Genomic DNA, 72,089 nt, shown 5'->3' with positions numbered 1-72,089 from the left:
TTTAATGTAAATATGATTTTTAGCTTTAAAACGACTTGAGTTGATCACGGTCAACGTTTTTGGTAAATGACTCCAGATCGGTATTTTGACAATTTCGGTAGGTTTGTATTTTTGGACTTGCACGCATGTTTGGTTAGGGTCCCGGGTTACCCGAGGGCATTTTAGCACAAATTTGGAAATTTAAGTTTCAAAGTTGGCAATCTTGAGTTTTGATGATCAATTCTTGATATTTTATGTTATTTTGATGATTTGATACAGTGAGTGAGTTTTTATGATGTTGTTACACTTGTGAGAATGTTCAAATTGGAGACCGAGGGGCTCGGCTGAGTTTCAGATGCATTTTAGGATGTTTTGGATTGCTGATGCAGCATCTGGTGTGTTGAGGTTGCAGGTCTCGCATTTGCGAAGACCTAATCGCAATTGCAGATCTTGCATTTGCGATGTTAGGCTCGCAAATGCGAAGATGGACTGGGAAGGCAAGCTTCACAATTGCGAAGTAGTGCTCGCATCTACGAGCAAGTGGGTTTCGCTTTAGCGATCAAATTGTCGCTTTTGCAACAAAGAGGTTGGGAAAGAGGGCTTTGCAAATGCGAATCCAGGGCCGCTTTTGCAATAGGTAGGACTTCACAAATGCAAAGTCTTGGGTCGCAAATGCAACATCAGGGGGCACGGAGGTTGTTCTCTTTTGCGAACATGCAGCTAGGTAAAAGTTGAGAAAATCGGGACTTAGCTCATTTAACACCATTTTTCAACCCTAAACTCCCTAGAGACGATTTTTGAAGAGTAATTTCTTCCCAAATTTATTGGTAAGCAACTTTAACTTTGTTTCAATCAATCTCAATTACCTTTCATGAATTTTATCATCAAATCCATGAATTTCAAGGTAGAAATTAGGAATTTTATAAAATTGAGATTAGACCTCGAATTGAGGTCGGATTTCGAAACAAATCACATATTCTGGCTTGGGGTGAATGTGTAATTGGGACTTGGTACTAATATCATATTTCGACCACATGGGCCCGGGTTGACCTTTTGTTGAATTTTTTAATTTAGTTAAAGATTGAACCTTTTTCATTCGTGCATAGTTTCTAAAGCTTTTTTTGAATTGTTTGAACAATATTTGACTAGATTCGGTAGGTTTGGAGGCTTTTTCTAAAGGAAAAGCCATAGTTGATTGTTGAATTATTCCGTAAAGAGGTATGTATCTTAGTTAACCTTGATTTGAGGGAAATAAGGTAGAATCGAGTCTATTTGCTATGTGAATTATGTGTTGGGGCGGTGTATATGTAAGGTAACGAGTGTATATGCATGGGTTATGGGACAAGCATGCGGGTTGAATTTGCCTTACTTGTACCATGTCCTTTTGTGTAGTATATTTTCCATGCCTTTGATAGATCGCTAATTCTTTGATTACTCGCTTTCAAGTTACTCCTTATGTTGAGATTATTGCGGTATTGGTTGTTGAGAATGTGGAAATTATTGATTGGTTGTTGGTACTAATTGTCGAAAGATTCTCATATGATGAGTTATGTTCAAATACTATTATCGAAGTTGATTTGCTTCCCACCTTGGTCGGTATTGTATTGTCTTGATTGCTTGGTGAGGAAGAGTGAAAAACACGAAGGGTGTTGTCGTCCTTTATTTACATATTGATATCATTGCTTGAGTGAACATGAGAATAAAGCACGAAGGGTGATGCCTACACATGCTTTATTATTATTATTATCATGTGAGGATGAGAGTAACATCACAAAAGGTGTTGTCGTGCAATTCGTTGATTTCAGTGCTTCTACTTGATATTTGAAATGTGAACTTGACTTGGTGGTTTCGTTGCTTACTTTGAAAAGATATTTATTTGGTGATACTTTACATCATGTTTATTATTGTTGTCCCTTTGATATGTCCCTATCCCGTTGTTACTTTTGATTCCTTACTTGTTATTCCATTACCTTTGATATATAATTGCATATGTTTATAGTAGGTGTCTTGTTTTAGCCTCGTCACTACCTCATTGGGGTTAGGCTCAACACTTACGGAGTACATTGGATCGGTTGTACTCATACTATATTTTTGCACTTCTTGTGCAGATACAGATAATGGTACCGGGAGAGTCCTGAGAGATACTTAGTGATTCAAGGTAGAGCTGCATTTCATTCGCAAACTCTAGAGGCACTATCCTATTTTCATTGTATTGTTTTCATCTTGTTTTGGATAGTGTTGTATGTCTTTTAGAACATTGTATTTTGTTTGATATAGAAACTTATGTAATTGTGACTGCACATCTTGGGTTATTTGCATAGATTTTTGGTTTTAGACTTATTGTATTTATATCAGAGATTGTCTTTTCGCATTGTTATTATTCTATTGTCAGCCTTTTATAGTATTTCTTCTTATTTATTCGTTATGTGTTGACTTGCTAGCAAGCATTGTTAGGCGCCATCATGACCTTGATTGGTTGGAATTTCGGATTGTGACGAGTGGGTTTTGAGTTTTATTGGCTGACGGAACCATTTGCAATGGTTTGTAACAGGGGCATTTTTGTGTCACATGGGAGTGCAAAAAAGAACATGAATACATAACCAAATGGATATTGGGGATACCATATACGCGCGTAAATGTGGTCTATATTCCCAAACAGGACACGAACATCGTAAATGTCCTATAGTCGGTTTGGGATGCGGTGGCAATTCAACTCGTGGTGGTAGTTCACCCAACATTAGCAGTTATGAGGCATATTATTAGTGTTTCTAGCAGTATATTTAGTAGGAACAAGTGTCTGTAATGATATATTTTAATATCAATAAAATTATATTGTATTTTCAATAGTGTTAACTCTAATTGACACATTAGCTATAAGAATTCAATAGACTACATAACGTATAGAATTAAAACAATCGAGATATTTTCATTCGCCATTATCATCACTGTCGGGCACTAATTCACCGTTATTGTCGTCGGGGTCTTCATTTTCATTTTCATTTTCTTCATCAACATCTTTTTATCATCCGTCTGGACTCAAGGCATCATAATCTAGCCCTCAATTATCATACATTTCAGGTATTTCATCACTGTCATCAATAAGACCACTTGCTTGGTTTCTACAATAATATGGTAATCTAATATCCAACATCTGCGGTAGATATTTTGATAGGCCCTCCCACCCCACAACTGTTGGAAAAACATGATAATCAAGATCTCTATGCAATTTTTTATTCTCTAGTAAAACCCAATGCTAATCCTTAGTCCCTTAGAGGTAGTTAAGATTATCCAGTATATGATGAACGGCTAGTGCATTTTCCATCTTTAAGAATCCATTGATCAAATGCCGAATAAATTCTGATTCATCCATGTGTGTGGAATTTTTGAACATTGCCGACAATGTTTGTGGTATAGCTATCCCATGCCAACGACATAAGACGTTATAATCGCACCTTTTTTAGTATAGGGGAACCCACGGTAGGTGTTCACACCAAATTCACACACCTTCAGGCTTTGCAGAGTATGCCTTCTCTTCAATAATGTATTCTGCAATATGTTGATCTATATGTATATTAATGGATTTATTTTATAAGGGACATAAAATACCATACCACTTATCATTTACCAAATTATTATAGCAACCTAGTATGTCTTTTTCAAGAAAGGGATCGATTGTGTTCACTTTTTGACCCCTGCCATTAGATCATTTGAGCTAACTTCACCCTTCTTAAACCATTTACTAAAGGTTAGTGGCATTTTGGTTAAATGAATAACATCAAACAAAATTTGGTTCTGCTTATCAAGTACAAAAATGGAGGTAGTTCGACATGACGCATGTACAAGATGCGCTATTCAAATGCACGCCTTCTCTTGTCCAACTGAAAATGCATGTCCACACTTGTACCATAATGATTCATTTACTAGTTCAATGTGGTGCATGTACAATATCCGTTATGCAATAGTTCAGAAAAATAGTACAAATTAAATGCACGCCTTGTCTTGTTCAACTGAAAAGGCTTGCACGTACTTGTACCATAATAATTCGTTTACTAGTTCAACATGGCGCATGTACAATATGTGTTATGCAATAGTTCAGAAAAATAGTACAAATGAAATGTACGCCTTGTCTTGTCTTGTCCAATTGAAAAGGCATGTACGCACTTGTACTGTAATGATTCATTTACTAGTTCAATGTGGTGCATGTACAGTATGCATTATGCAACAATTCAAAAAAAAAATAGTGCAAATTAAATGTATGCCTTGTCTTGTCCAACTGAAAAGGCTTGTACGCGCTTGTACCACAATGATTTCTTTACTAGTTCAATATGGCGCATGTACAATATGTGTTATGCAACCTAAAATCTTCAATTCTTACATTTAAATACCCCACACATGTTACTTCATTATTTGCAAATTCTCACAGCTTAAACAACTAATTAATCTTCATTTTCATAAAATTTCAAGTTCCAGTAATACGATATATCTTGTCGCGATAAGGTTCCTAAGTGTTACTATAGGAAACGTGCAATTTTGAAGTCATGTTGGGCCACTTGCAATCTAGAGCGCAAACGTTGGATGTGTAAATACATTGTAAGTTATTAATATGCAAATTTATGTTGGTTATTTGGATAATTATTTTATAAACTGATACTGATAGTCGTTTGTTATTATGACCATTCATAGGAGGAAAATCATTGTAGTTTTGAAGAATGATTTGATAAACCCATTAACCATAAATACTACAAATTATATTTACTAAAACTTTGGAAAGGTACCTGGGAGTAGGAAATGAAGATCTGAAAACTCGAAGAAAAATATTACAACGCTGAAAAAGAAGTAGAGGCATGGAAGGAGAAATTGAAGGAAGTCGAATAAGAAAATAATTGGTTGCAAAAGAAATTTCAATGGTTGAAGCAAAGAATAATAGGCGATAGTGACTAAATGAACATGTATCTACTTTAATCGTATTGTTTATTTTCTGTTTTAGATTTCATGTACTGTGTGGTTCTTTTTACATATTTTAATGTATGTTAATATGTGTTTTTATTTGTGATCTAATATCTAATTAATTAATAATACTAAACTTAAAGCATTAAGGTAATAATATTAAACATAAAATAATATTTACACAAAACTATTATTTAATGTATTAAAGCTAGCTGACTATCAATGTGTCCCACAACTTATATGCTTTAATGCATTGGCTGGCCTGATGAGCATACCCTTCTGACCGGCCACGCTATTAGGATCATTCACATCTCTTCGCCTCTTTATCAGAGGATGCACTATAGAGTGATCGTTTGGAAGGCTAGCTGGATCAGTAGAGGAGTCCGCTAGGCCAGCAGGAAGCTAGAAAATATAAAGTAGTTTTTAGTGTGTATATATATATATATATATATATATATATATATATATATATAGAGAGAGAGAGAGAGAGCAATAATATAATAAATTAATTATTTTTTGTAACGACCCGACCGGTTGCTTTGAGCATTTGCACATCGCTCAGTGGTTTGAGGGCATGAGTAGCTCCATACGATGTAGTATGACTTGTGTGTATCATCGGTTTTGGTTTTCGGATGATTCAGAATTAGTTTGGAAGAATGATTCTCAAGTATGAATCTTTAAGTTGGAAGAGTTGACAAAGTTTGACTTTTGAGTATTTGACCTTGGATCGGAGTTTTGATGGTTCCGTTAGGTCCTGATTGTGATTTTAGACTCGGGTGTATGCCCGGATTAGCATTTTGATGTCTTTAGAAGGTTTCAACACAAATCGGCGAAAGTTGGAAATTTAAAGGTTTGAAAAGTTCATAAGTTTGACCGGGGTGGACTTTGAGGATATCAGATTCGGATTGTGGTTCTGAGAATTGGAATAGCTTCGTTATGTTATTTGGGACTTGTGTGTAAAATTTGGATTTATTCCGGGATGATTTGATATGTTTCGGCACGAGTTTTAGAAGTCGAAAGTTCAAAGTTCATTCAAGTTCGAATTGAGGTACGATTCGTGATTTTGATGTTGTTATGCGTGATTTGAGGCCTCGAGTAGGTCCGTGTTATGTTATGAGACTTGTTGGTACTTTCGGACGGAGTTCCGAGGGGCTCGAGTGAGTTTCGGGATAGTTTCAGACCATTTCTAAGCTATTTTTAGTTGCTGGTTTTTGGCTACAGGGGTGTACATTGCGATAACATGGATTTGGTCGCGATAGTGAAGAGAAAAATAGGAAAAATGGAGCTGTAAATCGCGATTGCGGAAGCCTTCACTCGATCTCATAGAAGAAAATCTCTGCTGTACTGACCCGACTTTGGAAGCTTATAAATTACAATCTATAAGGAATTTGGGGATGAGTCAAAAATGAAAATTATAGACGATTGTATCTAGTTTTCAGAAAATCAAACCGTTTGTCATTTGGAGTGTTGTACATCAAGTTATGGCCATTAAACTACAGGCTATCTGAGAAGAGTTGGGAAGGGTTAAATGGAAGTTTGTTCATCGCGATCGTTGGGAAATGACCGCGATCGCATAGGGTAAAAATCGTCCTGCAAAATTTTGTAATCGCGATCGCGAGGTTTGTGACCGTGATCGCGAAGGGAACCCCTGGAACATTGTATAAAGTACTCTATTTCGAAGGTTTCAAACATTTTTGCATATTTGGAGCTATGGAGCTCTGATTGAGATGATGTTTGAAGCATTTTTCACCATATGGATTGGGGTAAGTGTTCTCCACTCAGTTTTATTATATTTCATGAATCTATCTTTGTTTTTGACATTTGATTGAGGATTTCAAGAGAGAAATTGGGGGGTTTTGCCTAAAGTTTCATAGAGTGAGTTTTTGAGTTTCGTCAGATTTGGGTGAAACTAGTATGGTTGGGCTCGTAATTGAATGGCTCGTCGGATTTTATAAGTGTCGTCGAGTTTTGAGGTGTAGGCCCGGGTTAGATTTTTGGGTTGATTTTTGGCTTTTGATTAAATATTCGACCTTTATCGATTGGGTTTGTTTCCTTTGGCATTATTTGATGTATTTGAGTTGTTTTGGCTAGTTTCGAGCCGTTTGGAGGTTGGTACGCACGTGATGGCATTTTGGAACATTATCTGACTTGCTCGGTATTGGATTTGGCTTGTTCGAGGTAAGTAACACTTCTAAACATGATGCTGAGGGTATGAAACCCCGAATTACGTGTTATGTGATTTGTTTGAAGGTGACGCACATGATATGTGACGGGCGTGTGTGCGTACACCGTTGAAATTGAGACTCGGTCGATTCTATAGAGTTGTGTAGTCAATTAACTTGTATTTTCCATGTATTTTCCAAGTGTTAGAGAAACTGAATTGTGACTCATGTTAGAAATCATGCTTAGGCAAATACTTGTATTATTAGGACCCACTGAGGTAATTTCTGCGTCGAATTATATGTTTAAATTGTAATTTCATACTCAGTCATGTTCATTCATTGCATATCATATCTTAGTCTCTGTTGCTATTTATTAATGCATTATATCATTATTTTGGGCTAATTTCATGACATTGTGAGCCCGAGAGACTGGAAAGATTGATGACTGAGTGATGTCGAGGGACTGATTGTGAGTGATATTTATGGGATTGGGCTACATGTCGTAGTATATTTTATTGATTTATGCCTGGATTTGGCTCATTATAGAGCTTAGGCTGAAGGAGCCCCTCTGGAGTTTGCACACCCATAGTGAGCGCAATTGATATTATATTGAGGGATGGATCTTCCCTAGGCATGAATCTTGCCTAATTATTTATATTTAGGGGTGGAGCTTCCCTGGGCTGGATTGGCCCTATACAGTATTGAGTGACTGGATGTCAGTTATCATATATATATATATATATATATATATTTGGGATGGATCTTCCCTGGGCTGGATTGGCCATATACTGAGTGACTGTGCGCGAGTTGTCATTTATAATTTGACTGGATCTTCCCTGTACATTGCTGAGTGACTGAGTGTGCTGAATATTAAGCATGATGAGTGAAAATGCGAGATGGTGAGATTGAGTACTCTGAGAGTGTGAGTACATGAGTTCATCATTGCGTTGCATTACATTAGATATGCATACTTGATATGTAGGCATAAAGAAGTATTTTTCCTCATGCCATCTGATAATGGAATTTCTTATCTATCGTTAAAGGTTTTGAGAAAAATCACAGATTTCAGACTTACTCATATTTTCGGTGATTTCGGCAAAAGATTTGAGTTTTACTGTTATACTTGAAAAGAAAATATTTATTTTCTGGAATTGTGTACGAGCTAAGCATTTTATTATCAAGTTATTACTTGTGCTGCTTTAAATTGTGTTGTTGTGAGAAGTTATTGGTTATTGGAGTTGGACTTTGATCCTTGTCCCAAATCGTCACTACTTTTAACCTAAGGTTGGGTTTGTTACTAATTGAGTACATGATATAGGTTGTACTCATACTACACTTTTGCACCTTGCGTGCAAATGTTGGATGTTGATGTTGTTGCGCACGACGGGAGCTGGATCGGAAGATGTACCTGCGCTCCAGTTATGGCTATTACTTGTCCTTGGTAGAATTAGATTCGAATTATATTCATTTACATTTCGAACACATATTATAATTATTTTATTTCAGTCTTGTAAAAATCTAAATCATAGATGCTCATGATTTGTACTACCAGTCTTTGGAAAATATTTGTATAAAAGCAGTTGTATTATCTTTTCTCTTCTTAATATAATCTCATTTGAATTGGTTTTATGTTAACTAGCTTACTTAGCGGGTTGGGTTAGGTTCCATCACGGCTAGTTAGATTTTTGGGTCGTGATATTTTTATAGTCAAACCTTCATATCAGGTGGCTCCTCAATAGGGTCCTGTATCTCTGGCAGATGGGTATCACAGTCTACCGTCTCCGTGATAGGTGATGGTGAAATCTAAAAAAATATAAAAATAAATAAGTTATTGCTGACTAATATTTAAAGTAAAATAAATTAGTAATAATAGTAATACACCCAAACCTACATCTTAGTGGATAGCCGCACTAGCTCATCGACGGAATGCTCGAGGGAAATTCTAAGATGGACTGGACTAGATAAAGGTTGTGCAGTCTCCACCGGAGGTGATGTCTCCTTCATTACATAATGAAAAAAATATTATCTTTCTACTAAACAATAATACTATAATAGAGATATTTTAAAGGTCGATAGGAAAAGGTACTAACATGATAAGAACCATAGCTCAAACATTTATCGCTGTGCACATCTCGCACCGAACGATCCTTCACATCCCTCGACGTGCCTGGAACACCAGGAAAGTATGCATCCCAGTCATACAACATAATGTAGGCGCCCGCGATCGATAAAGTTGCTGGCTGACTAAACTGTGAAGTCCCCGATGACAACAGTCTGAAGGTAGACATATTATCACCAACATTGTTGCTTCACCCTGGTCACCCGATATACCCTTTGCAATATCCTCCATGGGTGCCTTAACACCCCCTTGTTGACCACCACATCCGCACTGACCACCCTAATCATGTGGGCCACTTGTCCTCTCTGTCTATGCCTAGCATGTCTACCACGTGTTGGGGGAACGTCTGGGCCATGATGGTAATCCTATGGTAGAACATACGTTTGATCAAAAACTAACCCTGCATCCGTTCGTGCAGCTACCAATGTCGCAGTAGCAAGCGAAAAAACCTGACAACCCCAATGGTGTAGTAGCGGCGCTCCATCGCCAAACTTCTGTTGCATCTCCAGACCCATCTAGTGAATACAATGTAAGCCAATAGCCTGCATAGGATATAACATATTAATTAAAAAAATAAGTAAATCGAATATTATACATAAGTATATAAATATATAAGATAATGTACTAGTACCTCGTGCCTCCCGGCATATGGAACATACCAACAACTCTCCCGATGATCGGGATTACTTATTAGAGTGCGAGTAACACGACGATACCAAGCCATGTAATCATGCTCAACGTCAACACCGTCATGTGGAGGGTCTGGAAAAAACGTGAAAAGTCTCTGATCCCAGTCCTCTATTCGGGCCTCGAGCTAGGCCAAGTACGCCTGGTCAACTCTACTGCAATTATCCTGCTCGTAATGCATGACATGCCAAATGGGATGAGCAAGTATATGTTGTGGCCGGCCAAACTATCGCAGGACTCTCCCCATCAGATGATACTCAACTATATAGAGACATATCAGTGGGACCTCAGAAAGCCACACGGATCGACCTCGTGAGCAATATTCTGGCAAACTAGCGATGAGCTCGTCGCTATATTGCATCCATATGAACTATTTATTAAACACACGAACAGCAAGTAAACACAAGACAATTCATGTATTAACAAACATACTAAGTCAAATATTTACCTTATCACCATCTTGTAGATCCAACATATCCCTGTCGAGAAAGAGATGATGTTGAGCCTCGATGTCGTCGGCGCGACCTCTCCTATCTACCCACCTCCTAGAATCGGGTAGTAGTAGCCATGATGGTGCATCTAGAGTTAGTGGTCCTGGAGGGGGCTGCATCTGTAAGAATCTCTCCCAAGCCCAAAGCTAATATTGATTGTGGACGTAAAATTGAGTATTTTTAATACATATATGATATTCATGAAAAGAATTGATAATGTTATCACCTGAAGAAGCGGAATAAATCCAGCGACGTCCCTCACGCTACCCATCAACGCCCTACAGAGCCGCCTATATAGGGACGCTAGAATGGCACAACCCTAACAGTACATGGGTAAATTATCTAACCGCTCTAGATGAGCTAAGAAACATAGCCTTACAAGGTTCCCCGAGGTATTCTAGAAAAGAATGCTGCCAAATATCATCAACAACAATAGCCTATACTGCCGCTCACTACCCTCCACCGGTGTCTGATCCGTGATCTGCTCATGTAGCACCTCCAGGTGCTGCCTAACAGGCAATAACTATAATTGGCTAACTCCACTAATCGTAGACTACTCAACCGGATGAAATCCAGTGAGCCTCTCTAACATCTGTAGGTAGTCAAGACTCTTATACTCCCAAATCAACAACGGGTAGTGGACATCAAGACCATCAACGTGTAGTCCAAATAAAACCTCTACGTCCTGTAACGTGATAGTCGCCTCGCCAGTAGGCAAATGGAATGTATGTGTCTCTAGCCTCCAGTGCTCGATCAAATCTATGATCAATGGTCTGTCGAACTATAATCGACCGACCTCGATGACTCAATAAAAACATGTCCGAGTGAGGCACGCGACAATACGCTGATGTTGTGGATGATCCTCGATAAACTCCAGAAATCATCAATGCGTCTCGGGTGGAAGTTCTGGCTAAGCAACTCTTCATCCCATATACATGATGACCTATGGCATGCCTAGAGCGTAAGGAGCTCATGTGACACGGATTTAGGATGAACAATCGGGTGGTCCATAATAATGTTTATACATTGAATAATGTTAATTAAACATATGTTATCTTACTTTTTCAAAATGAAAGATTTATTTATTACCGTTGTTTGACATTATAAGGAGTATTATCTAAGTATATGAAGTATATTTTATTTATCATTTAATTATTTCATATCATTTTATACATTAATGTTTTAAATTAAACAGTAAAAAATTTCTGATTCTTCTTTGTACTGACAACTATTAAAATTTTTATTAGTCAGTTAGAAATACCTACAAATCTTTTCTAGCTTTAATTCTCGGAATATATTAAATATCTTATTAATTAATTTGACACAAATTATTAATTAGTATTTATTTAATGCATAACGGTTTATACATTATTTTTTAGAATTAACATTAAAATTCGGCAGAGTATCTTTTGTATTGACAACTATTCAAATTTTAAAATTTCAGTTATAGAACTCTACATACTGTTGAACTTATCGGAATTTCTTAAAATAGTTAATTAATTAATTAGATACGAAGTATTATTTATCATTTAATTAATTCATAAATTTTTATACATTTTTTTTAGATTTCACGACAAACAACCGATAGAGTATCCTCTATATTGCCAACTATTCAATTTTTATTCAACAATCAAAGAATCCTAAAGTATGTTATTGATTTACTTATATGGGGGGCAAAGTAGGAATTTAACAACCAAATTAGAAATCAAAATACTACTTTTATGGCGGGAAAATAAATAAAGTAGTCAACATTAAACAAACAATTAATATCTACATACTATTACACAAATACATTCAATACTATTAATAAACAACAAAATCTCCAATTAAACGATATTCAACAAAATAAATAAATAACAAAAAAAAACTAGCTAAATTTTAAATAATCGGTAAAATTGACAAACACCAACAAATATCGCAAATTCCATACAAAATTATAACTATTCCTAATTTGTTTTATGGAATTTTAAAAAAATGAAATCTAGTTTACAATTACTACAACTTACAACCAAAAAAAAAAAAGTTGCACAAAATATCCAAAATAAAGTGCGTAATAGTTAACACACATGTAATATAAATAATGTAAATAATTAATACGGAGAAAATTGTTAAGAAATACCTAAATTTTGAAGATTTTTGAAAAGTTTAAATATAAATTTGGATCACCATTTCTCAATATTGAATCTTTGAAAAAATATAACATTTTTGTTTTTTGTGGGACCTATGTAGGCTCCAATGAGGGGGATTTTAAAAATGGAGGGAGGGGACTGATCTGCCTGGGGAAGAAGGCGGCTGTTCTTTTATCAAGGTATAACTTATGTAATACATTCACTATACATGATCAATTTTGAATTAAGTTATAGCACATGTAATATATACATAACTGGCCGCTATATATGTAAAATATATGCTATATATAAAATGATTCTCAGTCTTTTAGGTACCTATATTGATTTCTTGAGTCCAAATATTAATTCCATAATAAGTATTTTTTTGCCTTTTTATTTAGATCCAATTTTATTAAGTGGTGTATGAAACCAAAAAGTTAGGACGGTATTGAGTAATACTTAGGTTCCGGACTCTTAGAATTTCACCCAAAAACAATGCGCAGTCAAAAATGAATGATCTTATGAACGTATTTTTTTCCCATTTAGTCCCTCCTCCCGGATTTTATTCCCTCAAGCTTGGTGAAAAGTAGAACTGCTGTCTCATTACAGACCATCTCTTTCTTCTTCCCCACCCTATTCCCTCTCTCTTTTATTTCTCGTTGCCTCGTTCTTTACTCTTTCTAGGAACACTTGGTTGGACTCCTATTAATTTAAAATGGGCTCAGAAGGATCATCTAGGGTTGTGAGTAAGCTTCAAAATTCCTCTAAATTTCCTGCACATTTTATGCTTTTGTTACATTTTAAGCTTGATATTAGTTTAGTTGTAAGTCTTTATTTATAGAACTCTCTTCCCCTTGTTAGTTTTAAAGTCTGTTTTTTGTTTGGATTCTGCATTTCCCTTGCTATTTATACCTTTATGATGTATGGGACTAGGGTTTCTTTCTTTGGTTTGTCACGAATTGGATTTACTGATGGGGGCGGACATATCCTGTTTCAATATAAGAAATCAATTAAGCCCTCAAAGAAAGAGTGCTCCATTTAAGGCACTGATAAAAAATCTGTTTTTCAAGGCAAATTAGTGGAGTGGAAGTTTAGAATTTTAGCTCTACAGGAAGAATTTGGTGCAAAATATTGTCTTATTGATGCCCAGGTCAAAGGTTCGTTGATTAAAATTCTAAATAATATGTTATTCCTGCGTCTGCTGAATGCTGTAATGTTGTAATTAGTTGCCTGAATGTTCAGGTTTTATTCTGTGGGAGCTTTACCATCTATATTGCTTCCACCTGTCTCCCCCCCCCCCCCCCAAAAAAAAAAACCCCCTAGGGGATGCGTTCTTGGTCTCCAGTTCTGTAACTAGAGTTCTCGCTTCATTTCAGTGAAATCAAAATCTAACCAGAGAAAGAGTTGTGTATGTGAGATATGTATGGTGAAAACTGAGGGAGAGGAGAAGGTAATATGACACTGAGATATTACATTAGAAGGTAGTTCGAAGTGTTTGTACATGTTAATATATTTTGTCTTTAGATAGGTTTGTTGGGACTTAGGTGAGCGCAACTGGAGAGAGAGAGAGCGAGGTAAAGGAAGGAATGCAAAGCTTCATGTGACTCATTGAAAATACCAACTGTTCTTCATCCGTAGGAGCAGTAAAAATAATATGAATTGATCACAGCTCCTATACTTATTGACTCAAGATAAGGTTCACAGACAATTGCCTTGAGAAATAGTAACGGTACATTTCCAAATAAGATGAATCTAAAATTAAGGACTTCATATTTATGGAGAGCTGCAACATTTTTAGCATCTTATGTAGGTCTCAGTTTTTAGCTTTTGTTAAGTATGCTAAATACTTGACCCATTTATCTTTAGACTTGTCAAAAACAACCAAACTTTCATGTGCATTAATATTAATTGAAGGCTGATTTAATCTGATTTTTCCTCTTTTGCTAAGTTCTAAGAGAATTATAAAAATAGTCAAATCTCTCTGGAAACCTTTGATATTTCTTCAAACATTGAGATTAAATTTCTTTTCATGTTAAATACTACGTACATGCAGTTGAATGACAATATGTCCTTGAATGGAATCTAACACATTTTGATCCGCTATATAACTTATATGCTTCCTCTCATACATTTGAGGATGTAATGATTTAAGTTAATCTCCAGTTGGTGGGAGTTCTGAAGCCTGCATTAATATGAGGAACAAGCCACTCACTAACATAGAATTTTTACTTAATATTGACACTTCATAATCCTGGGTGCACTTGTGTCAAGGCATGCTTGTGGTACTTATGAATTTTAAGTAATACAAAGGAAACATACTGGCACTGAACATGAAGTATATGATTCATACATCTTTCAGATACTTGTACCTGAGCTCATATAATTTGGCTTTGAGTCAACTAATTGATCCTTGAATGATTTTTTCAAAATGATAAAAGAATGATCTTTTCTAGGTGAAAGTGCTTGTCCAAGAGTAATAATGCAAATAGCCAATATGATTCCCTGGTTTGGTGGACTTTGGGCAGTGGCTTATTCTAACTTAATTAAAAGAGGCGGAAACAATATTAACAAAGCCAATGTTACTAAGAGATACGGATAGCACAGTCTACTACTGGCATCTCTTATTTCACTCGATATTCTTCAATGATTTAGAAACCTGACCTTGTGGCCCAGCTTAGATTGTTCAGCCTTGACAGTCTACTAAAATATCATTAAACTACTCTAATAAACGGTTATCTTTGCTCCACGGCTATGGGTGTTTGCAAAGAAGTGGACGAAACCTAGACTGAATTCTAGCCCCTTTTTTACATAGCTTATAACAACCTTCTGTCCTATGAAAATGCTACAGTAGTTAGGCAGTAACAGGATTTGATCCCCTAATCTGCGGGATTGATGATTTACCGCTTTGTTTTTGCTGTGTGGTGGATGTGTATTTGAGGCACACAAGGATTTCAAGTCTGGCTAGAACCATTTAAATAAGTCTCCTTTCTCTATATAACATTTCCAACATGTATTAAAGTGTTTGCATAGGTATGTTAAGTGGTCTATGAGAACCAGGTAGTAGAATTAGAAATGTAACTTATTTATTGTACTGTTTAATGGACATGGGTGCGAGTATCTGATACGGGTGTGATCTAGAAGTTGGATTCCTCAAAACCTAAATCTTAGAGTGCAAGGATACAGATGGAAGTACAAATATGGATTTCGGATACATCTAATAAATGTATACTTATAAAAAAACCGTCAATCCCAAGCTAGTTGGTGCGGTTATATGAATCCTCACTGACCATTTTGCTCCAGTGGAGTGGAGCATGTTCCGTTTCAATATTCGATAATCTAGGTTCTATAGTCCCTAAGGTTTTTCCAATGATAAGGACACAATGTAGGATGTGCCGATAGGGCGCACATTACAAGTTCAAAATTTTGCCACCGGCAAAAACCTATTATTTAAGTGAGAGGTGGGTAGAGGAGTCGGTCTATACTCTCCCGAATATTGAACCGTTGACCAACCAGCCAGTTGGGTTGGGCCAGCTAACCCACATGGTTTGCTCAGTTACAAAAAATAGTTTTCTGTATTTTCTACTGACGAATAAATCTCTAACAAGATCAAAAGACTCCTAACAATCATTGGATCTAATACGAGCTAACCAATAGAGCTAAGCCTTAATCCTAGCTCGTTTATATCTCCGATAGTGATCTTTTTCTTTCATTGTGTTCTATTTTTTCACTAAGTCTACGTGGATTTTAATTATCTATGTATATATGAATTATTAAATTAAGTCATTGAAAATATTTTAAATATCTAATGTTTTGTCCCATAAGTAGCACCCAAGGGTTTGACCTAGCAATCAATGTAGTAGGTGAAAAATCATGGAAGACCGGAGCTCAAATCACAAGAGAGACAAAAATGCTAGGTGATTTTTTTCCATCTGTCTAATGGGTAATGCTACCCTTTACCTATGCTAGTGATAGCAGGTACTCTGTGGAATAATAGAGGTGTGGGCAAACTGAGCCGGACACCACTATTATCAAAAAGAAAAAATATTTTATTAATTATGTCTCGTACAATAGGAAAATTTTCTAATACTTTATGTATACGTACAAACTAATAAATCGAAAATGAAAACCCAGTTGATCTAAACTTGTCGGTCATATTTGTAGTCAATGCACCAGGGACTCAGGAGAATTTGACCAAATCCTCGCACCCAAATTATGTTGAATGGCAGGTGGAACAGAGCTTTATGCTACTCTTAGCTACAAGCTGTTCAATATTCTTCACTATAAGATATAACATGTTTTTTTATCTATTTAGCTTTGTGTTTTTCAGTCTTTTCCAAGAAAACCGTTTTTAATGCACTACAATTTGCATACCATATAGGCATATTATTTAATCTTTATGATGATATTTGCTTTTATCTCCAGTCCCTAGGAGTTTCAGATTATTGGAAGAGCTTGAAAGAGGAGAAAAGGGAATTGGGGATGGAACTGTCAGTTATGGGATGGATGACGCAGATGATTTATACATGCAATCATGGACAGGAACTATAATTGGTCCTCCTAATGTAAGATTTTTCTTTCAGCTTTTGCAAAGATGTGCTTGTAGCTTCATATTTCTGTATTCTTGAATAAACAATGTATTTCCTTTTGGTAGTCAAGCTGCGTTTGATTGTAATTCCCTCTTGGTGCTCTGTGCTGTTAATGCAGGAATTTTGTCCATTAATTTGGTTCTTGGGCTAATCTTCAAATATCCTTGTTGACGATTGTATCACTTTTTCAACTTGTGGCAGGCTTGATGTTTAGTCACAGTTGAAACACCTTTAGCTGGCTAATGTAGAAATTATACTAAGATATGCTGAGGAAAGAGTAAATTAGTAGTTAATTGCAGACTTAGAATCACTTTTCTACCAAGTGCCTTGGAGGCTAAGTTCAAAAGTAGGTTTGCCTCTAAAAACATGATTTTTTCCGAGGCACATTTCTGCCACAAAACATTGAAAATGACTCATTTAAATTTAGTGCAACTACCAAAATCACCAAATCGTCCTTAGACCTGACAAAACTTACTAGCTGCTTCCAAGCTTAGTACACAATATAATCGAAGGAGCTACCCAAGTACAGCTTTTGTAGGGCCAAAGCATTTGAACATTTGCTTCAAGAGATTTTTTACTCATTTTTAGGTCTCGTAACATTCGCCTTTTAGGCTTTTAAAGGTAGTTACATCTCTTCGTAAACATGCATAAGCTGCTGCATTGTTAACTTTGTGGGCGACAAAATTCTGAATTTCCCCAACGTTTTATTGATGAAACAAAATCAACATCAAAAGTGTTGATGTGGTTGAAGTGCAAAGGGAAATACTCTGGTTTTTTAGTGTGGCTAGCTAGAAACTGACATGTTGGGTTAAATGAGCGATATAAGAAATCAAAGCTAGTTTTTGTTTCTGAAAATTATATCACAAAAATAGCATATCGGGTTTGACACAGTTGAGATCATGAGATTTGCAACAATTCCTATCTACTTTATTAAATGGTAGATGCAATGGTACTTGAGCTTCTAGGAAAAAATATTAGTCAACACGCCTAATTCCCGGGATTTTCGAAAACATTACACAGCTAATTGATAAGGATATGACATGCTATTTCTTCCCCCCTTACTCATCTACCTTAATTTTCTGTAAATAATGTCGTTGCTTGATTTCTTCTCAAACATTGAGGATGAACAATTTTGGACTGGATTTCAAGAGGTAGGTTGGTGAAGCAATAGAAACTCAAACTCTTTGGTGAAGAAGAAGATGGTAGGATAGAAAGATGTGGATGTAAACATGGTATTTTAGATAATAAGTAGACCCAAAAGGACTAAAATTGTTGAGTATATAAGTTTACCTGCAGCTACTCAGTACACTTCTATGTGAGGATAAGAAGGAATGAGGGAGAAGAAGTTGAGACATAGGAGAAAGAAAAAAGGAGGAAACAGAGATGTAGTCTAAACCTTAGAAGAAGATGAGCTAACTGCTTATTTCTACGTCTTTTTTTTTATACGGTAAATATTTTTATTAACAATTGGGGACTAACCCCGTATACAAGCCGTATACCAAAAAAGAGAACCTACACCAAAATATAGTTCTCAAGAAAAGAGATCCAATCCTCTATTATACAAATAGGGACCTCATGAGTACACCAAAAAGAAACTAGGAACGAAAAACTACTTTGCAATTTCAGAAAATCTTGTTCCACCCCTTCAAAAGCTCTCCTATTTCTCTCTTTCCATATCACCCACATGATTGCTAAGGGAGCGACACTCCATGCCCTTGGACTTCTCTTTCCACTCATGTGAATCCAACTATGCAACACCTCCTTCACTGTACCCGGCATCGCCCATTGCACCCCAAACAAATTAAGGATCACTCTCCACAAGGTCTGCATACACTCTACCCTCCCAAACTCCATTAGTGGGATTCTACTGGGTTGTTGTTGTTGTTGTTGTTTCCACAAGGATCACTCTCCACAACCGATTAGCCACTTTACAATGCAGTAGGAGATGATCTACATCTTCGCCCGAGCTTTTGTACATGAAGCACCAACTAACATAGGTGATCCTTTCTCTTTCTTAGATTTTCGATTGTCAAAATCGCTCCCCTCGCCGCCAATCACACAATGAAACACACCTTTCTTGGTGCTCTGGGAATCCAAATAGTAATGAGGGAAAACTTGGTCCTCTCTCACTAATAACCTCTTATAATAAGATATAACCGTGAATAATCCATTTTTACTCTCCCGCCATCTCCATGCATCCGATACATTATTCGGTGTATCCAACCCATAGAATAACTCAACTAGATTGTGAAATTCTTCCATCTCCCAATCCTGTTGATTCCTCCTAAATCTCATATCCCAATGAAGTACCCCTCCGTGGGACCTACAAATTTGTTGGACCGTCATCTCTCTCTGGCAAGATACTCTATATAAGTTAGGGAAAGCCTCCCTCAACTCGTTCTCCCCGCACCACTTATGCACCCAAAAATTAATCCGGCTTCCATCCCCAACCCTAAAGGAAATATGGCCACTAAAATCTTCCCACCCCTTCATAATACTCCTCCATAAGCCACACCCAAACGGTACTCTAATGTTTCTAGTCCTCCACCTCCCTTCCATAATACCATATTTTTCTGCTACTACCCCCTCCAAAATGCACTCTCCTCCACCCCAAATCTCCATATCCACTTCTCTGGCAAAACTTTGTTGAAAACTTTGAGATCTTTCACCCCGAGACCTCCCCATTCCTTTGGAGATGTGACAACTCTCCAATTCACTAAATGATACTTTAGGAACTCCTTACGTTGTGTCCCATAAAAAGTTTCGTTGAAGTCTTTCCAACCTCTCAGTCACTTTACCCGGAGCCTGCAAAAGTGACATATAATATGTATGTATGCTAGATAGAGTGCTTTTTATCAAAACTTCTTTCCCTCCTTTCGACAAGTACTTTTTTTGCTATCCCGCTAGCTATTTCTCTACTCTCTCAGTCACTGGATTCCACATTGCAAGATCTTTGCTCGATGCACCCAACGGTAGCCCCAAATAAGTAGTAGGTAAAGTATCCACCTTACAATTCAACGCATGTTCAATCTCTTCAATATTATCCACTTCTCCCACCGGTGTGATCTCACATTTTCTGAGGTTGATCTTAAGGCCTGACACAATTTGGAACCATATGAGAATCTGTCTCAAATAAGCTAGCTGAGACACCTCTGCATCACAAAAGACCAACGTATATGCAAATAACAAATGTGTAACTATAACATTGCTATGCCCACTAAGCGAAGCATCAAAGCCCTCAATTCGACCTTAACCCCAAGGTATTTCTTCACGTAGGGTTGCAGTGGTGCAGGTATCTAATCTGAGTTTTCAATGTGTAGATTTCTTCATGATTTATTTTATTTCAGTGTACTTCTTGTTTTTGATGAATTTTGAAGTCAAAAGAAGAAAACCTACCTTAACCATTGTGTATGTGTACAACGGTTTTATGCAGCCCCAAAGGGGGTGATCTAGTGGTCGAAGAACTGGAGTAGCAGTGTTGGGAACTAAAAGATTCGAGTCTCAGAAGAGGCGACACTAGGTTATTTCTTCCAATTTGCCTAAGCTTTGGAAAGGAGAGAGAGTTACTTGTTGCCGTCCTATTCGAGTCTTGTAATTACTTTGGTAATAATGAAAGCGAAGGTTTTATGCTTGTTATGACATTTACTGCTTGTCAGACTGTACATGAAGGGCGCATCTACCAGTTAAAACTTTTCTGCGGAAAGGAGTATCCAGATCACCCACCTAGTGTAAGGTTCCAAACAAGGATAAACATGAGTTGTGTAAACCAAGAAACTGGTGTGGTATGTACTACTTCCTAATTAACTTTTGTAAACTTGACAGTTAACAAAATAATCTTATATGTGAGAGACATTATCAGGTTGAGCCAAGTTTCTTCCCCATGCTAGCAGATTGGAAGCGCGAATACACAATGGAAGATATATTAATGCAGTTGAAAAAGGAAATGATGTCTCCCCAAAATCGAAAACTAGTTCAGCCTGCTGAAGGTGAGCTGTCAATGATTTGATTTTTAACTTCAGTTTTAACTGTTTTTACTCTTAATCAAAAATATTCTTTGGCACTGATGCTGCAGCAAAATAAGTTTTGAAGTACTTTTGCCATTTCTGCACTCCTCATCTCCCCTTCTAACATTCATGATCGAAGGGCTTGTAGCATTTCGAAAAGAGGATACATTCCCAAGATGAGCATAGCCCATAGCCCTATGTACAAACACATGTACAGCTGCACTCACCCATGAAGACATTCACACACACACACACACATTTTTTTATTTTTTTTATTCATTTATCTTCTCCTTGGATCATTTGCGAACTTAAATGTTGATGTTGATTTTCTCAGCATGAGCAACTTGGTTATGAATTTTGTGAACAAAATAGCTTTTTGAAAACTGTTAGAGATCTCCGTCCGATTGAACAATGCATTTATTTTGGCAGGCAATGAAGAGAATCGGGTGGATCAAAAAGGCTTGATTCTGAAATGTTGTATTTTGTAACTGGAGAAGAACATTGTTTATGAAAATGTATATAACCTTATTGCTCAGATAGTAGCAACTGTTGTCTTAATATCTGTATATGTAAATGTGTACGATTTTATTTGAGAAAGATGCCTGCTTATTCCTTCCTCAACTATGGGTATGGGAGGGATAGCTTGTTAATTTTCAAACTCTACTGGATAATGCAAACTTGTTTTATGTCTTGTGATATTCTGAATGATGCTCAAACTTTCTCGACTATACCAGCCATAGAATCCAGGAGTGAGTGCAGAGAGGACAGCAGCTGAGGGCAGATTTTCCTCAAATATCAAGTGAAATATATATATATATATATATATATATATATGTTATAAAATAAAGACCGTAAAGTAAAGACAAATATAGAGAGAAACTGATATATTATTCAACTTCAAATTCATGTATATAATGAACTGAAAACTCCTCTATTTATAGAAGAAAGGAAGCAGCTGCGAGGTTTTTCAGGAAGCAGCTGCAAGACTTTTCTTTAGCTGCTTGTAAGTTGTCTGCATGAGCTGCTTGTAACCTGCCTGTCTAATAAGAAGCTGCTGCAAATCATTTTATTGAGCTGCTTGCAACCTGCCTGCATCAGTTGCTTGTAGATAAACTTCAACAGAGTACTAAATGGATAATCTTCTTCAGGAAGATTATCTATAGCGGAGTAATAAATGAATATTCAAAATATTATTATTTTCATAACACTCCCCCTTGGATGTTCATTAAAAGGTATTGTGTCTCGTTAAAATCTTATTAGGAAAAACACAGTGGAAAAAATTCCAGTGAAGGAAAAAGAGTACACATATTTAGTAATACGCATTTCTAGATGCCTCATTAAAAACCTTATAAGGAAAACCCTGTGGGAAAAAATCTTAGTAAGGAAAAAGAGTACATCGCGTATTTTACTCCCCCTGATGAAAACCTTGTTTCAAATATTTGAGTCTCCGCATTCCAATCTTGTATACCATCTTCTCAAAAGTTGAAGTTGGCAAAGATTTAGTGAATAAATCTGCCGGATTGTCACTTGAACGGATTTGCTGCACATCAATGTCACCATTTTTCTGAAGATCGTGTGTGTAGAATAATTTTGGTGAAATGTGCTTCGTTCTATCTCCTTTTATAAATCCTCCCTTCAATTGGGCTATGCATGCAGCATTGTCTTCGTATAAAATTGTGGATCTTTTATCACACTCCAAACCACATTTTTCTTGAATAAAATGAATCATTGATCTCAACCATACGCATTCCCTACTTGCTTCATGAATAACTATTATCTCAGCATGATTTGAAGAAGTAGCAACAATTGACTGCTTTGTGGAGCGCCATGATATGACAGTACCTCCACATGTAAACACGCACCCGGTTTGAGATCGAGCTTTATGGGGATCAGATAAATAACCTGCATCTGCATAACCAACAAGATCTGTACTATCTTTGTTAGCATAAAACAAACCCATATCAAGAGTTCCCTTTAAATATCGCAATATATGCTTAATCCCGTTCCAATGTCTCCGTGTAGGAGAAGAGCTATATCTTGCTAGTAAATTAACAGAAAATGCTATGTCAGGCCTTATAGCATTAGTAAGATACATAAGTGCACCAATTGCACTAAGATATGGTGTTTCAGGACCCAGGAGTTCCTCATCCTCTTCTGGAGGTCGGAACGGGTCCTTATTCACTTCAAGTGATCGAACAACCATTGGTGTACTCAATGGGTGAGCTTTGTCCATGTAAAAGCGTTTTAAGACCCTTTCTGTATAGGCAGATTGATGCATAAAGATCCCATTTGCTAAATATTCAATTTGCAGTCCAAGACAAAGTTTTGTCTTTCCAAGATCTTTCATCTCAAATTCTTTCTTAAGATATTCAATTGTCTTTTGGAGCTCTTCTGGAGTTCCAACAAGATTTATGTCATCAACATAAACAGCAAGTATAACAAATTCTAATGCCATTTTTTTAATAAAAAATACATGGACAAATAACATCATTTATATAACCCTCTTTCAACAAATATTCACTGAAGCGATTATACCACATGTGCCCAGATTGTTTTAAACCGTACAAAGATCTTTGTAATCTGATTGAGTACATTTCCCGAGATTTTGAATATGCTTCAGGCATTTTAAATCCTTCAGGGATTTTCATGTAAATCTCATTATCAAGTGACCCGTACAGATAAGCTGTAACCACATCCATCATATGTATTTCAAGCCTTTCACGTAAGGCTAAACTGATGAGATATCGAAATGTTATGGCATCCATAACGGGTGAATATGTTTCTTCATAATCGACTCCAGGTCGTTGTGAGAATCCTTGTGCGACAAGGCGAGCCTTGTATCTTTCAACTTCATTTTGCTCATTCCTTTTTCGCACAAAAACCCATTTATGACCAACTGGTTTTATACTAGCAGGTGTTTGGACTACTGGTCCAAAGACCTCTCTTTTAGCAAGTGCGTTCAATTCTGATTGAATTACCCCTTGCCATTTTGGCCAATCAGATCTTTGTTGACATTCTTCGATAGATCGGGGTTCAAAATCCTCACTATCTTGCACAATGTTAAGTGCAACATTATATGTAAAAATATTATCCACCACTATTTCAGATCGATTTAAATTAATCACATCACCAATAGAACTTATTAAAAGTTCCTCGCTCACTTGAGCCTCAGGTTTATTGATTTCTTCAGGAATCTCATAACTAATCAGATCTTGGGTCTCTTCAGGAGATCCCTTCATAATATCATTTTCATCATTTGTCGATTTTCTTTTTCTAGGATTTCGATCCTTAGAACCCATAGGCCTACCATGCTTCAGGCGTGCTTTAGGTTCACTAGCTCTCATGCTAATAGATGGTCCTGCTGGGACATCAATTCGGATAGGCACATTCTCTGCAGGGATATGTGACTTAGTTATCCTTTTCAAATCAGTAAATGCGTCTGGCATTTGATTTGCTATATTCTGTAAATGGATGATCTTCTGGACCTCCTGATTACATATAGGGGTACGTGGATCAAAGTGAGATAATGATGAAACTTTCCACACAATTTCTCTTTTGATTTCCTTTTTCTCTCCCCCTAATTGTGGGAAATTTGTTTCATCAAATCGACAATCTGAAAATCGAGCAGTAAATAAATCTCCCGTCAATGGTTCAAGATAGAGAATAATAGAGGGTGATTCAAACCCAATATATATTCCTAACCTTCTTTGGGGGCCCATCTTACTGCGCTGTGGTGGTGCCACTGGCACATATACAACACATCCAAAAATTCATAGATGGGCAATGTTTGGTTCATGACCAAAAACTAATTGTGACGGATAATATTTATTATAATGTGTTGGTCTGAGATGGATAAGTGATGCTGCGTGCAAGATAGCATGGCCCCAAACAGTAGTGGACAATTTTATTTTCATAAGTAGTGGTCTTGCTATCAATTGCAGTCGTTTAATAAATGACTCTGCAAGGCCATTTTGAGTATGAACATAAGCTACCGGATGTTCAACTTTTATCCCAACTGATAGACAGCAATCATCAAAAGCTTGAGATGAGAATTCTCCAGCATTATCAAGGCGAATAGCCTTTATAGGATAATCTGGAAATTGTGCCCTTAATCGAATTATTTGGGCTAATAACTTTGCAAACGCCAGGTTGTGAGATGATAATAGGCACACATGAGACCATCTTGAAGATGCATCTATTAGGACCATAAAATATCTAAACAACCCACTTGGTGGGTGAATAGGTCCACATATATCCCCATGTATACGTTCTAAGAAGGTAGGAGACTCAATGCCAACCTTCATTGGTGATGGTCTAGTGATCATTTTGCCTTGATAACAAGCATCACAAGAAAATTCATTATTTGTAAGAATCTTCAGGTTCTTTAATGGATGCCCACTCAATTTTTTAGTAATTCGTCTCATCATTATTGATCCAGGATGGCCCAAACGGCCATGCCAAAGCACAAAAGTATTTGAATCAGTAAACTTCTGATTTACGATAGAGTGTGATTCAACTGTACTAATCTTTGAATAATATAAGCCAGAAGATAAAGTTGGTAACTTTTCTACAATGCATTTCTGGCCAGAAATACTCTTTGTAATACAAAGATATTCCACATTCATTTCATCTATTGTCTCAACATGATACCCATTTCGGCGGATATCTATAAAACTCAACAAGTTTCTTCGGGACTTGGAGGAGTACAATGCATTGTCGATAATAAGTTTTGTTCCCTTAGACAGAAATACAATAGCTCTTCCGGAGCCTTCAATCAAACTTATATTACCAGAAATTGTAGAAACATTTGTTTTTTCCTTATGCAAATAAGAAAAGTATTTCTGATCTTTGAATATGGCATGAGTTGTTCCACTATCAACTATACAAATATCTTCATGATTGGTCTTTGATCCAAACATAATTTGAGGATTATCCATATTCTTCAAAATGACATAAACAAAATAAATATGATAGTAAACATTATAACTTTTATTTATGTACAATAATTACATAACTATACTATCTACTACAAATAACAGAAATTAAAATATTTACATCTCTACAGATTCACTACCGATCACATGACTTGTTTCTTCTTCTGGGAGTGCAAAGTAATCAGCTACATCCAAATGCATGAAGTCTAAATTATCTTCAGAAATAAAATTTGCTTTAGCATTTTCTCTGTCTTCTTCAGGGAAGCTTGATATAGCTCAACCAGGTGCTTTGGCATACGGCATGTACGTGACCAGTGCCCTTTTCCTCCACATCTATAGCATGCATTTTCTGGCTTTGCTACTTGCACCGCTTCATGCTTTTGTTCCTTCCTTTTCCACTGCTGGTGGTGAGGAGGGTTCTTTGGTGCATTATTATTACCACGATTAGAGTTTTCTCCCCGACCAAGGCCATGACTACGACTGGGGCCACGTCCTCTTCCAAGTTTAGCTTAGTGGAAGTTCGTCTCATTCACTTCTGGGAATGAACAAGAACCAGTAGGTCGGCTTTCATGGTTTTTCATTAATAGCCCATTATGTTGCTCGGCTACAAGAAGATGTGAGATAAGTTCAGAATACTTTTTGAATCCCATCTCTCGATATTGCTGCTGCAGGAGCATATTCGAGGCATGAAAAGTGGTGAAAGTTTTCTCCAACATATCATGATCAGTAATATTATCACCACATAGTTCCAGTTGGGAAATAATTCTGAACATAGCAGAATTATACTCACTGATAGATTTAAAATCTTGTAGCCTTAGATGAGTCCAATCATAACGTGCCTGTGGAAGAATGACCATCTTCAGGTGGTCATATCTATCTTTCAAATTACTCCACAGTATGACTGGATCTTTAACAGTAAGATATTCCATTTTCAGGCCCTCATCAAGGTGATGGCGTAGGAATATCATTTCTTTGGTACGGTCTTGGTTTGATGCCTGATTTTTATCTTTGATGGTGTCTGCCAGACCCATCACATCAAGATGAATTTTGGCATCAAGCACCCAAGACATGTAGCTTTTGCCCGATATATCCAGGGCTACAAACTCAAGTTTAGAAAGATTTGACATTATTTAGAAAAAGAAAGTTCGTACCTCTGATACTTTTAAAGTATTTTCTCGAGATGGCAGAGTCTCGTGCTGATAACGTGTTATAAAATAAAGACTGTAAAGTAAAGACAAGTATAGAGAGAAACTGATATATTATTCAACTTCAAATTCATGTACATAATAAACTGAAAACTCCTCTATTTATAGAAGAAAGGAAGCAGCTGTGAGGCTTTTCAGGAAGCAGCTGCAAGGCTTTTCTTTAGCTGCTTGTAAGCTGTCTGCATGAGCTGCTTGCAACCTGCCTGTTTAATAAGAAGCTGCTGCAAATCATTTCATTGAGCTGCTTGCAACCTGCCTGCATCAGCTGCTTGTAGATAAACTTCAACAGAGTACTAAATGGATAATCTTCTTCAGGAAGATTATCTATAGCGGAGTAATAAATGAACATCCACAATATAATTATTTTCATAACAATTGTCACTATTTTTGTTATATACATCTCAATTTATATATATGTGTGTGTGTGTGTGTGTTGTATATGTATATATGTTAAAGGTGTTGAAATCACATCTTTTTTAGATTATGAGCAATATCATATTAATTTTCTAGTTACTGGAGAAGTATTTTTGTCACCTGAATAGCATGTTTGGTCCTCCTGTATTTTTACTTAAGTCTGGTGGTTAAAAAGAATTCCAAGTAAACACATACAAAAATTTCACCATTCTGCAAGCCAACGAAATGCACCAATTACTTTACCTTTGTTTTCAAGTGATTGATAAAATGATTAATTTTGTTAATATAGGAGCTTTGCTTTTCTAAAAGTTCAATGTCTACCCATATTTTGGGTAGAAAACAAAATAAACACCTCTAGTCGTTGATTTGCGACACTGAAATGGTTGATGAAGCTGTGTATTTGGTGAAATTACCTGGCTGATAGTAAAGCCCATTTCTTTTTATCGTTATTTAGTTGAAATCGTTCAGTGGAAAGCCCTACTTCTTGTTCGTAGTTGCCTATGACAATTGTTTTTCTTTTTTTAGAGTAGGATCTGAGTTTAGCATTCTATTGAAATCTAGAGTCTATCATGAACTGTCTCTTCTTCTACGGGATCATTTGATTCAAGGGATTAGGTGGGTTATTCCGATTATGAATTTTTGTATTAAATTTATTCCGTATTGATTAGAGGTATTATTAGCTAAAAACGTTATTATTTCTACACCAAAATCTTAATCTAATTTATCCTATATAAAAAGTGGAATAAATTATCTAGATCGTAATCTTTGGTTATAATCCCCAAAATTATAAGTTTGAAATATTTCGATTTTAACCAAACGATCCCTAATAATATAAATGTGGTATTATGATCTATTATGACATAAACTGAGGTTGTATCCCAAACTTTATGCTTCATCAATGGTTAGTTGTTATTTTATACTTGATGTTGAGATAGATATATTTTTTAAATATATTAATCATTTGATGTATGCTGTTGTTAGTAATTTGCTGAGACAAGGAAATTACATATATGGATAGGTCTAGAGATAGGGGAAAATCTGTCCTATTTCCTGTGAATATGGTCAAAACTCTGATTTTCTCAAGTCCAAAACGACATTAAACGAATATTAACCTCTTTTTGTCATGATTAGTATTACTTCCTTCTGTCTATTTTATCTTTGGTACACCTATTAAGAAAATAAAAATTCATAGAGGAAAAAAAATGTATTCACTAAATTAACTTTAATTAATTGTTACATTGACACATTGGAATATATAAATAAGGGCAAATTTTGGAAAAATAAAATTAATTCTTTCTTGTTTATGTAAATTGACACTTATTTTAGACCAAAATAAAAAGGTAAAATGATCACTTATTGTGGACCGGAGAAAGTAATATTTAATTTTTGTACAAGCTCGCTTTTTATTGTGTTTCATGAGAAAAACTTACAATGTGACTTGATGAACCAGACGTTAATTAACAACTTCTTTTTGTCACGATTTGTATTAACATTTTACTTTTGTTTAAACTCGCTTTTTGTTGTGTTTCATGAGAAAAACAACAATGTGACTTGGTGAACCATACGTTAGCTAACAACTTCTATTTTTCATGATATGAGACACTAAACGTAACGTAAAAAATCATTTTATTATCAATATATAAGTATATAATATTTAAATTCTACAAGGAACATATTAATTAGGTCATTAGTTAAGTCTTGGTGAATAGAGTTATCCGTGCTAGCATATAGTAGGTATTGTGTGAAATTAATCGAGTGTGCAATTTGATCTCAACACTACGATTATAAAAAAATAACAGATCACTAATGACGTTATATTTTACTGATAATTTTAAAGTCCTTTCCTCATGTTTCACTCTTAACATAGTGACCTTCGTCGTAGTTTTTGGATATTACACTTACTTTCCTTTTTTTTTTGTAAAAATTCTTTTTTACCTAATTTTTTTACTGTAAATAAAATACATTATGACATATCTGCCTTTTTTAGGACACTATTCTATTTAATTAATATTGTGATCATTCTCTAAGTTCCTTTACAACTTGTTTGGATGGTTGTTACCTATTGTATTGTATCGTATTGTTACTTTAAATACGATGTTTGTTTTGATTGTTACTTAAATTTTATTGTATCGTATCGTTAAATTCGTCGTTACATAACGACGAAATGTGCCACTTTATGTAAAGACCGATTTGGTGTGGTCGCGTCGTTACCTTGTCTTTTTATCTCAATCTCACCCTTCATTATTATTAAATAATTTTATTTTACCATTTACCCTACTTTTTTATATAGTAATTTTACCCAGTGCCATAATTTTTCTTAATAATATTCCAAGTTTATTCTTCATATTGGTGGTGTGTGATATCATGAAACGATGACAAACGACATAATCTATCCAAACATTGTATTTATCAAACGATACAGTACAATACAATACAGTACGATACAATACATTATGAAACGATACGTAACAACCATCCAAACATGCTGTTAGGAAAATTAATTCCCGAGCAAAGCCAATTGATTCTTCATGCACAAAGTATAGTATTTCATTCTTTTGAAAGAGTTCTCTTTTTTCTTTTTTCTTCTTCTTTTGCTACTCTTTCGAAAGTTCCAAACCCTAAACTTAACTAGCCCTAATACTCCATTTCATTTAAATTGTAGAAGAAAAGATATGATATCATTGAATATCAGATGAGGAATTCAAAACTATTTTAATGGAAACAAGATTTGTTAAAAGAAAAAGACTTCTGAATGAAATCTATGCAAGCTCCTTATCTGGAAGTATCTCCATATACAATTCTTCATCATATTCTTTTCTTTCTTCCCATTAAACCCATTGCCAAAATGTTATATACTATCTGAGCAAAGGAAACAACGATGGCTCCCAGATCTTGATTTCATCGATGATCAATTCATCCACAAATAAAAAAATAGCCAAAATGGTAGAAGGTATTTACAAAAAGGAGTTGAATTCATCAATAAGATATTGTCATTTTGCGGGAAATATTCTAGGATTAGGTCCTTGGTTTTCTGCAAAATTTTATGTGTTGAGGTTGCAAGTAACATTAGGAAAACCCAAAGATGGTTATATAATTAATTAATAATAAGTTAAAAAGGAAAAATTAGTCCGATCATAGATTTTCATTAATGAAAAATAGACTAAAACAATTAGGGATTTTTTCGTTCATATACAATATTTGAAACTTATTTACCAAAATTGTCCTAGTTTTGTTTATTACCTGCCCTAAACAAGTTTTTCTTACAATTTATATACAACCTATTATTAGTGCTTTAATTTGAGAGATTCAGTTACACATTTTTTCCTTTTTTCTCTCCTCTCCTCTTTCCCTATCCTATTTCCACATTACACGTAGCTGGGGATATGCAAATTACTAACGTTCCGAAATTCATAGAATTTCAGAAAATTAAAGCGTAACAAAAATAAAAAATGAGCAAACATATTTAAGGCTCCATTACGTCAGTTTAACCGTTTTTGAATTCTTACACAGGCTGCCCCAACTTCAATATAAGAGGTTCTAGATAAGTTGCATTATCATACGTTTTATGAAAATTGAAACCTTTTGCACTGTGTCATAGTGGGACAACAAGGACTGGTATAAATGTCGACTCAATAAATTTTGAAGGTGTTTGACTCTCCACCATTGACAGCCATTAAAAAGTTTTGAAGCTTTGAATTCGAATTTAGGTTTTCAAAAACTATTATTTGTTTGGATTGGGTGTTGTTGCAAATAATTTGGAATATTGTTTGGTGTTTATATCTCAATTTTGAGGGTGTTCGGTGAAGATTAGACTTGATTTTGGCTGAATTTAAGATTAAAACTCGAAGAAGAAGAAGAAGAAGAAGAAGAAGAAGAAGAAGAAGAAGAAGAAGAAGAAGAAGAACACTTGACATATAATATACTTATCAAGTTGTAGTATAATTGTATGTAAATTGTATTTTGTTGTAGTTATATTTTTTTTATTTGAATGTTGTATGAAAGTTGAAAAATAGTTATATAATATATGAATTGTTGTATAAAATTTATATTTAAGTTATCAATACTATCTTTTTACATAAAGTTGTTGATATGCATCAAAATTGACTAAGTTGATATGTATCAAAAGATTTTTAAAAAATCTGATCTTTACGGTAGGGATGGCTTACGTGTATTGGAAGAATCCTTTGTGACACTCAAACCTTATATTGCATTACATGCAACACTAACTCTAAATAATCAGTTTGAAGAATTAAGTATGGGTGATGAAACTTGTAGATAATAAGAGGGTAAGATATCTTAAAAAGGGATGGAAGAAGTATGCAGCTCGCCACAAATTGAAAATTGGGGATATCATCATAATTCAAAGGACACTAGTAATGAAGCAAGTATTGGATATTTCTCCAAAAACAGAAAACAACAACAGTGCTCGAAAAAAGCCAGAAGAATTAGCCAAAAGCGATGTCCTTCGTACTAAGTATGATATCATAATACAGAAAAAGGGCAGAGTGATTAAATAAGTAAATTAAAAGGTCTATGGATTCCTGAACATGCTGCTGAGGACTAGTCTTCTACCTGCAGAGTTTTGTTTTCTATAACAGCAACTAACAAATAATAATACATTCATACATTAGTATTACAGTTGGATCATTCATAAACAAAATAGGTAGGTTGGTTTTATCTGATTTATACATAGTAAAAATAAATTTCATACAACTAATTATATATTATACAACTTATTTATAACTTATCTATAACTTTCATACATTATTTCTACCCAGTTAAATACAACTACAGTATCATACAACTTTACTATAATTTTTATACAAATTTTATACAATATGTCTTTTGTATATATTTTGTATCTGATCTGTATATATTTTGTCTGTGGTGTGTGCTTCTTCCTATCTAAAATTCCAATTAAAACTTACTCTCTTAAGACAATTTTGATACATATCAACAACTTTGTGTAAAAAGATAGTATTGATAACTTAAATACAAATTTTATATAACGATTCATACATTATACAACTATTTTTCAACTTTCATACAACATTCAAATAAAAACAAATATATAACTACAACAGAATACAATTTACATACAATTATAATACAACTTTACTACAATTTCGCAAGTATATTGTATATCATGTCGTCGTCTTCTTCTTCTTCTTCTTCTTCTTCTTATTATTATTATTATTATTATTATTATTATTATAGCCCAATTAAAGTGAAGTGAATCTTCAGGCTTTGCAATTTTAACTTCCTTGAGCATTTATCTTTTCAAATCATAAACTGATATTCCTTATGAGTATTCAGGCTTTGCAAGAGAGAGACATATGACCAACTAAAGCGAAGTGAATCTTCAGGCTTTGCAAGAGAGAGAGAGACATATGACCAACTAAAGCGGAGTAAATCTTCAGGCTTTGCAAGAGAGAGAGACAGAGACCGAGAGAAAGACGAAGAGAGAGAGAGTGGACAATTATAAAAGGATAAGGAAAGAATTGATATTCCTTATTCAATTTCTAATATAAAAGGATACTCATTTAAAATTTATTTGTATATAATTGGTAAATTATATATGACCATGTAATTAAATTAAAACTTGAGTAGGGAGGGTAATAAGGTTTCAAATAGTCTATAGTAAGGTAAAAATAGCAAAAAATTATTATAAGAAAATCAAAATAAGGGATGTTGGAGTTACTTGAAGACCAAGTACTGTGCTGCTTGACTGTAGGCTTTAAAAATCACTTTTATGTGCTAAGACAAGCTTCTAGGCATGGTATGCCAAGTTATCTCAAGCTCTTTGTTTTAAAGGGTATAAGCATTTCTTAAATGACTATTCTTTATTTGTTAGGAAGACTTGGGTGTTCTATTATTTTCATAGCTGTTTATGTGGATAATATAATATTGACTAGGGATGACTTATTTGAAATTTCTGTTCTTAAATGTTTCCTGGATTACCTGTTCAGAATTAAAGAATTAGGACTACTCAATTACTTTTTGGTATTGAAGTTCATTGTCACATTTCAGGTGTTCTATTGCATCAAAAGAAATTTGTGGTTGATTTGCTCGATAAGTATAACTGAACTGATGTTTCTAAGGTTGTTAGTACTTTAGATATTACTCACATGCTAGGTATTGAAGTTTATTATCAAAAATCAGATATTATATTGCATCAAAAGAAGTTTGTGGCTGATTTGCTCAATGAGTATAACTGTACTGATGTTTATGAGGTTGTTAGTTCTTTGGATATTACTCACAAGCTGCATTCCGGCCTTGGTGATTTACTGCCAAAGCATGATAGTTATAAGAACTTAATTGGGAAGTTAAACTTCTTGACTCGCGCTAGGCCGGCCTTGTGTTTTGTTGTTAAGCATTTAAGCTAGTTTTTACAAGTACTTAGGTTTTCCCATATGGCTGTAGCTTTACATGTTTTAAGGTACTTAAAGGGCATTTATGGAGTATTTCTCAATAATTCTTCTGATCTATCTATATTTGTTAGTTGTGATAGTAATTGGGCTGCCTATCCTAATTTTGGAAGATCTCCGTTAATAGTTTTTACATTTATTTGGGTGGTAGTCTCATTAGTTGCAACTATAAGAAACAACCTATCATTTCTCTATCTTTTGTTGAGATTGAGTACGGGGCCATGAGCAAAGTGGTGGATGAGTTAGCCTAGTTAGTAAAGTTATTATCTGAGTTGGGTATTCCTATTCATGCTTCCAGTACCACTTTTGTATAACAGTCAAGCTGCCATTCACATAATCAAAAATTTAAAGTTTCATGAACGTACTAAACATATTAAAGTTTATTGTCATTTTATTGGCACTAAGTTGACTGATGGACTCATCTCTTTGTCTCATATTCTCACTTCCTTACAACTAGCAAGTCTTTGATTGGTTTGCGGCATTGCAACTTAACGCAAGTTGGGTGTGCGCCTACCCTCCAACTTGAGGGGATATTGGATTTACATGAACACCAAGTACTGGGCTGCTGACTGTAGGTGTTAGTTTAAGATAGTTTGGGCCGAGCCCAACTCCTTTTCGTTATAAGACCCGATTTTGTAATGTAATAGTGACCCAAAATATACATAGGGGCATGTGAAATATTCTGGACTTTTAACTCTGTTTGCACAAGAATAATTCCTCTCTTTCTCTCTCTCTCAAATCCTAACAACGAATCTGTAAATTCTCATCAATTTTGCATCCTAATAAGGGAAGTAAGCGTAATATCCAAAATCACGAGAGAAGTCATTGTGATAGAGCAAAACGTAAGGAGAAATCTCCGAAATTTTCCTTATATTTTACATAAATTTCTCAATTTTTCAAAAGTTAAAATGCTATGTAAGCCCACACAGCCCCGGCATCATTTCTTTTCCTTTCACGATTAACTCTACGAAGTTTCCAGTAAAGCTAAAGCCAAAAGCCTTGAAAGGCGTTGGCACACATACCTAATTTATTATTAAAGCAAACAATCTTTGTTTTTCCTTTAGGAGAATGATGCATTAACCTCCACGCCATAACATCCGCTCGTTTGCTTCTACTTCTTGTAAACTACTATTAAGTCTTTGAAGCCACAAAAGGGAAGAGAAAATTTAAAAAGAAGGTACTTGAAGCATCCTTAAATTAAATTCATAGACAATATGATTATGTTGAAGTGAGAGAAGCTATTTCACTTGATATTAAATTTAATTAGGAAAATTATTAAATATTTATGCAAACAAAAAAAGAAAGAAGAAATATTTAAAAACGTACTCACACCGGAAATAAATTACACCAAATTGATATATACGTGACATGTAATTGCCTGTTGAACCAAGAGCTGTTGACATTTGTCTACGGCAATGTAATAAGTTAGTAGTTAGGAGTTAAAGCACTATAGAGTTAGGCGGTTAAGTAGTATAAATGTACAGTACCGTTTCATTTTTCTGTTAAGCAGATATACAGTAACAAGAGCACAATTGCTCCTTTTCTTTCCTCTGCTTCTTCTCAGCTTTCATCGCCATAGCTAGGAGTAGAATCTAGAGTTCATCATGGTATCAGAGCTCGAGTTAACGATCTATATCACTCAATTTCAACTCTAGATTCATCATCCTCAATTTTTGTGATGACCCAAAAATGTTATCTTTAAATTTAATAAGTAATTCTGTGTTCTAAGACCTCAAAAAGTACTGTTTATCATTCCTTGACTTGCGTGCGCAGTCCGTATAATTTTCGGAAAAGTTTTTGTATGAAAAATGGATTAAAATGTAAAATAAAGCTTTAAAACTCAATTGAGTTGACTTTGGTCAACATTTTGAGCAAACGGACTCGGATCAGTATTTTAATAGTTCCGTTAGGTCCGTATCGTGATTTGGGATTTGGGCGTATGCCCGGAATCAAATTCCGAGGTCCCTAACCCGAGATATGGAATTTTGATAAAAAATTAAAAGTTTGAAAGCTTAATGATTTTTAAGAATTTATTGATATTGGATTTATTGACACCGGGTCTGTATTTTAGTTTCGGAGTCCGGTATAGGTCCACTATAATATTTATGACTTGTCTGCCGAATTTGGTGAGAATCGGAGTTGATTTGACGTGATTTAGACGTCCGGTTGTAAAAATATAAGTTTTGAAGTTTTCTTGAAAATTCCCTTTGATTTGTTGTTCGATTCGTAGTTTTAGGTGTTGTTTGGGCGATTTGATCGCGCAAGAAAGTTCGTATGATATTTTAGGACTTGGGTGCATGTTTGGCTGGGAGCCCCGACGCCTTGGGTCGATTTCAGGTGGTTAGCGGATCATATTTGGACTTGAGGAAACTGCAGAAACCTGCTTCTGGTTTCCTTCTTCGCGTTCGCGAGGGGAGTCTCGCGTTCGCGAAGAGGAAATTTGGACTGGCACAAATTGTGCTTCGCGTTCGCGACTAAGGGCACGTATTTGCAAAGGGTCGAGATGCAAAGCTTCGCGTTCACGATCGAAGTCTCGCGTTCGCGATCGAAACCTCGCGTTCGTGAAGGGGAAATGACCGAAGAGGATTATTATTATGATAGTTATTGGTTTAATTTGAGATTTTATTATTATTTCTGTTAATTCTTCATGTATGTTAGGCTTACCTAGTCTTAGAGGCTAGATGCCATCACGACATCCTACGGAGGGAGATTGAGGTCGTGAAAACAATAAATTAATGTGGAGAATTTGAAAAATATAAATTTATTGTAAGGTTATTTTTGTCTTGAATAAATTAATTTTCTGCTTCTGATTCTTAGAAGAAGCTAGAATTTGCAGCTTCTCCCCCAAAGCAATAAAACTGCTTCTACTGCTGCTCAAAAGTACATTTTTATTTTGGCCAAACACCTTAAATTTTTCAAAAATTACTTTTTCGACAAAAAAAGATACTTTTGGCCTCTCAGACGTTTGGCCAAACAGGCTCTATATTAGTTCCAACATCTTGAGTAGCAAGCCACTCGGTATTCCGGCGATTTTCAGTAGCAAGCCACTAGGTATTGAATATCTTTCCTCTCGTATGATTTAGATTTTTCTTGTTGGATACTAATCCTCTATTAAGATCTATTCTTGAGTACCAACTTGATTAGTATCTTTTCACTCGTATGATTTATATTTCTCTTTTCTTTGCTTTATTTGTTTTACGCTACCATAGAATAGTGGGATGAATATCTATTCTAGACATCTTTCATATTCCTTTAATCATCACTTTTAAAATAATAAAAATTTGTGGAGAGTTTTGCCAAAGGCCTATGGAAGTGCACATTTATCGCATTTAACTTCGACTGGCAACTCTTGAATGACGTTTTAAAAAAAATACTGAAAAATAAATCGAACTATACCGTTACCGAAAAAAATTTGAGATGATTTCAAAAAGTCTAGTTTTGATTATACAAAATGGAATAACCGAAAAATTTATATAATACAAATATTATAAAATTATCGATCGAACCGAACCATTGACACCCCTGAGCCTAGGCATAGAATCGAATGATTCAGGGCTAGAAGTATTTTAGCTCAACTTGGCTTAGCTCATTTCAGAAACAGTCTAGGCAATCGACAAATTTCCGTCATATCGACTCATCTCACTCAAAGTTCGACAAACCTTGGCTCGGTCAAAAATCGTGTTCCATTATGCTGAACTCTTTGCTCAGTTTAATTTGGTTGTAATCCGTAATTTTATTTAAAATTAAATTCATTCCTTATGTTTGATATGTTAATTCAATTTTAAAAATAGAGAGATCAGAAACAAGAAAAGTGAAAAAAAAAGAAGGAAAGGATGAGATAGAGCTGTTTTCGAAAAGCTACGAATAATTTACAAGATGTGTTCAATTTGTGAAGACTTCTGTTATCCAAACAAGGGTGGAGTGCTGGCTTACTAGTAGGCGGTGGATATAGTCCCAGTGATGGCGAATTTAATCGAACTTAATATTTTGAACGTAAATATATGTGTAAAAAGTTATATACAGGAAAAATTATTGAATTTTTATTAAGTATTAAATTTAGATTTATAATTTAGAAAGTACAATACATTTTGTTGGAATCGAAAATAATAAGGCGTCATGCGAAAGCTAACAAAGTAAAGTTTGGCGACGATAAAGAAGACGACAAAAAGAAGTATTCTTAAAAAGGGATAACATTCTAATATAGTTTGGTCAACTGACCTACGTACGATGAAACTAATATATAAAAAAAACATAAAATATTGAGAAAAAATTTCCCCCTAAAAAAACTCTCGTAAGGACCATTGTAGATCCTATATTGTTTTTTATGTGATGGAGCGATCCTCAATTTATAGAGGTCACAATATTTTTCTCCAAGAAAGATATATGTCAAATAAGGAAGAGATACATATATTTTTTAAGGAAAAGTAAAACAATTATGATCAATATTCTATCCTTCTTTCATGTAAAAGAATAAATTCAAATAAGGTAAAAAATCATGATAAATTTTTAATAATTCTCCCCTTTGGCCTAAATTTGTTTGACAATGCTTGATCCGCCTTCTTCACATATTCTTCGTCACTACTGTTTGAGATAGTTAAAAATAGGTATGAGTTAAAAATTAGAGCCCCGTGCGTTAAAGGTGAGCACAGATTAAAAATATTGAAGACTTGTATTGAAAGCGAGCGAGCAGAATTAAAAGTAGAGCTCATGCGTTACAAGTAAGCATGAGTTAAAAGTGGAACCTTGCGTTAAAAGTTAGCAAGGTTGAAAGTGGAGCCCATACATTAAAAGTAAACATGAGTTAAAAGTTGGAGCTCATTTATGCGTTAAAAATAGTTTTTGTTTTTAATATTCAACAACATGAATTTTCAAAGTATGATTGAAATTTGCCTCCACATGTAGTACTCTTAACATTTTTTTTTATAAGAATCTTCATTATCGTCAAATTGGCTATAACTTGATCTAAACCCGCCTTAAATATGTCTTCGACCTCACTCTGAACCATTGCCTTTGATATCACTTGTTTGGATCGAAAATAACAAGGCGTCATGCGTAAACTAATAAAGTAAGCTTTGGCGACGATAAAGTAGACGACAAAGAGAAGTATATTAAAAGAGGCATAACATTCTAATATGGTTTGGTCACTTGACCTATATATGAGAAAACTAATATATAAAGAAGATATAAAATTATTGAGAAAAGATCTCCCCCTAAATGAAACTCTCTTAATGACTGTTGTGGATTCTATATTATTTATCTGTGAAGGAAGATTTTCAATTTATAGAGCTCATAACTTTTTTCTCCAAGAAAAGAATCTGTCAAATATGAAATATATTTTTTTATAAGAAAAAATAAATCAATTATAATTAATATTCTACTATTCCTTCGGCTAAAAGAAAAAAACTAATTAAGGTAAGAAAATAGGACAAATTTCTAAAACTTTAACTTAAATTTATCAAATTAAATATTGCGCCCGGCTCAAAGTGTGTGAGAACACTCAGCAACAACAACAACAACAATCCAGTAAAATTTCATTAATGGGGTTTGGGGAGGGTAGTGTATACGCAAACCTTACCCTTACCCCGACAGAGTAGAGAGGCTGTTTTCGAAAGACCCTCTGTTAAAAAAAAACAAAAAGACAAAAGGGGCAAAAAGAGAGACAATATTAGTATCACGGCAATAATCATAGGATAAATAGAAACACCATGAAATCTAGAAGAAAGATGCAAAGTAAAGAAAGACAATATTAGTAAATATTAGTATCACCACAACAGTCATAAGAAAAATAGGAACCTCATGAAATCTAAAAAAAAGATATAAAGCAAAAGCGATAGCTAGTAAATAAGACCTGTACTGAAAAAAGAAATAATAAGCCACAATATTCCTACTAGTTATCTTTAAAAAAAAAATCTTACATGACTAGTCTCATCATGTTACGAAATAAGGTACTAGTCAACTACCTCCGAACACAAAGTTCAGAATTCCAACGGCTGCCACCTATACAAGCACCCCGTATGTCTGCATCAACTATATATATCAGACACTTGTCTTGGGAATCCCACATAACACAACGAAAAAGAGTAAAAGTAACCCCAACTTTACATTATTCCTTGATTCTAAATAAGGCTTTAAATCTTCTACTTCTTCTTATAAGTGGATTTGGAATTCAATTCTTTCTTAATTATCTGTTGATCACTTTTAACAAGATTTCATGGCTTCTTCCTCCAGCAGTATTGATGAAGAGGGTATGCCATTTTTTTCTCTTATTTCTTCTTCTCGTGTTTGTAGCTTCTGTTTGAGTGACTGACTTCAAGAAATCATGATTCTTGGAATTGGACATGCAGGAATTGAGAAGCAAGAGGTAACCCCTTTGGAAAAGCATGTTATGTTCTTTGATATTAACAAAGATGGTGTGATTTACCCATGGGAAACTTATAAAGGTCTAATTTTTCTTTCTTCTTTCCTTTTTTTGTTCTTTTTCCCACATAAAGTGTTTTCACTTATGTTTCTGCTTTGAGGTTTGTCAGTAGTTATTTAACTTTGTTATTTCTTATTTTTTCCTTTTGGTTTTTGTATATACCAGGCTTCAGGAAAATTGGAAGTGGCGTTCTCCTCTCAACCGTTGCTTCAATTTTCATTAATATTGGTCTCAGTGGCAAAACTCGACCTGTAATTCACTCTTTCCCTCTCTATGTTTTTGTTTCGAGAATAATTCTTCAAAATTGACTAATAGTGTGTTTGGCGAAGGTTTGTCAAAACTTTAAGTAGAAGCAAAAATAGTTTCGAAGAAGGTGAAAAAAAGTAAATTCTTTCCCGAAACATTTTTTTTAAACACTTTTGAAAAAATATATATTTAGAAATACATATTAGAGAGGGCTAAGTTGATTGTTAAAACAACTCGATTGTCATATATGTCTCTTAGGATCATACTGTTTTCCAATAATGATGATGAACTGCAAAAGGCAATATTGACAAAAATCATTATGATGATTTAAATTATTTACTATGTAAAACTTATCTGTGTGCAAATTGGTTGTCGCGTCACGCGTGAGGAACTTTGGTCAAAATTTTAGTCCATCCTTGAATTTAATATAGGATTTGTTTACTCGGAAAAATCGGATATAGTTGAATTTATAAGTAGTTCTAAGGATATGTGATATAACTTGACATAAATCGTACGTAGAAGTGGAGATATTTAGATTCTTGGCTATAGAAATGAGATATAAATTATTGAACTAGAAAAGTGAGTATGCTGAGTAAAACAAGCTTAAGAGATTTATTCTTCAATAAATAGAAGTAGTATTTTCTTACAATGTGTCAACCTACTTGTGCTTACAAAGATTCCCCCATTTATAGTAGAGAGATCTTACTTTATTTATAATAAAAAATATATAGTGGAGAACCCATGATGAATTGTCTCTTCCTCGATTCCTGCCAAGATTCTCTCCCCTAGTGCGGTTGTAACGGCTCCTGTCTGCGAGCTCAACACTGGCTCGAGCTCGGTATTGGGTCGAGCCCTCGGCCTTGAGTTCGAGTTCGACATTCGGGGTGATTGGCAATCAGTCTGTGCTTCTCTGACAACCTTCTCTTTGCCTTGCGGTTCGATTTGGCCATGGGCTTGATAATGATATCGAGCCGATTCCTCGATCGGTCTTGGAGCTCGAGGCTTGTTTGTACTATCCTTGGAACTTGTCTCGAGCTCTCACTTCGATCGTTTACCATTCGAACTCGATCAAACGTACGGAGGCCGAAATCTATTTCGACCGTATATAGATAGTCCCCTCGTTTCTCAGGAAGAATGTGGTAAGAAGCGACATGATTTTCGATGGCTCGATCGGATGACGTTTTCACTGGGCTCGATCGTGACGTATGTGATAGTTATTCCGTCGATTTAGTCTTTCAAGGTATTTAATGCGCGTCAGACGGTGGTCGGCCACCGCTGACACTGAACCGCCACAGTATAAACCTATAAATAGCCCTTCCATTTATCATTTACCACTTTTACATCTTTAATCTCCTAAATTTTCTTACTCTTTCTGCCTCTATTTCGCCGCTTGTAGAGCCACCTTAATCAACGTTTGGTACCATCAACCTTTCATCTTCCTTCGCTTTTCTTTCTCTTACATAAATGGCAAAAACTTCAAAAATCGTACCTCAGAAGGAGAAAGCTTTCTCTTTACGGCCGTCCGGCAACAAGGCGCCGGTGGAGCAGCCTCCCCATGAGTATGTTCCTGGCCCGTGTACTCGAAGATCGAATTTAAGGTTGAAAATCCTTCGTCGATTCCGGGTCGATGTGAGCATGTGTCGATGTACATGTGCTCGATAACAGAGGGTCGTCTCGAGGCCGTGAGGAAAGACTGCAACTGGGGTGCCGAGGTTGTGTTGCAAATTCCCTCTCCCGAAGAGAGCGTCATCACTCATGTGGAGGGGTTTTGAAGTGTTTATACTTACCCTTTCACGTTGGGTCCCGTCGACCCAGTGATCATTGATTTTTGTAAAAGATATCAGATCACCCTCGGTCAAATTCATCCTTCTCTATGGCGCATAGTAACCTTACTTCTCTTCTTCTCCAACAAGGCCGGGGGGCTGGATTTCACCCTAAATCACCTCATACGATTGTATCGACCTCAAATCTTTCGAGGACTAATCAGGCTTCATCGTCGGGCATCGAAAGCTTTAATGTCGAGCATCGACGAAGACAAGGATCGAGGTTGGATGGGCCATTATATTCGGGTGAGGACTTGTGACCTCATTCCGGAAGAGAAGATGTTGTTCCCCGAGGAATGGAATTTCGACCGTAAGTGGTTTTCGTAAGGCGTTGCTTTTTGTATCTTTTTCTGATTCTATCTGATATCTTTCTCCGATATACAACTCCCCCTTGGATGCCACAAGCGGTACCCGACCTCGAGGATTGGGTTCGAAAGTTGGCCTCGACTTCTTCTTATTCCGAACGCGCTTGGCGTGATTTGCAAAAGGTAGATGGGAGGCCAAGAATCATGGTGAGGGTCATTTCTCGTGTTTTTCGAAATGTTTTTTATGCTCCATCCATTACCGATTTCCTTTCGTGCAGGTGTAACCAAGGATGCCGTTTTGAGGCCTTCGAGCGGTCCCAGAACCGAGAAAAGATAAGAAGCGAAAAGCTGTCTCTCGGTTAGAGGATCCCAAGCTCAAAACTCGGAGGGTGAGGAGGAAGGCAATCACTCTTTCGACGGACTCGGTCCAACGACTGAGAGAAGAAGAAGAAGAAGAAGATGATGCCTCGGATTTGGTGATCCGATCTGCAAAAGCTATCGAGGTCTCCATACCTTATGAGCCGATGACGGCTATACCGGTCGGGGTCGGTTCCGATACCCCGAGTCTCGATCAGAGCGTTCCGAGCGATTCGCTTGGGACTATGATAATGGGTCATTTTCCTTCTCTTCCGACCTTTTCTGAGGAGGCGTTAAAGGAAGCTCGAGAATTGAAGACCCCCGATATGAGCGGAGGCTCTGTAGGGGACCCTTTTCGGGATTGCTTTGCTGGAGTCGATGATGTCTCCGATATTAGTGACGATTCTCTTCTCCTAGAAGAGGCCCATCGTTTCATTTCTCGGGTAATGATTTTACTATGCTTGGTTTCTCCGTTCTTTTCTAAACTTGACTTGTGTTTTTTCCCTACTGTGCAGTCCATTAGTAGGTTTTGAGTTGACCTTAGCCAGTGTGAGGTCGAGCTTCAGAAGGTCTCGGGGGAGAGAGATGCTCTGCGGCTTATTTGCAGCCAAAAGGACGAGGCTATGAAGGACCTCCAAGTAGATTTGGTTAAGGCCCGTGAAGAGGAGGCCGAACTAGATAAGCAGGTGAGCCTCGTTCTGTTAGAGTATTGGTTTGACCCAACTGTGGAAGCTAACCCTTCGTTATCTCAGCTACAGCAAAAGGTTGAAAAAATCGGGTTGCTTCGGGAAGAAGTCCATCAAATCAAGACCGAATGTGACCGGTGGAAGGAGACTATCGACCGCCTAGCTGCAGAAAAAGAAACCATCTTGGCCAAATTATTATCGGCCGATGTTCAGCTTCGAAGCGTCAAGCAAAAGGGTTCGGCTCAGGCCAAGAGGATCGAGAAGCTTGAAAAACAGCTTGCTGCGGCCAAGGCGGAGGTTGAGTCGTCGAAAGTCATGGCGGAGAAGTCCATTGCTGTGTATCAGGCCGATGCCGAGGCTGCTCAAATGGAGGCAAGAGAGGCAGCGGATACTGCCGACACTCGAGCACATTGGGTTTCCAAACTTGCTAAGTGTCGGTCTTGGAGGGAGACCCTCGAGGAGATACACGCTCGAGGTTTCCACCTTGCTGAAGAGATAAAAAGGGCTAAAGAACTCGAAGCTGAAGCTGAAGCCTTGGCTTCTTATGGCGATGATGACGACGATGATGATGGTAGAAAGAGCGGGTCCAAAGATGGGGGGAGCCCGGTGGAGAAGAGACCGCTCTTAATGATAACCCAGAAGCTTAGCCCTTAGCTTCTATGTCGCATTTATTTATGTAAACTATCCTTGTATATCTATACAAATAACTTTTTCTTTTACTGATTTGCTTCGTGAAGATTTAATTCATGCTTTGCGGATGTTTTCATGAGGATTTAGGTGATTTCATCGAATTCGACCTTCGTAGCCTTTATGGCCGAGTGAGTGTTCGCTCGAGCTCGAAATAAAAGTAGTACACAGGCTTAGTGGTCGAGTGGGCGCTTGCCCGAACACGAAAGATAAAAGTAGCCCATAGGCTGAGTGAACGTTCGAACTCGAAGTGAGATAGCCCTTAGGCTTTGATAATTGAGTGAGTGATTGTTTCGAACTCGAACTCAAAGTATATTAGCCCGCATACTTTTATAATCGAGTGAGTGATTGCTCGGACTCGAAGTAAAATAACCCTTAGGTTTTAATTATTGAGTGAGTGATTGCTCGAACTCGAAGTAAGATAGCCTTTAGGCTTTAATAATTGAGTGAGTGATTGCTCGAACTCGAAGTAATATAGCCTTTAGGCTTTAATAATTGAGTGAGTGATTGTTTCGAACTCGAACTCAGAATATCTTAGTCCGTAGGCTTTTTATGACCAAGTGAGTGATTGCTCGAGCTCGAAGTAAGATAGCCTATAGGCTTTAATATTTGAGTGAGTGATTGTTTCAAACTCGAACTCAGAATATCTTAGCCCGTAGGCCTTTTGCGATCTCTTGTATCAAAAATCGCTTTGATGGTGGTTGGCCTTTAAGCCTGTTTGAATCATGAAGCAGGAAAATCTTTTCAAAGTGTGAGATATCTGAAAAAGAAGTTCTCCTTTATAAGTCATTACACATGTGTTTGTATCTTGTCCCAGAGTTCGAGCAAAACTATGAGGGCATGGTTCGTTTTGACCATTTGTCCCTTACACTTTTTTCTATCGAGACCCTCTTTGTCATGAATTTGATATGGAGCAACTTTCTTGTGCCGAACTTGATTTATTCGCCTGGTAGCTAGCCCCCCAGTATTCGAGGTTGATTATGAAGGAGCCTCAGATACTATTGATATATCCCTGGGTAGCACATAGTTGTTGTCTCGTTAAAAACCTTGCCGGAAAAACCTATTTAGGATAAAAGCCGAACTTAAGGGAAAATGATTATAAGGCGTGCTTCAAAACCAGAGGTCTTGATGTTTTTCGTCGAATTCCTGCAATGCGTTAGTGTCGAATATACGTATATAGACGATAGAGAAGAAAATCATACCTTAATAGTAATATCGTTTTAGTAGCGATATGTTCCAATTGTTTGGTAATGGTTTTCCATCCATTGCTCCAAGTTTATAAGACCCTTTCCCGATTATATCGAGGACTTGATAGGGTCCTTCCCAATTTGGGCGAGCTTCCCTTCATTAAGATCTCGAGTGTTGACGGTGACCTTCCTTAGGACCAAGTCCCCGGCCTTGAAATGGCGGAGGTTGGTTCTTCTGTTGTAGTACCTTTCGATTCGTTGTTTTTGTACAGCCATTCGAACCAGTGTCGCCTCTCGTTTTTCATCTAATAATTTGAGGCTAGTATTCATTGCCTCGTAGTTCGATTCTTCCGATGTATGTCAGAACCTTGCGCTTGGTTCCCCGACTTCGACCAGAATTAGAGCTTCGGATCCATACACTAGGGAAAATGGGGTTGCTTATGTACTGGATTTAGATGTTGTCCGATATGCCCAAAGGACTTCAGGCAAAATTTCTCTCCACTTTCTTTTATCTTCGTTCAATCTTTTCTTTATGTTTTAGATGATAATCTTGTTCGTTGATTCGGCCTGTCCGTTCCTACTAGGATGATATGGTGTAGACATTATTCTTTTTATTTTATAGTCTTCGAGGAATTTCGTCACTTTACCGCCGATAAACTGTCTAGCATTGTCGCATGTTATTTCTGCTGGTATCCAAAATCGACACACGATGTGGTCTCAGATGAAATCTATAACCTCTTTTTCTCTCACTTTTTCGAACGCCTGTGCTTCAACCCATTTAGAGAAATAGTCAGTCATAAACAAAATGAATTTAGCTTTACCTGGGGCCGATGGTAGAGGGTCGACGATATCCATTCCCCATTTCATGAATGGCCATGGAGAAATGACCGAATGAAGCTGCTCTTCGGGTTGATGGATCATTGGTGTAAACCTTTGATATTTATCACATTTTCGAACGAACTCCTTTGTGTTCTTCTCCATGCTATCTCAGTAGTACCCTACTCTGATGATTTTGCAAATTAATGGTTCGGCGCCGGAGTGGTTTCCACAAGTGCCTTCATGGATCTCTCGTAAAACATAATCGGTGTCTACTGGTCCCAAATATACCACCAGTGGTCCGTCGAACATCCTTCTGTATAATGTTCCATCTTCGACCAGCGTTAATCGAGCAGCCTTGGTTCGTAGAACCCTCCATTCTTTAGGGTTCGATGGGAGTTTTCTGTTCTTTAAATATTCAATATACTTATTCCTCCAATCCCAGGTTAAGCTCGTGGAATTTATTTTGGCATGTCCATCCTCAATTACAGATCTCGAGAGTTGAACGACAGTCCCCGAGTTGATCTTATCTTCCTCGACCGACGACCCCAAATTTGCGAGTGCGTCGGCCTCACAGTTTTGTTCTTGAGGCACATGTTGTAGGGTCCATTCTTTGAAACCGTGTAGAGTTACCTATAATTTGTCCAAATACCTTTGCATCCTATCTTCTCGAACCTCGAAAGTTTTGTTTACTTGGTTCACCACTAGTAAAGAGTCACATTTGGCCTCAATGATTTCTGCTCCCAGGCTTTTAGCTAGCTCGAGACCTGCAATCATGGCCTCGTACTCGGCCTCATTGTTAGTTAATCTAGTGGTTTTGATGGATTTTCTAATAATGCCACCTGTGGGAGGTTTCAGTACGATGCCAAGCCCGGACCCCTTCACATTTGAAGCACCATCTGTGTAGAGGGTCCAAACCCCCGACGACGTACCCGATTTTAACAAGAGTTCCTTTTCAACTTTGGGTACGAGGGTTGGTGTGAAATCAGCCACGAAGTCTGCTAAAATTTGGGACTTGATGGTCGTATGGGGTTGATATTCGATATCGTACCCACTGAGTTCGACGTCTCATTTGGCCAATCGACCCGATAGTTCGGGCTTGTGCAAAATATTGCAAAGTGGGTAAGTGGTCAAAACGCATATGGGGTGACATTGAAAGTATAGTCTTAACTTTCTAGAGGCACTTATTAGTGCAAGTGCTAATTTCTCTAAGTGAGGGTATCTAGCCTCTGCTTCCCCTAAGGTCCGACTTACATAATAAACAGGAAACTGTGTACCTTGATCTTCTCAAATTAAGATGCCACTAAGCGCAATTTCCGATACCGCCAAGTATAAGTACAAATTCTCATATGTCCTCGGAGTGTGAAGTAGTGGTGGGCTCGGTAGGTACCGCTTCAATTGTTCTCGGGGTTGAGTCGATACCATGAAACCAAGGAACTTGCCCGATCCAACCCCGAAAGCACATTTCTCGGGGTTGAGCTTCATGTTTTTTTTCCTTAAGATCTTGAACGTTTCCTGCAAATGAGTCAAATGGTCCTCTGCGCGCAGGGACTTAACTAGCATGTCATCAATGTAAACTTCCATCGACTTACCTATTTGTTCTTCGAACATTTTATTCACTAGGCGTTGGTAAGTAGCTCCTGCGTTTTTAGCCCGAATGACATTACATTATAGCAATAGGTTCCGTACTTGGTGATAAATGAAGTCTTTTCCTGGTCCTTCGGGTTCATTCGAATTTGATTGTACCCGGAGTAGGCGTCGAGAAAAGTAAGGATCTTGTGGCCGGCTGTGGAATCGATCATGCGATCGATGTTGGGCAGTGGAAAAGAATCTTTGGGGCATGCTTTGTTTAGATCTTTATAATCTTCGCACATTCTAAGTTTGTTCCCCTTTTTAGGGACTACAACTACGTTGGCTAACCACTCGGGATATTTTACCTCCCGAATTGACCCTATTTTAAGAAGTTTAGTTACCTCATCCTTTACAAATGCGTGTTTTACCTCGGACTGAGGTCTTCGTTTTTGCTTCATCGGTTTGAACCTAGGGTCCAAGCTCAGCTGGTGCGTTGTTACCGACGGTGGGATCCCTGCCATGTCTAAATGGGACCAAGAAAAACAGTCTATGTTATCGATAAGAAATTGAATGAGTTTTTCCCTAAGTTCGGGGGTTAATCCCGTTCCTAGGTATACTTTTCTCTCGGGCAGATATTCAATTAATATAACCTGCTCCAGTTCTTCGATCGTAGATTTGGTGACATCGGAGTCGTCGGGGATGATGAAAGCTCGAGGTGTCAGAAACTCTTCCTTGTCATCCTCTATTTCATCTTCCACCGGTTCGGTCGAGACTGGTGGTTGTGATTGCTATTTGGTTTCTCGTCTATCTTTAGTGCTTGATCTTTTCGAGACCGATAGCGTTGGTATCAGTGTTACCTCATCGACCGCAAACATTTCCTTCGCAGCATGTTGCTCCCCGTATACTGTTTTCATGCCATCCGACGTAGAGAATTTCATTACTTGGTGGAGGGTCGAAGGCACTGCCTTCATATTGTGGATCCAAGGTCTTCCGAGTTGGGAATTGTACCTCATATCCCCTTCGATTACGTGGAATTTGTTATTTTGGATGGTTCCAACTACATTCACTAGTAGAGTAATCTCCCCTTTGGTCGTTTCACTGGCCATATTGAAACTGTTCAAGACTCGAGCTGCGGGCACGACTTGATTCTGCAAACCGAGCTGCTCCACCACCCAAGATCAGGTGATATTCGCAGAGCTACCTGGATCCACTAAAACACGCTTAACTTGAGCTTTATTTAATAGGATAGAAATTACCAAAGCGTCGTTGTGAGGTTGAGAGATGCCCTCGGCTTCTTCAATTCCGAATGATAAAGTGCCCCCGGGCACATAACCTCGAGTTCGTTTTTCCCCTGTGGCCGGTATCTTGCCGTACTTGAGCACGGGTCCCTGTGGAGTATCGACCCCACCGATGATCATATGAATGATATGCAGAGGTTCCTTTTTTTATCCCTTTTGCTGGCGTCCCTTTCTCTGAAGTGATTCTTGGCTCGGTCACTGAGGAACACTCGAAGGTGGCCCTCATCGAATAGGCGGGCTACCTCTTCTCTTAATTGTCTGCAATCCTCGGTCCTGTGGCCATGCATGCCATGATACTTGCACATCGAATTCGGGTTTCTTTGGGAAAGGGTCAGTTTGCATGGGTCTGGGCCACCTAGTATCTTTGATTCTTCCGATCGCCGATACAATGCCCGATGCGTCGACGCTGAAATTGTACTCCGATAGCCGAGGTGCCTCTATTGGATCGCCATATTTATCGAACCCACTCTTGCTCATAAGCCCCTGAGAATTTTGTCTTCGATTGTTTCGAGCGGAATTGTGCGCTGAGCCGTTGTTCATTCGATCTGCGACGTACGGTTGATATCGGTCTCTGTTCGACCTTCGTTCTCTGTCGATATCCCTCTGGTTTTTAATAGTTGCCCTGTTCTGGTGCATGGATCCGGGAGGAGCTCCCAATTGGTCGTCTTCGACCCTGATTTTTGACTGGTATCGGTTGTGTACATCTGCCCAAGTTATTACTGGATACTCGATCAAATTTTGCTTCAGCCGACGTGATGCTATTGAACTTTGCTCGTTCAACCCTTGGGTGAAAGCTTGGACGGCCCAGTCGTCTGTGACCGGTGGCAATTTCATGCGTTCCATTTGAAATCGGGACACGAACTCCCTCAGCATTTCATTACCGCTTTGCTTTACTTTGAAGAGGTCCGATTTCCTTGTTGCAACTTTTATGGCACCAGCATGTGCCTTTACAAACGAATCCGCTAACATGACAAAAGAATCGATGGAATTTGGGGGCAAATTATGATACCAAATCATCGCTCCCTTCGAGAGGGTCTCTCCAAATTTTTTCAATAACACGGATTCGATCTCGTCGTCTTCCAAATCGTTACCCTTGATGGCATACGTGTAAGAGGTGACGTGTTCGTTAGGATCGGTCGTACCGTTATATTTGGGAATTTTGGGCATACGGAATTTTTTGGGGATTGGTTTTGTGGCTGAACTCGAGGGAAAAGGCTTTTGGATGAATTTCTTCGAATCCAGCCCTTTTATCATTGGTGGAGCTCCCGAGATCTGATCGACCCTGGAATTATATGTTTCTATTTTTTTATCGTTGGCTTCGACTCTTGTGAGTTCCTCGAGCAATTTAGTAATTTCGGGAGTAGTCCCCGATTCTTGCTCGTTTGACTTCACTACGACTGGTTCCGTTCTGTAGGTGATTTTCCAAAGCGGATCGGGCTCCAGCCTGCTTTGTACCTGAGTTTGGCTCTGCAATTGAGCTATCGCTATTTGCTGGGCTTGTAACATCTCGAAGATCATCCGTAAGCTGACTCCGATCTCCTCCACGTTATGGGCGTCTCGAGCTACGGATAGAGTATCGCCCTGAATGTTTTTTTTTGGTTCGGAACGTTGGTTCGCCTCAAGAGCCACTTGTGAATTGACATCTAGTGGTACTTCGACTCGAATTTCAGGTACTTCGACTCGAGCTTCAGTGACATCGTTAAGTGGCCTTCCGGCCCTGGGTATCAAGTTGTTGGTTTCATCCTGAAAGCCGGCTTCGTGGTCGATAGGTAAAGCCATGAATCGAGGGTTTGCCATTGCTGATTCAGATTTGTAAACTGGTGCGTATTGCGGATTTGTATCTAACAACCACTGTTATCCTTAGCCCCACGGTGGGCGCCAAACTGTTTACCCGAAAAATCGGATATAGTTAAATTTATAAATAGTTCTAAGGATATGTGATATAACTTGACATAAATCGTACGTAGAAGTGGAGATATTTAAATTCTTGGCTATAGAAATGGGATATAAATTATTGAACTAGAAGAGTGAGTATGCTGAATAAAACAAGTTTAAGAGATTCATTCTTCAATAAATAGAAGTAGTCTTTTCTTACAATGTGTCAACGTGCTTGTGCTTACAACGATTCCCCCCTTTATAGTAGATGGATCTTACTTTATTTATAATAAAAAATATATAGTGGAGAACACATGATGAATTGTCTCTTCTTCGATTCCTGCCAAGATTCTCTCCCCTAGTGCGGTTGTAATGACTCCTGTCTGCGAGCTACACTGGCTCGAGCTCGGTATTGGGTCGAGCCCTCGGCCTTGAGTTCGAGTTCGACATTTGGGGTGAGTGCCAATTGGTCTGTGCATCTCCGACAACCTTCTCTTTGCCTTGCGGTTCGATTTGGCCATGAGTTTGATAATGATATCGAGCCGATTCCTCGATCGGTCTTGGAACTCGAGGCTTGTTTGTACTATCCTCGGAACTCGTCTCGAGCTCTCACTTTGATCGCTTACCATTCGAACTCGATCAGACGTACGGAGGCCGAAATCTATTTTGACCGTATACAAGATTCATTATAATTGTCACCCTACTGAAACTTGAAAGTTAATTAATGGTCCGTGCTCGCTTTCATGGTGGAAGGACGTGCAGATAATTCCGAAGCCCTACATTTTTTGTATGACAGGACACACTTTACATGATCCAAAAACGTGGCCTAGACCTCCGATCCCAAGAAGTCTATCTGACTTTTAATTTGGACAAAAAATGAAGTGAACTTGACTAGACCTCTTTTATACCAGATCAGATTGGGCCATCAACATGACTTCTATATATGTGGAAGTTTATGCTGTGTGTCATGACTCATGTGTGTGTGACATTTTAAAAAGGCCGAAACGGCGAAACCTTGAAAAGTTGTTAACATTTGCCTATCTTCCCCATTTTTGTTTTTTTTATTACACTCCTAAGTTATGCACACAGATGCGCTTCTATCAGCAGATGTGAATGACATATTACTTTCTTACTCCATATCACTCTGGTCACTGTTTTGTTGATGGCTTACTTTACATGGTCTGCTTGATTCTTCAGTAATTTTGATGTGCATGCTTTTTAATATTATATTTTTTGTCTTTTCAATTTCGGAATTCTCATATCTTCCAGCTAGTTATAAATGCAAGGGTATATTTACATTTAACAAGTGAGAACATAAAATGATAAGTGCTCGCACATGTTGATGAGCACAAGACGTGGATTCATGAGAAACAGTTTAGTTTTAGAAGGAAAAAAATGAGTTGTAGAAACCGATGGACTCGCCCTTAATTAGTTAATGTGCCTGTTTATGTACAGGGGAAATGGCCTTCTCCTCTGTTTCCCATTGAAGTGAAGAACATCAAATTTGCCAAGCATGGCAGTGATAGTGATGTCTACGACACTGAAGGAAGGTACAGAACGTGTGATGTTCTTGGAATTGTCTAATGATTTATTCAACATTAGTCGTGGTACATTATATCTGATACACAGTCCAGTGTAAAAGAGTTTTTATGCTCTTTAGTCAGTAAAGGATAACTACATGTATAGGTTGTTAAAACAACATGCTATAAAAATTATATATAAATTAAATCATGTGTAAAAATCGAATTTTTATTTGAATCTTCACATTTTGAAGGTTCGTTCCTGAAAAATTTGAGGAGTTATTCAAGAAGCATGCACGAACAAATGGCAATGCCTTAACCGCCAGCGAGTTAGATGAATTGCTCAAGGCAAACAAGCAACCGAAGGACTTTGCTGGACAGTAATACTCTCCTCTCTATCTCAAGAACAAGAATAGAGTTTTATTAATTAGTTATGGCTAATTATTCTTTTCCTTTTAGTTAAAGAAAAGAAATAAAAATAATTGGATGGATTGTGCAGCATAGCTGCTAAATCAGAGTGGAAGGTGCTGTATCTCCTTTGCAAAGATGAACATGGCTTGCTGCCCAAAGACACAGTTAGGAGCGTTTATGATGGTAGCCTTTTTGAACTAATGGCCAAGGCAAAACAATCCAAGAAACACGAACGGGTAATTACAGTCATTACATTAATTTACTTCTATTTACTTTTTAGTGATGTTTTGCATTTGAATTGTCGATTTGTACAGGGGAAAAAAATTGTACTGACATTATTCTTATTGCTACTACTTTTCATTGCAGGGGTAAATCAAGTCCTTAAAATGTGCAACAGATGTTTTCTATTTCTATTGGAGCTATTACCATGGTTTTCTTTTCGGGGTCGGGGATTGGGGTTTGGGGAGTGGGGAAAGAAAAAAAAAAAACAGAACAAGTACACTTTGTATTTATAGAATTATAGTGGAGAGGTGGATTTCTGAGAATCAATACCTGTGAATATAGCACTTTCTCGTTGAAATCAAGACTTGTTTAGTTCAATATGATATTTATAGTTGTTTGTGGTGTTTGTTTCTTTGTGGAAAATAGAAATATAAATTAACTTTCTTTGTTCTCCGTTCTGTATTACTTTTTCTTCTTTCGCTTAAGCTAGGTTTGCATGAATTTTAGGCATGGTTTTATTTGATGGATTTATCACGCAATAAACATCATTGGTCTTGCTTTGGCAGTCCGTTAGAAAGAATCGCATTTTGAGATATCTATCTATATTTATTAGGCCAAATACATATGTAGGCCCTCAAACTTGTCATTTTTTGTCACTTGAATACCTAAACATATGGTTGTTCTACCAGGCACTCCAACTAAATCACATATGTGCCAATTAAACACTGTCAAGGGAAAGTGCACGTGAACATGAGAAAAACTTGATGATTTTTTATTTATTTATTTATTATTATTATTATTATTATACTCCATATTATGATTATTTTATATATCCTAATATATTATTCCTATTAAAGCCAGATCGTCATTTTTTTTCTTGGCAAAATCGAAGGCAAAGTTGCTTGCCCTCTTAGGTTTCTTAAGAATTTCATGGTCATACCACCTGAAAAAATTGCAAGCAACTTTGCCAAGAAAATAAATGACGATCTGGCTTTAATAGGAATAATATATTAGGATATATAAAATAATCATAATATGGAGTATAATAATAATAATAAAAAAAAAATTAACAAATTTTTCTCATGTTCACGCGCCCTTTCCCTTGACAATGTTTAATTGGCACATATGTGATTTAGTTGTAGTGCCTGATAGGAACAACCCTATGTTTAGGTGTTTAATTGGCACATATTGATTTAGTTGGAGTGCACAACCCTATGTTTAGGTATCCAAGTGACAAAAAGGGACAAAGTTTGAGGGCCTACATATGTATTTGGCCTATTAATTATAAAAGCATGAATACAATGTCGGTTTACAAAAATAATCTTATAATATTAAGCATAATAACTCATAATAAAAGAAAATAATCGGAACTATAGATATTAGCTTTATAATCCTATTAGTTTTAGGACATAATACTACGCGTTAGGAATACTATTAGTATAATTACTTTCGGGCTGTCAAATTTATATAAAATTGAACAAGTAAATATCTTTAGTCGTGTAATCCTATTACTTTTAGGATATACTTCTTAAAAATTCCTATTACTAATTTAATTTGAAAACGTATTATAATATTCTTACTAATTTAATTTGAAAATATATTATTTTGTCCAAATCAATTTAGAAAAATGAGAGTTTATATTATTATAAAAGTATAAATACAATATTAATACATCAAAATAGCCCTAAAATATTAAACGGAAGAACTCATAGGGAAATGACATAACTGCAATAACCTATTTTTTGGACTACAACACCTTCTATGCTAATTTTTAATATTTAATATTTTAAAATTAATAAAATTTTGTTTGTTAAATTCTTATTAAAAATATGTAGGAAGATTTAATAAAATTAATTTCATTAGAATCCTCCGTATTGGTAATACATTACCACTCCATAATGTCCAATACGAAGAAAAAATAAATGTAACATTAAATGGACTGCATAAAGAGTTGAAATTGAAAAGAAAAAATTACCACCACGATAATATATATTTTATGTTATATTTGAACTATTTTCCTACTCAAATAATATTTTTTTAATCACTTTTTCGTGTAATATTGAAAAACACCCAATTATTAAACAACAACTAAGAAAGTATTTAAGAATATAAATGTGTGAGAAAGAGAAAAAAATAGTTGGTAAGAGTCAATACCACTAATGATTCTACAAACATAAAGATCTAAAAGTGAAATGTCATATCAATCTTTTACTCTTTGAAAATAAAATTTATGGTGGATAAAATTATAATTAAGATTAAATATTCAAAACAAGAGATGAACTAATATTAAGATCCGAATCAACATAAAATAAATTATTTTTTATGTTAAAACTAAATAATTAAAAATTTTAATTAATTATTTTGCAAGAGAATCCAATTCAATTATTTTTTAAATTCATCATATGAGTAAAATTCTTATTCAAGTTAAAAAAAACTCTTAGGGTACATAAATTTATTCCATAAATAGAGCGTTAGAACAAAAAGTAAAAATATTAGTATATTATTAAGAATCAAAATGATATACAAGTATCTGAGGAAGTACAATCAAAGCTAAATCATAAACAAGAATAAGCTTTCAAGACTATATTATAAAGAGTCGACTATGGTATAACGTGATTATTTTTTGTAGATGCCTCCGACGAAATCGAAATAATATTTCTATGTTATGCATTACTTGCAAATATCATATCAAGAGGCATGTCACTGTTAGCAATAATAGTAAGTGGTGTACCAACAACGATTTTATTGTAAGGCCACCCACTTTAGATTTGATATACCTTTTCAAATAACTTAAATAACCATCACAAATATACCAAAGCAGAGTAATGGTGCTAAATTTATAAGGAAAACAAAATTGATAATATGAGATGAAACATTTATAAGTGTCAAACGATCGAAATAATTTCCCGGAGTTCTAAAGCTATATTGGATATTAATGAGCCGTTTGGTAAAATATTAATGGTTTGGGAGGTGATTTCACTCAAGCACTACCAGTAGTTCCAAAATCGACAAAAGCAGAGATTGTAAAAGCTATCTTGCCAAAGTAATACTTCTGGCCTCAAACGGAGATTCAACTAACAAGAAATATAAAATAAGAATAGATCCAGTATTCAGTATCTTCTTGCTTCGTGTCGGAAACGAAGAAAAGCATCCAATAAAAGATGAGTTGGTTCTTCCTCAACACTTGATTATCAATCCCAATGGTAATAGTAGTGCATTTAATAAGAAAAAACATTTCTATCATTAGATTAAAAATGTAATTTGTGCAAATCACATGATAGAATTAAAAAGATATTTTAGTTAGAAGAAATGAATATGTTGATCGACTAAATAAAAAGTTGATTGCAAAATTTTATAGTAAAAACAAAATATTTTTCAGTTTTTCACTCAGTAGAAAATGATACCAATAACTACCACCAAGAAAAATACTTAAATACTTTAAAACCAAATGGCCTTCTACCATACATGTTATGTTAGTGTCACCGTATATATAATAGACTAAGTTAAAATTGATATTACATTGTATATAGGTTAATTTTGAAGAAATCTATGTATGCCATTTTACTGAAAAACGTAGATACGTCGAATAGCTTATGTAACAACACAAGGATGGTATATAGAAGTTTTGACAATAACGCCATGCATGAAAAAATTATGATACTGGTTAATGTGTGTCACGACCCCAAATTACCTTTGTAGGATGTCGTGATGGTACCTAGTCTCTAAGACTAGATAAGCCTATCAATGCAGAATAACATAATAGAAATTTGAAATAAATGAAACTGCAATTCAAATAATTTCAACTCCCTAAACCCGGTAGAAATAAGTCACAAGCTTCTAATAATTTATCCTCAATGTCTCTATATATCAGAGTGTAACAACCCGACTTGTCGTTTCAAGAATTTAAGCCCCGCTTGGCGGCATAAGGCCCTGACCAGCTTCTTATTATGTGTATTGACTTGTGTGCGTGGTTGAATTCAGTTACCAGATAATTTGGAGTGTTTTGGGACACTTGGTCCCCAAAACGGAAGCGTAAGGCTTAGTAATTTTACCGTAGTCGGAACTGTGTAAAGACGACTCCGGAATGGAATTTTGATGATGTCAATAGCTCAGTATGGTGATTATGGACTTAGGAGCATGTCCGAAAAATTATTTGGAGGTCCGCAGAGGAATTTGGCTTGAAATGGCGAAAGATGAATTTTTGGGAAGTTTGACCGGGAGGTTGACTTTTTGATATCGAGGCCAAAACCCGATTTTGAAAATTGGAATAGCTTCGTTATGTCAATTATGACTTGTGTGCAAAATTTGAAGTCATTCAAGATTGATTTGGTGTGTTTCGGCACAAGATATAAAATTTAAAATTTCAAAGTTCATTAGGCTTGAATTGTGGTACGATTCGTGGCTTTGATGTTGTTTGATGTGATTTGAGGCCTCGAGCAGGTTCGTGTTATGTATTGAGACTGGTTGGTACGATTTGACAGGTTCCCGGGGGTCTCGGGTTTGATTCGGGGTGGTTCCGGACCAAGTTTGGGTGTTTTGATGCTGCTGGTTGCTAGTTCTGGTGTTGTTCTTCTCGTTCGCGAGGAGCCTCTCGCGTTCGCGAAGAAGGATTTTGTTGTTAGGATTTTGTTCTTTGCGTTCGCGAAGAGGTTCTCGCGTTCGCGAAGAAGGAAATTTTGCTGTTCGTCGTCTCACTTTAGAGGCTCATATCTCCCAATCTATAAGGAATTTGGAGATGATCCAAAAAATAAAAGTTGTATCCCTTTGTGTCTAATTTTCAGAAAGGTAAACCATTTATCATTTGGAGTTGTGTACAAAACGTTATGGTGGATACACTATAGGCTGTCCGGGAAGAGTTTGGAAATCTCTGTTGCACAGGGCTGACTTTGGAAGCTTATATCTCGTAATCTATAAGAAATTGGGAGATGAGAAACAAATAAAAGTTATAGTCCTTGTAGTCTAGTTTTCATAAAGTCAAACAATTCATCATTTGGAGGTCTGTACAAAATGTTATGACCATTATACTATAGGCTGTCTAAGAAGAGTTTGAAAATGACTTTTGAAGAATTTGTTCATCGCGAACGCGAAGAACAAATCCCTGGGCAGCAGAATAAAGTCCAAATTCGTGTCATTGTTACATTTTTGGACCAAGGAAGCTCGGGTGAGGCGAGTTTTCGAATATTTTTCAAGGAAAACATTGCGGTAAGAATTCCTAACTTGATTTTGGTTAAATTACATAAATATATTGTTGTTTTTATCACTAAATTAGTGAATTGGGTTGAAAAATTTAGAAAACCCTCTTGGTTTAAATTTATGATTTGGAGGTCGATTTATTATTGGAATTCGATAAAATTGGTATGGTTGAACTCGTATCGAAATGGGTGTTCGGATTTCATAAAAATTATGCCGGGTTCCGAGAGCCGGGTCTTTTTGGAATAAAATTTTAAGTCGACGTATTATTATACGAAATTGTTTCTGATGAATTTTAATGAAGTTATTCAATTAATTTGGATAGATTTTAGCTGTCCGGAGGTTAATTCAAGTAAGAAGGCTATTTTGGAATATTGGCCTAACTTCAAAAAGGTAAGTGTCTTGCTTAACCTCGAGTGGAGGGATTACTCCTTAGGCATCGAGTCTTATGTGCCATTTGTGAAATGTGAAAAGCCGTGTACGCGAGGTGACGAGTACGTACTCGGCTTATATGTGTAAATTTTATTGAGTTAAAGTCCTGAGCATATTGTGTGGTAAATTAGGTAATTGTTAGTATATATTTAATCATCTAATTGTCGTGCCTGAATCCTTGTTGTTGTTGAATCTGTTGTTATATGACATCATGATGTGATTGTTACTTGATTATTTATGTAATTCCGTGAATTTGTTGGTTTGATAATTATTGGAATTTAATTTCATTATGTATTTTTCCACTGCAAATAATTAATTAAATGAGCTTAAGAAGAGGTGTTTATATAATTATTGAAAATTTAAATTTAATGAAAACTTTGCTTTATGTTGAGTAATTTCTATCTCTATTGATTGTTTTTGGGTGTTGTACACATTGTGTGGAGCTTTTGACTATTTGTTGTGAAATTAATTGACTTGGTTGTAGCTTTTGAATTTGGTTGTGGCCATTGGGAAATTTGTGATATGAAATGATTTTGGTATGTTGCTGTGATAATTTTCCATGTAAATTGTTGTGTTGTGTGAGTTGTTATTTTGGGGAGATAAGGATGGCATTTCACCATTGATATTATGTGGTTATAAGGGTGGCATTTCACTGTTGTGTTTGTTGGAATATTGTCTGGGCGGAGCGATACGGGAGGCTATAGGAGCGATAAGGGTGGCAATAGGAGCGATAAGGGTGGTTATTGGTATTGTCTGGGCGGAGTGATAAGGGTGGCTATAGGAGCGATAAGGGTGGCTATTATCAGGGACGATATATGATGATGTGGGGTTGTGGTGTTGATAATTTTCATGTGATGTTGTGATTTTCTTGTGTTTACTTTTATACCTTGTACAATTTGTCTTGTTGTAGGTAAATTGATAACAATGTGATTTATGTTGAAATTGAGAGCATGTGACTATTTTCAGGCGGTTTATAAAATAAAATGTGGGCACGAGATGCCGTGAGTAAATAATGAGGATATTTGGCAGGGGAATTATCCGTGCAGTTGTGATATGAAATGTGGTCACGAGGTACTGTGATGAAATGATAATGATAATTGACAAGTGAATTGTCCGTACAGTTGTGATATGAAATGAGGGTACGAGGTGCCGGAGAAATATGATGATTTAATTATGGGTACGAGGTGCCATGAAAATATAAAAAAGGGCCGAGACCTGTATTTTTAGGATTATAAAATGAGGTGTCACATGGTGACTTTTTAATTGAAAACATTATATTCAAAATATTTATTTGGAAGGATTTTTACTTAGAAAGTATTATATGAAAGAATTGTATTTGAAAGATATTTATTTGAGGAAATTATATTTGAAAAAATTTATTGAAAGAATTATATTTAAAAAATAATTATTTGATAAAATTATATTTGAAAGAGAGTTATCTGGAAGAATTATATGTGAAAGACATTTATTTGAAGGACTTGATTTAATTGGGTATAATTGTGTTTATTAATTGTTGAGTGATATTAATGGTATTCTTGTTGTTTGTTGTGCATATCATTGGTTGTTATATCCTGCCCTTATTATTATTTGTTTCCTATTATTTTGTATATTATATTGTACAGGTTATTAGACTAGTGAGTGTCTTGACTGTACCTCGTCTCTACTCCATTGAGGTTAGTCTTGATACTTACTTGGTACCGACCGTGGTGTACTCATACTACACTTCTGCATATTTTTTTGCAAAGCCAGGTATTGGAGAGATCGGACTTGAGAAGAGTTAATGCGGGATCGTAAGATCCTTCTATTTAAACAGATGTTGCAGACTCCGGTGATCGGTGCAGACCTCACAATTGACACCGTACAAATAATGTCGCCAAATCTTCAAGGCATGAACAATAGCTGCTAACTCAAGGCCGTGTATCGGATAATTCTTCTCATGTACCTTTAACTGTCTGGACGCATAGGCAATCACCCTACCGTCTTGCATTAAAACTGTGCCGAGACCAATAATCGACGCAATCACAATACACAGTATAAGACCCTGAACCTGTGGGCAACACCAATACAGGGGCTGTAGTCAAAACTGTCTTGAGCTTTTGAAAGCTCTCATCATATTCCTCGGTCCACCTGAACGGAGCACCCTTCTGGGTTAATTTGGTCATAGGTGCAACAATAGAAGAGAAACCCTCTACAAATCGACGATAATACCCCGCCAAGCCAAGAAAACTTCGAATCTCCGTAGTTGAGGATGGTCTGGACCAACTCTGAACTGCCTCAATCTTCTTTGGATCCACCTTGATCCCTTTACATGAAACTATATGAACAAAATAATCCCACTGAATCAAGCCATAATTCACACTTCGAAAATTTTGCATATAACTTCTATTCTCTCAAAGTCTGAAGCACAATTCTCAAGTGCTCCTCATGATCCTCTCGACTCCGGGAATACACCAGAATGTCGTCGATAAATACAATGACGAATGAGTCAAGATAGGGCTGAAATACACTGTTCATCAGATGCATAAATGTTGATGGGGCGTTGGTCAACCCAAATGACATTAGAAGAAACTCATAATGACCATACCGAGTCCTGAAAGCAGTCTTCGAGATATCTGGCTCCCGAATCTTCAACTGATGATAGACCGAACGCAAGTCGATCTTAGAGAACACTCTGGCACCCTGAAGCTGATCAAATAGGTCATCAATATGAAGTAATGGATACTTGTTCTTCACCGTAACCTTGTTCAACTGGCGATAATCAATACACATCCGCATAGAACCATCATTCTTGTTCACAAATAAGACAGGAGCACCCCAAGGCGATACACTAGGCCGAACAAAACCCTTATCAAGCATCTCCTGTAACTACTCCTTTAATTCCTTCAATTCTGTTGGGGCCATACGATATGGTGGAATAGAAATGGGCTGAGTGCCCGGTAACAAATCAATGCCAAAGTCAATATCCTTGTCGGGTGGCATACCTGGAAGATCCGCTGGAAATATATAAGGAAAGTCCTTTACTACAGGAACCGACTCCATGGTAGGAGTATCAACACTAACATCTCTTAGATAGGCAAGATACGCATCGCACCCCTTCTCAACCATTCGTTGAGCCTTAAGAAATGAAACAACCCTGCTAGGAACAACATCCAAGGTACCTCTCCAATCTAGCCAAGGTAGATCTGGCATAGTCAACATCACCGTCTTGGCGTGATAATAAAGTATAGCGTGATAGGGCGACAACTAGTCCATGCCCAAAATAATATCGAAATCCATCATACTGAGCAATAATAAATCAGCTATGGTCTCAAAATCACTGATAACAATCAAACACGACCGATACACGTGGTCAACAATAATAGATTCACCCACGGGTGTAGATACATAAATAGAAGAACTCAAAGAATCATAGGATATGCCCAAATACAATGCAAAATAAAATGACACATAAGAATAAGTGGAGCCTGGATCAAACAAGACAGATGTATCTTTATGACAGACCGAAACAATACCTGTGATAACATAATCGGATGCAACTGCTTCCGTCCTAGAACGAAGGGCATAATATCTGGCCTAGCCTCCCCCCTCTAGGGTGACCTCTACCTGTCCGAACTCCACCTCTAGCTGGCGGTGCAAGTGGAGTGGCAACTGGTGCAATGATTATGTCCTGAGAAGCCTGGGGACCCTGTGGAATGAGTGGGGCCTGAGAAATCCGTGGAGGTGCACCTCTCCTAAGTCTGGGGCAATCCCTCATGATATGATGAGTGTCACCACAATCAAACCAAGCCCTCGGAGGATGTGGATGCTGGGACTGGCTCGGGCCTGATCGACTGGACTGCCCGCTGAAAACACCCCGTACAGGAGGTACAGTAGACACTGGCGGTGCATAATATGGAACCTGAGGTATAGGAGTAGCCGGAATACCGCTAGTAGCTGGAAGTGCTGAATGAATAGGATGGCTCACATAGCCTCTACCATGACGGGCTGCAGCTGGGGCACGAGAATTGTTATATGTGCCCGAATCTCGAGGTCTCTTAGCTTTCCTCTATTCTCTCTCCCGATTCCGCATACCCTCCAATTTCCTAGCAATTGACACCACCTGTTGGTATGTGATGTCCATCTCCAGTTCTCGGGCCATAATAAATTTGATACTAGTGTGGAGCCCCTCAACAAATCGGCGAACCCGCTCTCGAACAGTAGCAACTAAGGCTGGTTCATGCCTATCGAATCACTGAATCAGATCGCATACTCTGACACGGTCATAGAACCCTGACACAATTGCTCAAACTCCACGCGCCATGCATCTCTGAGACTCTGAGGAACATATTCCCTCAAGAACATATCTGAAAACTGAGTCCAAGTGAGTGAAGCTGCCTCAGCTGGACTATCCAACTTGTATGCTCGCCACCACTGGTAGGCCGCTCCACTAAGCTCGAATGTCATGAAAGAAACCCCACTATAATCCACAATACCCATAGTACGGAGGATGCAGTGACATTCCTCAAGAAAACCCTGAGCATCCTCTGAAGCCAATCCGCTGAAAGTGGGAGGGTGGTACTTCTTGTACCTCTCGAGCCTGAGTTGCTCCCCCTCCGAAACTACTGCCCTAACCTCGGGATGAACTGGGACAACTAGCTGCACTAGTATAACCTCTAGGGACATGGTCAACTTTGGATCGTGGCTCTAGGGTACGGGCGGCGGGATTCTGTGCTCCTCCCCCGGCCTGAGATGTGGCAGGAGCAAGTTGAATCAACCCTGCCTAAGCTAGAGTGCCAAACATGCTCAAACACTGGGCAAGAGTCTCCTGAAGTGTAGGAGTTGTAATAGGCATCTCAGGTGCATGTTCTCTAATAGGAGCTACTGGTGGTTCCACTGCAGCAGCTCGTGCGGGTGCTCTGGCTGCACCACGTTGTCTTCCTCACCCTCTGGCTCGACCTTTGCCTTGGCCTCTTGCAGCTCCAACAAGTGGCGTGGGTGTCTGATCATCGGATCCAGTTGTACATGTCCTCACCATATGTGAGAGAATAGAAAGACAGAGGTTTAGAATTTCAAAGTCAACAAATGCACACAATAAGGAATCAAAGAAGTGAACATTTCCTATAAGTTCCATAGCCTCCTAAAGATAAGTATAGACGTCTCCGTACCGCTCCGCGAGACTCTACTAAACCTGCTTGTGACTCTAACACCTATGAACCTAGAGCTCTAATACCAACTTGTCACGACCCCAAATTCCCTCCGTAGGATGTCGTGATGGCACCTAGTCTCTAAGACTGGGTAAGCCTATCAATGTGGAATAACATAATAGAAATCTGAAATAAATGAAACTGCAATTCAAATAATTTCAACTCCCAAAACCTCGTAGAAATAAGTTACAAGCTTCTAAGAATTTATCCTCAATGTTTCTATATATAAGAGTCTAATGAAAATAAGGAAGCAACATAATAAGAATAGAAGGAGACTCTGGAGTCTGCAGACGCTGGCAGATATACCTCGAAGTCTCTGTGTACGGCTAATTCACTGATGCCTGGCCTGGTAGGAAGTACCTGGATCTGCACAAAATGATGTGCAAAAGCGTAGTATGAGTACACCATAGCGGTACCCAGTAAGTGCCGAGCCTAACTTCGATAGAGTAGTGACGAGGTCAGGTCAAGCCCTACTCGAATAATAAAAGACCGGGTGAAAAGTTTAACAATATAATAATAAAAATGACAGTGAGAATAAATCAAGTAAGTAGTATGTCACAATTTAACTATACAGAATAAGGGCAAACAATACCTCGCGGAAGAAAACATAAATTTACAACTTTAAGGAAATCACCAAAATAACCAAAGGCAAATGCAGCCATAAAGAAATATCAACAAGGGCACTCCCGAGGTACCTCCTCGTAGTTCCAAATCATAAATAAATTCATAATATCTCAATTTTTTTATATCACCGCGGGAGCCTTTACATTTAATTTTAAAGAAAATATTTTTTTCGAAATAGCATCCCACGTTTTAGCCACCCTTATCACACCGCATGACTTCTAGTAGTTCCCCTACTAGCCACGCGTATCAAACCACCCTTATCTCACCGCATGCGTTTCAACACCCAGACCTTATACCACTGCATGCATATCAATATCACAATATATCATAATTTCTACCTCAAGTGCCCAAATATTTCAACTTGTCAAAATAAATCAACAACAACATTATTTTCACAATACTGAGCTCACAGCTCAATCACAATGAATACAAAAATCTCACAAAATATTAAGCAAAAATAATATTTCACAAATTTAACATTTTGACTTTACATCAAATTTTAAAATGTAAAATACTTCATTTTTAATAATATTTAAATTAAGAAATCCAACCTTCAAATAATGCACGAAACAAAAGAAACAAAGTTTCAACTAAACAGGTAAAACACTTAGCAGGAACAGGTCAGGCAAATTTAAAATACGAAAATATATTAATAATAATGAATATAACAGAATAAAATAATTTATTTAATATGAAACTGTGATCCACACAATTTAAAGACACAATCTTCCACATTTAGCTCATGTACACACTCGTCACCTCGTGTACACCACTTTCAACACATCACAATTATCATATCGATACTAATCCCTAGGAAAATTTCCCCCACACAGGGTTACACAAGTCACTTAGCTCAAACCACGCTCAATCAGTCAAGTAGTATGCCTTTTCCTCGATTTTCCGACTCCGATCGGCTCGAATCTAATCATAATTAATTCGATTCAATCAATACAAATTATAGGAAATAAATTCCATAAGAAAATACAAATTTTCTAACAAAATCCGAAATTTACCCCAAAAATTGCCAGTGGGGCCCACGTCTCGGAATCCCACGAAACACACAAAATCCGATAACCATTCAATTACGAGTCCAACCATACTAGTTTCACTCAAATCCGACTTCGAATCAACATCGAAATCTCAATAATTCGTTTTATGAGATTTCTACAATTTTCCCCAAATTTCCATCCCAAAACACTAATTAAATGATGAAAACAATGATATATTCGTGTATATTGACCATATCCGAGTTACAATCACTTATCACAATGTTTTTCCATGAAAATCTCTCAAAAATCGCCTCACCCGAGCTCTTAAAATCCAAAAATGGGTAAAAATGGCCAACCCCCAAATTTATATGTTCTGTCCAGGGCTTTTCGCACCTGCGACTAACTTAGCCATTTTTGCGACCTCGGCCCATCTGCTTGCTTCTGCGACATCGACCTCAACCTATACCTGGTCGTGACCTCGACCCATCTGCTCTCTTCTGTGACCTCGGCCTCAACCCATTCCTCGTGGCTTCTTTGGACCATCTACTCGCTTCTGCGACCTCGACCTTGACCCATGCCTGGTCGCTTCTTCGGACCATCTGCTCGCTTGCACGACCTCGACCTCGACCCATGCCTGGTCGCTTCTTCAAACCATCTGCTCGCTTGCGCGACCTCGACACATGCCTGGTCGCTTCTTCGGACCATATACTCGCTTCCGCTACCTCGACCCATGCCTGGTCGCGACCTCGGCCTCAACCCAAACCTGCGAGCTAAATTCTACAGGTGCGATTGCACCAGAAGGCTAAAATTTCCAGCACATGTTTAAGTCCAAATTTCGATCCGTTAGCCATCTGAAACTCACCCGAGGCCCCCGGGACTTCAACCAAATACACCAACAAGTCCTAAAACATCATACGAACTTAGTCAAAACCTCAAATCACATTAAACAACGCTAAAATCACGAATCATACCCCAATTCAAGCTTAAGGAACTTAAGAATTTTCAACTTTTACATTCGATACCGAAACCTATCAAATCAATTCCGATTAGCCTCAAATTTTGCACACAAGTCATAAATGACATAACAGAGCTATAAAAATTTTTTGAACTGGATTCCGACCCTTATAACAAAAAGTCAACTCCCCGGTCAAAGTTCCAACCTTAAGTTCCTATTTTAGCCAGTTCAAGCCTAATTTAACTACGAACTTCCAAATAAAATTCTCGACAAGCTCCTAAGTCCAAAATCACTATACAGAGCTGTTGGAATCATCAAAACTCTATTGCGGGGTTGTTTACACATGAGTCGACATCCGGTCACTATTTCAACTTGAACTTTAAACCTTGGAACTAAGTGTTCTAATTCATTCCAAAACCTCACCGGACCCGAACTAATCACCCCGACAAGTCACATAACAATTGTAAAGCATAAATTTAACAGTAAATGGGGGTACAAGGTTGTAATACTCAAAATAACCGGCTTGGTCATTACATTGCTTCTAAGTATATTCTTTTCCCTGAATTCAACTTTCATCTTTTGAAACTAAGGAATATCCTTTTAAATTTGTATGAAAATAATTTTTAGTATGTGTATGTTTTGAAAATATAATAAATAAAGCACAAGGACAAACATCCTAAATATTGGACTATATTTACCGCAAATATATTTTCTTACACGAACAACTATATGTTGCACTTTCAAGAGGGATATCAAGATCGACAACAAGAGTTCTAGTTAAGGCAGAGCAACCAACGCATTAGGAGGAAATATACACAAAAAATATGGTCCACAAAGAAGTGTTCGTTAAGATACCATCACATTAAATACTTTTAAACTATAATATATAATTATCTAACTAACATGACAAAATTGATCATTTGTGTAAGTTTTGATAATGTCCTTTTATTTTAAATTCATGTATTATACTAATGTAATAATATTTTTCGGTATTTAGATGATTGTTGTATTATTATACATAAAATTTCTCTCATTAATTAAATTTTATTGTTCCTTCATATCAATAAATGTTTAAATCATCACGTGCCATTATTAACGTGCAACGCACGTTCATAGATACTAGTATTATTATAAAAGAATGAATAAAATATTAGTTTACAAAAATAACCTTTTAATATTAAGCATAATAACTCACAATAAAAGGACATACCCGGAATTCTAGACGTTAGCCTTGTAATCCTAATAGTTTTAGGACATAATAATACACGTTAGGAATGCTACATGATTAGCTTTAGCAATCCTATTAGTATAATTATTTTTACATACTAGCATGTAAACCTAATACCTTTAGGAACATGTTAGATTTTCTATTAGTATAATTATTATCTTGATATGAAAATAGTTTTACCCATTTAATCCTATTACTTTTAGGATATACTTCTTAAACAATTTCTATTACTAATTTAATTTAAAAATGTATTATATTGCCCAAATTCATTTAGAAATAGGAGAGCCTATATAATTATAAAAGCGCAAATACAATATCGATAGACCAAAATAGCCCTAAAATATTAAACAAAAGAACTTATAGGGAAAAGACATAACTGCATTAACTTATTTGCTTGGACTACAATAAATTCTATGTTAATTTTTTTTAATATTTAAGCTTTTAAAACTAATACAATCTTGTCTATTGAATTCTTAATAAAGATATATAGGAAGCTTAAATAAAAATAATTTCATAAGAATCCTCCATATTGGTAATACATTACCATTCTAAAATATCAATACCAAAAAACATAAAAGTAATGTTAAACGGACTGCATAAAGTGTTGAAATTGAGAAAAATCCCCACGATAATATATTATTATAATTATATTTGAACTGCTTTCCTACTCATATAATAAGTTTTTTATTATTAATTTTCGTGTTATATTAAAAAATATGCCCAATTATTAAAGAACAACTAAGAAATATTTTAAGAATATAAATGTGTGAGTAAGATAAAAATAAAGGTTGATAAGAGTCAATACCACTAATGAATTTGCAAACACAAAGATATAAAAGTGGAATGTTAGATCGATCTTTTTACTCTTTCAAAATCAAATTTATGGTGGATGAAATTATAATCACGGTTAAGTATTCAAACATGAGATGAACTAATATTAAGAATTTTAATCAATAGGAAACAAATTATTTTTTATGTTAAACCCAAATAATCAAATCTTTCAATTAAAGCAAGAGAATCCAACTAAATTATTTTTTAAATTCATCAAAGTAAAAAAGATTAGTATAATATTAAGAAGTCCATACAAGTGTTTGAGGAAGCACAATCAAAGCTAAATCTTGAACAAGAATAAGCTTTCAAGACTCTGGTATAGCTGGATTATCCTTTGTAGATACCTCCGGCAGAGTCAAAATAATATTCCTATGTTATGCATTACTTGCAAATGTCAGATCAAGAGGCATGATATTGCTAGCAATAAGAACAAATGGTGTACCATCAACGATTTTATTATGAGGTCGTATAACTCACTTTAGATTTGATATACCTCTTCAAATAGCTAAAATAACCATCATAAATATATTAAAGCAGAGAAGTAGTGCTAAATTTATAAGGAAAGCAAAAGTGATAATATGGGATGAATCGCTTTTGGCTAAGCTTATAACGATCAAAATAATTCCCCAGAGTTTTAGAGATATACTAGATATCAAAGAACCGTTTGGTGGAAAAGTAAAAGTTTGGGAGGTGATTTTTGTCAAGTACTATCAATAGTTCTAAAATTGACGAAAAAAGAAATTGTAAAAGCTAGCTTTTCAAAATTATACATATGATCTAATCTCGTCTAATTTCACACCTCAATTCAAGGTTATGAAACAGTTGATTGCAATAGTAGTACCCAACAAGAGTCGGGATCGATTTCCAAAGGGAGTTATGAATGGGAGTTAGGTGTATATATTGTAGTACGCGAGTTTAAACTACCTCAATTTACACTTCCACAAATTGGGGTTGATTCTATGTCTAATTTAAACTAAGATTGCAAAGTTAATAAGTAAAACTAAGAAATTATTTTTGTTGTTTTTCAAGTTTTGTAAAAAGCCTAGGGATATGACCATCACCTAGGTGTTTGCCTAATTGGATATAAATCTTAATACTTGTTTTATTGATCGGGGTATATTATAGTTATCAACTCTCAATTACACACTCAATACCTCTCGGTCACAGAGTGATTTTGCCTAATTTGGCCTTTTAAGTCCAAATGGGTATTGCACAAAATAGTTGATAAAAGCTCAAGTCGGGTTATTACTATCTCTAGGTTGAACCCTTTAATTGGGATCATCAATCTCTCGATTGACCCAATTTCTTGTTAGCCGAGTTGTCCTAGACTAAGTCTCTCTTTCTCAAGTAAATACTAAGTCAAATAGGCATGAACTAATGTTTACAACCATTAATTCTACAAATTAAAGCATGAACAAGGCTAAATAATAAACACCCAACCATAAACAAGCATTAAGTTAAACACCCATAAGGTTTACACACTAAGGCTGGGCCACAATCCTAGTAAACATCTAGCTACTCATGCTTGAAATTGAAGAAATAGTAGAAGAAATGGTAATTAAACTCATATTGTAAAATTAAAATGATAAAATATATCTTAAAATATCCCAAAATATGAAAAACTACTAAAAGAATCAAAGAGAAATGGCTATTGTAGCTGTTGATGTCCAAAATTAACCTAATTTTGTGAAACTCTTCTATTTTTACAAAGCTTATAATTTCAGAAAAAAATGCCCCTCGGGAGGTCTGTGGTCCGCAAATTTCTTCAACTTGTCAGGAACTCGAGGTCTGCGACCGCATAATTCTGATCTGCGGCCGCGAGGCATTCTTTCTGCGGCTCGCAGATGTTTAGCTACGGTCACAACTTGGTTCTGCGGTCCGCACTTTTACTTCTACGTCCGCAAGGCACTTCTTCTGTGGCCGCACAATTCTTGTGCGGTCCGCACTTCTGAGGGACTTTGAACTTGGGAAATTGCGCATTCTCTGAACTTTGTTCCTAGGCCAGCTTTTGCAGCCGCACAATTCATGTGCGGTCTGCACTTCGCACAAAAGTCTGATGGACTTTCCTTCATCATCTGCGGCCGTAGATGAAATTCTGCGGTCCGCACTTTGTGAGCTTCTGTGTCTTTTGTTGACTTGAGTTTAGATTACTCCTTTTTGAGTTCTCGGCTCATGATTTGCCAATTCTTTGAGGCATTTTCTTTTCCTTGGGAGAACTAGAGCGACTTAGCATCATTCTTTCTTGATTATGATTTTTCCCTCTTTGATTTTTCTATGTTTTGTACCATTACCTTTCTTTGAATCCCTTCGACTCCTTCACTTATTCACTTTCTTTTGCATTTTTTTTATTATCATTTTTTTGTGCCTTGATGCCTCTTTCAAGCTCCCCGTCTCTCCCCATGTAATGAACCGGCTGATTGTTTCGATTGTTGTAGTCCCGTTTCCCCATTTACTACTCCTTTTATACTCTATAGTTGTTATCTGACTTATCGGGTTGGTCGGTTCGCGTCCGAAGTGATTTAGGAATGAATTGAGACATTTAGTCTCCAATGGGAAGCTTAAGTTGGAAAAGTCGACCGGATGTTGACTTATGTGTAAACGACTCGGATTTGAATTTTGATAGCTCTATTAGGTAATTGTGTACTTAGGAGTGCATCCGGATTGTGATTGGGAGATCCGTAGTAGAATTAGGCTTGAAATGGCGAAAGTTGGAATTTTGGAAAGTTTGACCGGGAGTGGACTTTTGATATCGGGAGCGGATTCCGATTCCGGAATTTGGAGTAGGTCCGTGGTGTCATTTGTAACTTGTGTGCCAAATTTGAGGTCAACCGGACGTGATTTGATATGTTCAACCGCAGATACGAGCTCGCAAAAGTGAGAAAGGGACCGCAGAAGCGACCAAGAAGGATTTGGGCAGAGGTCGCAGATGCATACATGTAGGAGCATAAGCGCTTGCGCAGAAGCGGGAGCACGAGTGCAGGTGCGGGCTGGCGCGCATGTGCGATGGAGATTTTCGCACCTGCGATGGTACAGATGCAATCCAGGGCTCACAGAAGCAGAAACAGTTGGGTTAAGTCACTTCCGCAGATGCGGAGTTTTCACCGTAGAAGCGGATTTTGGGACCACAGGCGCGGTTTGATTGGGCATATAAACATAAGGGCTCGCGATTT

The 72,089-nt window shown here is 36.7% G+C and overlaps 2 protein-coding genes across 5 annotated transcripts; both read left to right on the top strand.

Moving 5' to 3' along the window:
- The first annotated feature begins 12,988 nt into the window (after nt 1-12,988).
- Nucleotides 12,989-21,779, top strand: LOC104095618 (ubiquitin-conjugating enzyme E2 variant 1B-like). Of its 2 annotated transcripts, none has more exons than XM_018770573.3 (5): nt 12,989-13,235; nt 16,916-17,055; nt 20,736-20,861; nt 20,939-21,065; nt 21,513-21,779. In XM_018770573.3, exons 2-5 carry the CDS (start codon nt 16,993-16,995, stop codon nt 21,569-21,571), a joined length of 375 nt encoding a protein of 124 aa, XP_018626089.1. In that variant the 5' UTR covers nt 12,989-13,235; nt 16,916-16,992; the 3' UTR covers nt 21,572-21,779. The 2 variants fall into 2 exon arrangements, with proteins under 2 accessions (XP_018626089.1, XP_009600074.1); XM_009601779.4 differs by having other exon boundaries at nt 12,992-13,239.
- An 18,364-nt stretch (nt 21,780-40,143) lies between these two features.
- Nucleotides 40,144-53,940, top strand: LOC104099245 (probable peroxygenase 4). 3 transcript variants are annotated; one of them, XM_070188069.1, is made up of 7 exons: nt 40,144-40,309; nt 40,409-40,504; nt 40,648-40,733; nt 52,790-52,884; nt 53,109-53,234; nt 53,354-53,501; nt 53,632-53,940. In XM_070188069.1, the coding sequence occupies exons 1-7, from the start codon at nt 40,276-40,278 to the stop codon at nt 53,635-53,637; spliced, it is 591 nt and encodes a 196-aa protein (XP_070044170.1). In that variant the 5' UTR covers nt 40,144-40,275; the 3' UTR covers nt 53,638-53,940. The 3 variants fall into 3 exon arrangements, with proteins under 3 accessions (XP_070044170.1, XP_070044171.1, XP_070044169.1); XM_070188070.1 differs by lacking the exon at nt 40,409-40,504; XM_070188068.1 differs by lacking the exons at nt 40,144-40,309; nt 52,790-52,884; nt 53,109-53,234; nt 53,354-53,501; nt 53,632-53,940 and adding exons at nt 43,729-43,899; nt 43,966-44,671 and having other exon boundaries at nt 40,490-40,504.
- Nucleotides 53,941-72,089: the final 18,149 nt, after the last annotated feature.

The sequence above is a fragment of the Nicotiana tomentosiformis genome, chromosome 11 (genome assembly GCF_000390325.3).
Source record: "Nicotiana tomentosiformis chromosome 11, ASM39032v3, whole genome shotgun sequence".
Taxonomy (NCBI): domain Eukaryota; kingdom Viridiplantae; phylum Streptophyta; class Magnoliopsida; order Solanales; family Solanaceae; genus Nicotiana; species Nicotiana tomentosiformis.
Note: the sequence above shows the minus strand (reverse complement) of the source record. Positions and strands in the feature narration are given on the sequence as shown.

What these genes read in the sequence shown, in the direction of transcription:
- LOC104095618 (XM_009601779.4), top strand. Translation starts at nt 13,209, where the DNA reads ATGGGCTCAGAAGGATCATCTAGGGTTGTGA. An exon ending in CTATAATTGGTCCTCCTAAT is followed by an intron (nt 17,056 to 20,735) that starts GTAAGATTTTTC and finishes ACTGCTTGTCAG; the next exon opens with ACTGTACATGAAGGGCGCAT. An exon ending in ACTAGTTCAGCCTGCTGAAG is followed by an intron (nt 21,066 to 21,512) that starts GTGAGCTGTCAA and finishes TTATTTTGGCAG; the next exon opens with GCAATGAAGAGAATCGGGTG.
- LOC104099245 (XM_070188068.1), top strand. Translation starts at nt 43,837, where the DNA reads ATGAAGGACCTCCAAGTAGATTTGGTTAAGGCCCGTGAAGAGGAGGCC. An exon ending in AGGCCGAACTAGATAAGCAG is followed by an intron (nt 43,900 to 43,965) that starts GTGAGCCTCGTT and finishes TCGTTATCTCAG; the next exon opens with CTACAGCAAAAGGTTGAAAA.